The sequence below is a fragment of the Eucalyptus grandis genome, chromosome 9 (genome assembly GCF_016545825.1).
Source record: "Eucalyptus grandis isolate ANBG69807.140 chromosome 9, ASM1654582v1, whole genome shotgun sequence".
NCBI lineage: Eukaryota > Viridiplantae > Streptophyta > Magnoliopsida > Myrtales > Myrtaceae > Eucalyptus > Eucalyptus grandis.
The window spans coordinates 22,573,951-22,646,039 of record NC_052620.1 but is presented as its reverse complement, the minus strand read 5'-3'; the positions used below and the strand labels follow the sequence as shown (position 1 = coordinate 22,646,039).

General features: G+C 42.0%; 2 protein-coding genes across 2 annotated transcripts in view; both read left to right on the top strand.

Annotated features, from left to right (window-relative positions):
• Positions 1-28,821: 28,821 nt before the first annotated feature.
• Positions 28,822-37,160, top strand: LOC108955307 (phosphoglycerate mutase-like protein 4). Its single transcript, XM_039302444.1, has 8 exons — positions 28,822-28,868; positions 29,012-29,132; positions 30,656-30,706; positions 30,806-30,916; positions 31,538-31,611; positions 35,487-35,544; positions 36,035-36,110; positions 36,967-37,160. Exons 1-8 carry the CDS (start codon positions 28,822-28,824, stop codon positions 37,158-37,160), a joined length of 732 nt encoding a protein of 243 aa, XP_039158378.1.
• Positions 37,161-68,919: 31,759 nt separating this feature from the next.
• The window catches only part of LOC120288460 (phosphoglycerate mutase-like protein 4), a 4,974-nt gene continuing 1,804 nt past the window's right edge, over positions 68,920-72,089 (top strand). The window contains exons 1-5 of the mRNA XM_039302443.1: positions 68,920-68,966; positions 69,150-69,270; positions 71,132-71,182; positions 71,282-71,392; positions 72,029-72,089. The exon at positions 72,029-72,089 is cut by the window's right edge and continues 71 nt beyond it. Coding sequence (XP_039158377.1) covers positions 68,920-68,966; positions 69,150-69,270; positions 71,132-71,182; positions 71,282-71,392; positions 72,029-72,089 — 391 coding nt within the window. The remainder of the gene's footprint in view (positions 68,967-69,149; positions 69,271-71,131; positions 71,183-71,281; positions 71,393-72,028) is intronic.

Sequence of the window (72,089 nt, the reverse complement as noted above, 5' to 3'; positions counted from 1 at the left end):
TTGCTATCATATTTATTTATTTTAACAATTCGGGTTTGAGTCTATTAATGTGTCATCTCTCACCTTACACTTTTCAGTTGTGAACTTATCTATACACATGTTTCCGTTTATCATGGTACTCTACAATTATAATTAAGTTGAACTTGGCAAATACTTGTTTGAGCTTGATCTTCCATAGATAACGGTAATCAAAATCTTTGATCTTGCTGGTCACACATGGATCCACAAGATTCGCGATGGATCTTGGTCGAGAGCTCTCTTTGGGGTGAGCTTTTATCTTGTACTCCTAGCCTACGGGACCGTGAGCTCACTCTACATGACCCGTTAGATCATGTGAGTCTCACATGATTAAATGACCGACATGATCAAATGGTTTACACAGTGTGGGCTAATGTAGGTCTGGAGTATTTGATAATTTTTCCGTTTGAGCAGGGCATGTGGATGTGGAATTAAATGAGGTGGGGAGGCTGCAAGCACATGTGGTAATTGGACATATCCCATGCCCTATATCACTTTGGAGGTGGAATGATCTAATGGGTCTCAATTGGTTCTCACTTTTCATAGTATTGTTTATTGGTTGCTCTTCTTTATGTGTAGGATTAATTTAAGATGTTGCTATATTCAAGTATAAAGCGATTTCAGTCGACATAATTAATTACACCCATCCAATCGCGTAGCAACAATCTTCATTCCCCTGTTTATAGACTCAACGGCACATCATCAATGGGTCAAGAGCACACGGGCGTAACACACAAGCCCGATTGTCAAGTTTGCTTATTCTTATGTACCAAGAAAAGATTATCAGAGAATACATAAAAGGGAATAATCCAGTCGCTCGAATTGAAAAGCCTTTTGGCTCACATGACAACAATCGACGTGATTTCGGGCAGAAGATAAAATGATGGCTCGGGGGCATCTTTGGCGCCAGAGGCAGAACATGATGGAAAGAGAGAGCTCATAATCGCATTGCTAGTGTCACCATCATTGCAATCCAAAGTCAAACAAGCCGGTTTTGCGCGTGGCAAAAAGTTCCATGATGACGTCAACGTAAGTTCATGTATTTGCATTTGAGATCCAGATAATTTGGGGCATGAGTGCTCGAACCCATGTTATCAGTCAAAAAGACCTCGTTTTGGTAAGTCAAAAGTTGAGGGAAACATGGAAATGGTCATTCAATAAAGCTGACCGAGATGCAATGGGAAAATGGGGTTTCCACGAGAAAGAAAAAATGAGAGAAATTTCCTTTACCAAAAAAAAAAAAAAAAAAATGAAAGAAATTTCATATGGGAGGACACGCATAGTTTTGTGTGAAGTTTGATTGTCCGCATTTTCCGTGTTCAATTAATAACATATGCATTTGATTGATTTCGTTCCCAAACCATCATTTGAAGTGAACATGATGATTCTCAGATCATTTTCCGTAAACGACTCTATATTTATATATATATATATTTCAAAGATACTCTTTCTATTTCACTTGTATAAATTCTATTCAATCGTACTCTCAATCAAGAGTGATGCTTTGTTTGAGCCATCTAGCTCCGACAATTACACCTCGCCTTCATCAAACGAGGTAAGTAGATCTAACTCTGAAACCGGTACTCTAAAGCTGAGATCAAATTTGGCATAATATGCTTCAAACTGCAAAATCTTATGGAGTGGACTAGCAACAAGACAGAGATAAAATACAAGACCATTGATCAAGTAAATCTTGAAACCTGATCATTCACTTAGATTCATGTTAACTTTCTTCTTATTTTGGATCTGGCTAAGTTGAACTAGGAGAAGCAAAGTAGATAAATCATGAAGGAGATGCAGATAGTCTTTAGGAGCAATTACGGCCGGAGGGATTGGACGGGTGGCAATATGATGATAGTGGCCTTGTAAGGTAAGTTTACTCCTGCTTGCACCTGATTCATCAAAACTCAATGCATGTCATGAGCTGTCGCGATTAATCCCTTCCGAGTGTCATCAAATTTATTAATGACTCAATTGCACTGAATTCTTATAGTCGGGTGTATGTAATAATAATGACATGGTCTCGCCGACATCATGAAATTTATGAAAACGCAAATCATAGATCATGATTTTAATGAAATGTATCAAGGGATTAATCGAAAAATTCCTATTCGATTTATTGTTCGACATGTCTTTGGAGAACTTGGCAAACATCAAACCTGAGGAGAAGACTCTCGAGATTACCATGGAAGCCAAAATAAATAAATAAATAAATAAGGAGGAAAAATATAAATCATCTCGATGGATTCACGCATAAGACAGACTCTTGTGTGGAGAATTAATTGCATCAATCCCCCAAGGCCAAAGGCAAAACGCAAGTGCATCACGCGTGAAATCATTGAGTGACCCCAAAATGAAAATACTAGCAAACAAAACATTATGAAAAGAAGTGGAAAAGTTAACATAATTGTTGCTTCCTTTCTCATTATTTCACATGCATACGCCTAGTGCAGGATTGGAGATCCTTGACTATATTCGATCATTGTGATTTATTACCAGCAAACCTAGACAATCAAAACTGGGTTTAATTTACTAACTAGTGTTCAAAGTCAAGCCCTCCTCAAGAGGGGCTGCATTGCTAAAAAAAATAAAAGAAAGATTGTTTCTTTTTATTTTATTGCAATTTATAATGATAAAGTTCGCTGGCCAAAAAGAAATCATAATAAATTCCCAAATTTTCTTTTATATTTTGTACAGTTAAAGCGGTATTAAGATATGGCAAATACCCAAAAAAAAAAAAAAAAAGAACTCGACCTAAACGAGTCTATTTGAATAGGAAAAACATTGATAAAATCATGAAAAGCTATGGTGATATGAATTTGGGCAAACATGTGTATGTTCATCCATATCCTATTTTATTTTCAATGACATCAACGCACGAACATCGACTGACTTGAATAATCTGCATAGGCCTTTAAATATACCACTTCATCTTCATGAACTAAATAAAACTCTGTCCATGGGATAACCGACACGGCTCAAGTAGTCATTCCAAGTATAGTAAATTCCATGATCTATATCAAGTATTTAATCCATGCTTCATTTATATCAAGTATTTAACCCATACTGAGCATGACATGCCAACCAAGGTTGAGGTGGAGCTTGGAGAAGATGTAAATGCATACATGGCCAAGGACCATCGCGACATTAATGAACACCTGAACTACCAAGATGACAAATAAAAAATCAGTCACGTTTCTAACTTTAATTTTTCACGTAAGAAGACGAATGCAGTCAAACATAAAAAAATACAAAAATTGATTGATGACAAAAAAAAAAAAAAAAAAATGAAAAGATGCTACAAAATTAGGAAAAAAAATGATTAGGGTACCTCAGACAAGGAGGTGGGGGAAGAAGGTTGGGGAGACCTCAGCGAGCCCATGAGGGGCCTAACGAAGAAAATGGCCACCACCAACAAGAACGTGTAGCGGCAATCAACCCCGTTGGAGTTTCACCTCGCCATCGTCAACTCGAGGAGTGAAAACACGTTGAGGATACCCATCAAATCCTCTTGTCCTTCTTTACATATGTCATAGCCTCGTTCATCACTTCTATGTCTATCCAAATTAACAAAATAAAGTTGTCATCACCGATCCACATAAATCATTATCATAAGTCATATCCATCAATTTAATAACTAGCTAAGCGTGTGGGATCTAAGTCAGACACTTATTTTCCATGGTTTAATGCTGTGCCAACCACAAGTTTCGGCTCTCAAACAACTAGAAAACATGTATCTCCTCAGTCAGCCGCCAAATTTTGATTCAAGAATGCACATATAGAAGTCGGACCGAAGCATCACGCAAATCAAGAAAAATTCCAATTCCAAAAAGACAGATTCCCAATTGAAACACCATCTTTCTATAGTCATTGGAACAAATGATCCACTTTTTGAGACCAATTCGAAACACAAGACTATGAAAATAGGCACCTTTTCAGAACAAAACCAACCATCCACGCTGCCACATCAAGAAAATCAACATGTGAAAGTAGAAAAAGTAAAAACTTCATCAAGAGCACAAAAACCAGTTCCATTCGTGCAAAGTCGATAAGTCTTATCATAGTCAATAGATGGGGCAAATCTATTTGACATTAAAGGAAATCAAACCAAAGCTTGAACAAATTCAGTTATATACCAAATAACGACTATCAGTTCGATAATGTCAATATGCTCTTAAGTCAATGAACAACAAGAACAATTCCATACTGACCTAGTTCAGACATATCACCAAATAGGGTAATGTGCAGTCGGTCGATGAATGAGATGAGACCCTACTGGACTTAGATTCCAGGCTAGGTTCATAATAAATTAGTACAGGACATTCAAAATCAATGAAAAAGATTCGAACGCAAACGATCTTGGTCTTAGCAGAGAAGATGACATCTCTGTCTCTTCCTTTATCAGCACTGAGGGCGAAGCCTTACTTACCTTGTCAACGAAGCACATCCAAGTCGCTGCAAGCAACCCATGGTGGGTGCTGATTGCCGGAAAATTATGGATTCCGGTGTCGGTCAAGTGGAAAGAAGCTCTCGGTAGTGTGTTTCTCAGGTAAGAGATTGGCGTCCCTCTTCTCCTCCACTCCATCAACGAACGGATTATCCCTTAAATCCGCCGGCCTCCATGCGTGACTGCTAACAGATTTTGTTAAACCTACTTAAATTGAGGAGAATGAGAAGCAAATCGCAAGAGATCCGAGCAACTTGCTTGCCAGTTTCTCTTTTTCATTTACTAGGTAGTATCTTTTATATTAATTACAGCTGAACAAAAATGTTTCACGTTCCACTTTGACTTTTGTTCCTATTGTTGCAAGTAAAATGATATATAATGTGATTTTCAAGTAACGGAATATGAATGTAATTACTCAATTCGGTACAAAATAAGTAATCCACACATGAACAATCACCAGAAAAATCACTTCAATATCGTCTAATTATAATAACTCTATATAAGGCCAAATCAAAACAAAAAATGAAGAACTTTATCAAGAGAAAAAAAAAACAAGTAGAGTTTCTATTCATGCCTCAAATTCGTTAGTTGTAATATCTTGGGGAGAATTACCAAAAAAGTCCTAAACCTATTGTAATTGTACCAATTCAGTCATAAACTTTTTTTTTTGGGTCCAATTTAGTCCTAAACCTTTTATAATTGTGCTAATTCAGTCCATCCGGCCAAAATTGGCCGGCCGGTGCTGACGTGGACGCCGGCAGGGGACAGCCGGCCGGCGAGGTAATTTTTTCATATTTTTTCATATTTTTTTTTTCGAATTTTTAAATTTTTTTTTTTTTTTTTGGCCTTCTTGAATCTTCTCCTTCCTCTGGCCGACGAGGTCAGCCTCGCCGGCCACCGGCGGGCGAGCCTCGCCCGGCGACGGCGAGGCGGCCGTCGCTAGATCTGGCGAGGCTCGACCTCGCCATGGGCTGGGCGAGACCGAGCCTCACCGATCTGGCGACGGTGGCCTCGCCGTCGCTGGGCGAGGCCGAGCCTCGCCAGATCCGGCGAGCTCGGCCCTCGCCGGCCACTGGCGAGGGCGAGGCCCCGCTGCGCTGCGTGGTGTAGTCGAGGAACCCGCGGAGGAGCTCGATCTCGTCCTCGTCGGTCCGATGCGCTGGAACGGGGTTTTGGCGACGATCACGGCCGGGAGGGCCGCTTGATCGAGGGGGAGATTGTGCCGACGATCCGGGGACGGGGGAGGCGGCGATGGTGACGGCAGCCTCGCGCCGGCCACCGGGCGAGGTTGACCCTCGCCCTCGCCGGTGGCCGGCGAGGTGGCCGTCGCCCGTCTGGCGAGGCTCGGCCTCGCCCGCCATGGTGAGGTCGAGCCTCACCGGCCCTCACCTCTCGGCCGGCGTCCGGCTAGAGGAAGGAGAAGAAGCCAAAAAAATAAAAGAATTAAAAAATATTTAAAAATTCGAAAAAATAAAAAAAATATTAAAAAATTACCTCGCCGGCCGGTTGTCCCCCACCGGCGTCCACGTCAGCGCCGGCCGGCCAATTTTGGCTGGATGGACTGAATTGACATAGTTATAAAAGGTTTATGACTAAATTGGACAAAAAAAAAAGTTTAGGACTGAATTGGCACAATTGCAATAGGTTTAGGACTTTTTTGGTAATTCTCCCTAATATCTTGCTCGACTTAAAACTAATAGAAGTCCAAATCTTTAAATATGACCAAATTATTTACTTTAAACTTTTCTGCTATCATTTTTCATTTTACTTAATGCTGTTTCTTATAATATTCTTACACAACTTAAATGATCGATGAGTTCAGCTCGAGCTATAGCTGTATAAGTTAACTTGAAAATCAAAATTTGTGATCATTTTGTGACTATCCACAAATGAAACAATATTTTTAAAAATTTGAGTACATTGAATTTGATTAACAAATGCCTTACATTGGATTTTAAATTAGATAAACATACATGTGCGGTTGCTAATTTGATTTCCATTATATCTATAATAGGTCAAATATTTTTCTTGGGTGCACTGCAAAATAATTGAGTTTTGCTCAAGTAGTCATTCAAAGTGAAAATATAAAAAATAAAAATTCACATGTAGCAATTAGATTACCTTCTTATTGATTTCATTTCCTTTTTCAAAAAAAAGAAATAGTGTTCAATAGCTAAGGAGTTTCTTTCTGAGATTTTTTTTCCAAATTTGCTTCATGTCTCTTTTTTGTGTAGGTTCTGATTGCGAATTACATTGCTGTTTGCGGTTAAAAGAAAAAAAGAAAGGCACTGTTATTCTCGTGAATTACGGTGTTGTTAGATTGGCTGTGCTTTTGAATTAAAATGTTGTCAAATGACCAGTCTTAGTACAATGGCTAGGCTAAGAAGTTTTCAAATTCCCTGCCACGTAGATTATGATAGAAGATGGATTTAAATTCATCTGGTCCAGGAGGTTCGAAAGCTTTAAGACCGCAAACAACATTTTTAGTTTTAGAAGCAAGGGTGGGCTAAGCTAGGAGCCCTGCTGATTCGGGAGAGATTAATCTATCCGACTGGGTATCTGGAAAAGGGAGGAGATCGTTGAAGGTTGTTTTCGCAGTAATAAATAAGAGAAATTATCATTTATGTGAGTTTCGATGTCCTGGCGAGAGTAGAGCTAGTCATTATTTTGATCATTGATGTAAGTGATTTGTTTCTCTTTCCGCCTAACCATAATTAAGGTTGTGATAGTAGGAGGTGTTGCGCAACCCAGCAGAGATCCAGTCTGTTCTGGATTTCACCGGCCAAAGAACTTCTTCGTTTGCAAGGATCTGTTGAAACTCCTTGCAGAGTTCTTTCCCAAGATTGCAGAGGAATTGACTTGGCGGCAGAATGACCAATTCTGCCGAAGTGTACAAGGGTCGAATGCTCCGTCAGCCGAAGTGTACGAGGGTCCCACTTGTAGGACATTGCTTTACATGAGCAAGCGTGTTTAGTTACGGACGCAAATTTTCAGATAATTACAGGACATTACCATTCATTAGGTTCGAGAAAATGTGCTTTTCACATTAGGGATAATGATTCATGAGGTCCTCGAGCTGCTTTTTACTGTTCAATGTTTGTTTCTTAACTTTATATCTTAATTTAGACCTTGGTCTTTTTAGAAATGAGTACAATGTAACATTTCTATTCACTGGAACTCTATATTATTTGACTTGGATAAGTAGGGTGTGTTTGTTTATTTGTGCTTCTGTTTCTCGAAACGCAAATTTTTTGTTCTTTTGTTTTGGGGAACAAAAAAAGAATAGAAACGCGTTTGTTTATATTTTTGTTTCCGAGAACAAAAAATCTATGTTTTTATTCCCGGGAACAGATTTGGAATAGAAACAACAGTAGAAAAAACTTGTTTCTTGTTCTCGAGAATACTTTTGAGAAACACTTTTTTTTTCTTCTCATTTTTTTCCTCTTTTTCCTTCTTTTTTTTTCTTTGTTCTTTCTTTTGACCAGTCGCCGGCTTCGGCCATGACCGACGATCAGCCATCAAGGACCGGCAACCTCACCGGAGCGTCGCTAGCCCCCGGCGAGACCGAGCCTCACGCCGTCTAGGTGAGGCCGAGCCTCACCGGTGGCCTCGGTGGCCAAGCAAGGTCACTGGCGACACAACGTCGACCTTGCCTTGGCTAGGCGAGCTCGAGCTTGCCCGGATCTAGCAAGGTTGAGCTCGCCCGGCCACCGGCAAGGCTTGGTCTCGCTAGGCCACCGCTGGGCAACACCGACCTGGTGATGGCTCGGTGAGGTTGCTGACCAAAAGAAAGAAAGAAGGAAAAAAAGAGAAAAATATAATAAAAATATTGAAAAATTAAAAGAAACAAAAAAATTATACAAGTTGTTGACACCTCAATTTTAATTAGGTTAATCTTATTTTATTAAGTTTTTATTTTATTTCGGATAAATAAGATAATTAATAAACAAACAAACAAAAAAAATAAAAGCCCAGCCCTTTTTTTCTTTTCCCTTTCTCTTCCCCCTCCGCGTGGCCCATATGGCCCATTTTCCTTCACCCTTGGCCCGGCCCCTTTTCTCTCTTCTTCTTCCTCCTATCTTCTTCTTCCTCAGTCGCTTGCATCTCACGCGCGGTGGACGGCGACGCGCGCGAAGGACGGCCTACGGCCGAGGAGTGTAGGGCGACGTCGGCCGGAGGGGATAAGATCGCAGGCGCCATTAATGCTGAGTGAGCTTCGCTGGAAAGCTCGATGGGACACCGGTTCAGCCGAGCGGAACCGGTGGGCAAGCCAGAGGCTGGCGACCGAGCCCCTCCGTCGACCGGAGTTCCTTCGCCTATAAATAGGTGGCTGCAAGCATCGTCGGAGGGTGTGGCGAGCTCGGAGATCCTTCACTGAGAGACATCGGGAAGGGTTGAAGGGCGAGCGCGAGAGAGCTCGAGTCGCGAGCTCGGCCCACCTTCCACCGAGACTTCGGGAAGGCGGGCGGCGAGTGACTTCGAGAAGGTCGATCCGGCCGGTGGAGGCTCGGATCCGGCCCGAGTGAGGAGGAATTAAGGCTGAGGAGGGTTCGGCCGAGATCTACGCAGTAGATCTGGTTTTTTTGCTGCTGTTGTTGTTGCCGGACGCCGTGCCGCAGCCGTTCGCCTCAGTCCCGACGCCGTTGCTTCGACGGCTTGTTGTCGTGCCCCACCCGCGAAGCCGTTGCCGTGATTGGTCCGCCGACGCGCGCGCGGATCGGGAAACCGAGTTGCCCGCCACCACCATCCGGATGTCATCGCCACGAACGGGTAGTGCTACCGCCACCGCCGCCGTTGCCGTTGCCATAGTTTCCCCCTCCGCAGTCCAACCCTCGTCACTACTGTCGTTGTCGCCGCCGTCGCCGTTGCCGCCGCCGTCGCCGTCGCCGTCGTCCCCGCTGTTGTGCCTCAGCGCCGCGATTCAGGAACCCTAGGGTTCCCGATTTTCCGGGTCGCGACCCGGGTTGTCGGGTCGGACCGGATCGGGAACCGGGTAGGGATTCCGCAAATGCGGGCGCGGCGGAAGACTAGGTCGCGATCGGGTCGGATCCGGGTAGGGTTTTGCCGGGAAGTGGGTCGTGGACCCGGGTCGTCGGGCCGGGCCCGGCGTCCCCAAACGCCCGGCCACGGCGTCGTTTTAACAAAATAAAAAAATAAAATAAAAAAGATGAAAAATCTGAGTCGGGCGCACAACGCGGGCCCGTCAGTGTTTGGGTCGCCGACCCAGGTCGGACCCAACCGGCGGATCCGACCGGGTCGGTTTTATTTTATTATTTTAATATAAAATAATAAATATTTTATTTTAAAAAAAAAATCAAAAAGTGTTTTATTTTCAAAAAATATTAAAAAATGTTTTAATTTCAGAAAATCGAAAAATATTAAAAAATGTCGAAAAATGTTTTATTTTCTAAAAATCGAGAAAAATCAAAAAATAATTTATTTTCCAAAAATATTTTGAAAAATATTAAAAAATATTTTATTTTCCAAAAATAAAAAAAAAAAAAAAATATTCCATATTTTCCAAAAAATGCCAAAAATCCAAAAAAATCCAAAATTTCATGAAAAATCCAAAAAATTCAGAAAAATCCAAAAAGACTTGTATTTTCCCAAAAATACCAAAAAAATCCCAAAAAATCCCTTTTGTGTCCAAAAATTAGAAAAAGACCTAGAAAATGTTTTCCCTCCCAAAAATGCATGGAAAATCCCTCGAACATCAAAAAAATCTTAGGGTTTAAACAAGATTAGGTACCGAAAGGGCATTAGTGATTAACTAGTGTAATCAAGTCCCGATCCTAATTTCTCTTGTTACGCAGAGTGAGTATTTCTCCCGGTGAAGTTTCTAATCAACCCACCCAAAATCGATTAGTGGCGACTCCATTTTAAAATTAATTTATAGGTTAAAAATTTAGATTAGTAAAGTCGTGAATTGGTGGACTTGGGAGAGTCCGGGCATAATTAATTTCAGCCGAGCCATTAGCCTCCTTAGGCGCCCGTACCCGATTGTGGGCGCCGAAAAAAAAAAAAAAAAAAAAAAAAAGAGGTCGCGACGGCTTGGCGACTTCGCCGGGGACTTTGAGGACTTAGGCCTTTATGTCTTGTTTAATATCTTTACTTGACTTAGGTTTTTTTTATGCGGGGTAATAGCTTAGATTTTTAATCTTGCTTAAAACAAATTATCTTGTGATTATAAACTGTTGTGCATGCTTTCTTGTTTTAAACACTACACATGGCACACACAACCCGGCCGCCGGACTGGGCCGCCATAGGATTTCTAGGATGGTGTTAAGAAAGATACGACCTCAAACGCGAGACTGCGATGTAGAGGTTGCCTTTCTTTTCCCGAATTTCTTAGCCGAGATTAGGAGGGCATGCGCTAACGCGAGACTGCGACGGGCGGATATCCTTTTAATCTCACCAATCCTTCGAGTTAGAAATCGAGCCGCACATCCCATCTATATGTCTTTGTGCTTGCCATTTTATTTAAAAGCGAAGTGATTTCTTTACTTTTACTTAGTCTTTTCGGCTCATGGAAAAATAGGGTCGGGTTGTGTATTTCCCTTCCTTATATGCGATGGGAAGATTTGATATCCAGTTCATTCCTACCCCAAAGAGAGAGCTTCTCGGATGGTGGAAGCAGTTAGATCAACTCGGCCAAGAGTGCGTCAAATCAAGAATCGGTCATCTCCTCCCATTGCTCCAAATCAATATCCACTCGGGGTCATGCAAGCACTACCACATTTCGGGTGCCACTGAAACATCCACCTTCATGTTCGGCAAATTTGAACCCGACTCCGAATTTAGAAGAGTACGGTCTCGCCATAGGAATGCCCCCAGGAAGCGAGCTTGTCAAGCCAATCGGCATTGACCCCGTGGTTAGTCTATCACGGTTTCTAAAAAATCATTCGGTAAGAGAAATTGTTCAAGCCAACAATAATGCTTTTCCGCTATCATCTTTAACTGAATGCTTTGAAAAACAGTCAATGACCCAAAAGCCAAGATCTTCCTCTTAGCATTCTTTGGTTTTATTATCTTTCCCCATCGAAAGAATGCTATAGATCCTTCAATCACATGGGTGATAAATCAAGTCATTTTTGGAGCAGGATATGTGAATATGGTTTTAGCCGAAATGTTTTTATCCCTTAATCGTTTCAAGGACCAAAAGAAAAATCATGAGGGCCGCTCTAGAAATTTTACAAATGTGGTTCTTTTCCCATATCAAAGGATTTGGGCACCTCATGCAAATATTTGAAATCAACGAGTTTAAACACCCATTGCAAAAGTTTCAAATCTTGGAAAAATATTCTCCCAATGAAGAGTATTCTCGATGGATTAACTTGCTAAAAAACCCGGTCCACGAGACATTCCTATGGCGAGCTAAATGGTTCATTGCAGGAGAGGCGCGCTTTGCGCTTAATTATTACAACCCCATCCCGTTGCTGGGCCTCTCCGGAGCTACCTCATATTATCCATATAGGGTGGCTCGTCAGTATAGGGTCCTTCAAGAAGTCCCGCCACCACTCAAATCAGGATTGTTCCGAATCTTTTTCACCCGTACGGACTACAACTACTTGGAGGAGATCCGCATAATTCAGAACGCATGGAGTAGATGTCACACTGAAAAGATCGTCGTGCCCAGAAGGTTAAAGGAACAAGAAAAAGTTCATCATGCATCAACATTCTACATCCTCAACCATATAATTCCCAAGGAGTTGCAACCAGTAATCCCTGATGTAGTTGATAAACTTACCCCAAGGGCGAATCGAATCTCTTGAAAAGAGCTTGGAGACCAGCAAGAGACACGTATCGAAGTTAGTACGAAGAAGCAAGAGGCTTCACAAGACTGGAGCTTCCCATCGCATATAAAATGGGCAGCGAGACTTTTGATGTGAATATTCCTAATGTTAATAACTAGGGTCGTTTTGACTTGTGTAAAAAGCCCTTTTGGCATTGTATAAATCTCCTGCTAATAAATAAAAATGACGTGACCCTTGCCATGGGCTAGTGTTCCATACGTTTCTGGCTTACGTTCTCTCCATTTTCTTTATGCGGAAATCACATCATAGTCGTATTCGCCAAATCCAAAAGATAGAATGGCCGAAGAAAATGTACCAAGCCGTGTCGAGATTATGGAAAGTGAAATGAAGCAAGTCTTCAATGTGCTTCAGCAACTCTCAAAGTAGATAGATTCCATCCAAGGCAAATTGGCTCCCGCCCGGCCTCAATCGAAGTATTGTTACCGCAATCGTCTACCCGAGGTGATCAAGGAAGAGATACCGATGATAACATGCCCGAATTGGAGGAGGATACGCACCAAATCGTAGTCGAGAAAGCAAAGCCCAATAGTTTGTCTAAGACTGAACATGACAAACGCCTTGAGAAGCTTGAAGAAAGGCTAAAGCAATTGCAAGGCCTTCAAGATCCTACTCCAACAGACCTCTCCATCTACTCTAAGGTCAAAATGCCGGAAAAATTCAAAATGCCTGAGTTCGAGAAGTACGATGGCACGACCTGCCCAAGAGCTCACTTGCAGATGTACTTGGTTCGAATGACCCAGTACGTTAATAATGAACCTTTAATGATCCAGTTGTTCTAGTCAAGCCTGATAGGTCCCGCCCTAAGATGGTACATAAAAAAGAACATAAACCTCATCGAGACATGGAGTGAAGCAAGTGAAGCATTCCTCAAACAGTACAAATTCATAATGGACATTACCCCTTCTCGCGAGGATCTTGATCGCAAGGAAAAGAAAAAGCAAGAATCCTTCAAAGAATATGCCATTAGATGGAGGAATCTCGCCGCCCAGATCAGTCCTGAGCCAACTGACTTTGAATTGAGAAAAATGTTCATCAAAACCCTCCTTTTCGAATACCGCAATTGGATGGTGACTACGATCGCTGAATCATTCAATCAACTCATTCCAGTGGGAGAGTAGATTGAGACAGGTTTAAGGGATGGCTGGTTCACTGAGCCTGCTCTTGTCAGCAGAAGGCTCAACATGAAAAAAGATAAAGAATCATTGATCGATGTCAATGCCACCTACACTGCAAACACCGGTCACCCCCCAACTGTTCAAACAAGCACAGGCCAACAACAGACTAATAGCCGTCCACCCCAGCGCTACAACAACCGAAGACAATTCACTCCGCTTCCTGGATCTCCCTCCCAGGTTTTGGCAATCCTTCAAAACAAGAGCCTCCTTTCAACTGAACCAAGACGACCTAGCGTTGAAAGCTTCTCCAGCTATGACCCATCCAAAACATGTGATTATCACATGGGAGAAGTAGGCCATTCAACTGATGAGTGTTTCGTCCTTAAGCATCGAATCCAGAACCTGCTGGATACTAAGGCCTTCTCATTCCAAACCGCGAAGCCGAATGTCCAAAGCAATCCGCTCCCTGATCATGCTGACAAAGTAAACATGATATTCAGTTCTGAAGCCGGTCAAATCAGAAATGTCAATGCACATATGGTCGACATCTATCGAGGGCTAGTAGAAACCGGGTATTATCCGGGCAATGAAATACCGCCTTTCGCAATAATGGAGGAAAGGGTATTAAGAATGATAGAGGCCGGAATAATTGTGCACGCCGGCCACGCCAACATAGTTTCTACCATATCCCAAGTCCTCATCAATTGGGAGGAAGAATTTGCGGCGCTAAATGCGGAAAAGGAGAAGAATGATTCCACCTTACCCGAGAGCGTCTTTGAAAGGAAAGGAGCCATTGTTCAAGCATCAACAGCGAAACAGCTATAGTCATTGAGATTCCCCAACCTTACAAATACAAATACAACAATGCGGTACCATGGTCTTATGACCTTGATGTTGGTTTGGTCACAAGATCTGGGTGAACCTATGCTCAAGCAAATACTCAGTCTGCTAAGCCCGTCACTGACGAAGAAGCCAAGGAGTTTTTGGCCGTAGTTAAGGCCAGCAAATATAATGTGGTGGAACGATTCACGAAAATCACCGGCGCGAGATCTCTCTACTGGAATTGCTTCGGACATCCGTCAAGCACTAGAAATCCCTCATGAAAGTATTAAGTGAAGTACATGTCTCTGAAACTATTGAGCATGACAAACTCGAGGAATTTGTCAGTACCATCCTTCTAAAGGATCAAATGGCATTTTCTGATGAAGAGATTCCCGAGGAGGGTAGAGGACACACCAAGGGCCTTTACATATCAGTCAAGTGCAACGCATTTCACGTCGCTCGAGTGCTGATTGACAACGGATCTGCTCTTAACATATATCCATTAGCGACACTCTGTCACCTTAAAATAGAGAGATCATGGATCCAGGTACCCAAGACTTCTGTTCGAGCATTTGATGGAACAAAGAAGGAAACAGTGGGAGAGATCGAGCTCGACATTCAAATTGGCCCAACCGTATTCAAAATTTTGTTCCAGGTGATGGATATCCCCACTGCATTCAATTTCCTCTTAGGGCGCCCATGGATACACGTCGCAGGAGCAGTACCTTCAAGCCTCCACCAAAGTGTGAAGTTCGTGGTTGGAGGAAAACTTATCACGGTCCGAGGAGAAGAAGATCACCGCATCTACCACGAGACGGCCATTCCTTATGTTGAACCTAGTGACAAGAGCGAAGCTAGCTATCAATCGTTCAAGCTCGTGTCTACTATACACGAAACTCGAGGGACTTTGCCCCTCGTCCCCGAGATATCAAGTGCTGCAATCATGGTAGGAAAAATCATGGTAGGACACGGTTTCCTTCCGGACAAGGGCTTGGTAGGAGAGGCCGGGGCATTCGTCGGCCTATTGAAGCTCGGAGAAGACCCTATACTTGTTGGTTTGGGATATTCCCCGAGATAGAAAAGCAAAGAAAAAGTCGGCCTTGTATATCCCCGTCTCGAGGAAACTTTCCCGGGCCCGGCCAAGATGATGCATGAGGAAGAGGAAGTGGATACTCCAAAATGGTTCAACCCCGAAAGTGTGAAATTACCCATAACCCAGGAAGACACAACTTGGCCCTCACTTATAAAAAAGGAGGGGCCAGATGACATGACCACCATGCTCGAGGATATTTTCTTAGGTGCCATTGAGGAAGAGCAATTAGAAGAGACATGCGATAACTTCTCGTTCATCCAGCTTCGACACCAAGTCGAAGAATTACGCGAGACTGTACACCATTTGATAGAAAACTTCGCTTAAGCTACCCGTGCATTCCGTTCTCGTCACAATGAGGAGCTGGTGATAAATGAAGAGGACCCTACTGACACGACCTGGCGAGGGGCACGGCTACCCTTATCCCCAAGAAGCACACGACCATATTCGCCTCTTCCTAAATCAATGGCCATTATTTTCCCCATCCTCCTAGAGCAAAGGATAATCGGCAGAATTGAACCATCCTACCCCGAGTACTTCATTGATTATGATCCATCCAAGCAATGCGATTACCATTCGGGGAATTAGGACACTCGCTAGATGATTGCACCATCCCGAGAGACAAGGTCCAAGATCTTTTGGATCTTTGGGGTATTCACCTTCCGCTCTCCATGGCTGTGTTTTGGCAATGATCACCTCCTCGTGGTACCCAAAGCACCCGTACCATGTTCCCGAGCATGCTAATGAGGCACATAAAGGAGAAGCAATCATAGACACTTTGGGCCAACCAAGTGGTAAATTTGACTACTATGTCAATTATTCAATTCCCCAAAGTTTCTATGATCATCACCACAACATCGTCCCTGATGGATGGGGAGACGTGGATGATCTGAAATCCACAAAGCCGGGAGCACAAGGAGACGTGACTTGGCAACCGGTATGAAGACTTCTTCGTGGGCGCTATCAACGAGGGACCGTCGGGGAAATGGGTGCGGCCCGCTCGAGTAGAATCCTTTTTAACTCCTTCGCATACTCCCCTACGTGGGAGCTTGTGTACATATTTCTTAAAGTCTGGCTTGCTTTGTTTTCAACAACGGTTCCACTCAAGGAACTATTTTTGAAACCACCACGTAAATCCGTCTACTAATAAATAAAGTTGAAAACATTTTGAGGGCATGAGGAGACACACCAAACCGGCCCGTTGATGATAGCCACCGTCAAATGAAAGAAGAAATCTAAGGCCCTAGGGTCTCCTCATGTTTCCTTGTCTTTAATCTTTAAAAGCAATTTATCACCTTTTCAAAAGAAAGAAGCATGCATACTACTAACCTTATTTGTTCCTTTAGCCTATCTACTCTATGACACAGGAATAATATAGCGGCAGGCGAGGGTATGGGAACGGTCCAAACCAGCACCGTAAGTAGCCATGATAGCAATTCTGATGACTCAGATGATGATTTTGATGATTCCGACGAAATTCAATGGAATTGGAAGCGCCACGAAGAAGCAAGGCCCCCTACTACGAAGACACCATCATTGTCAATTTAGGCAGCACTGAGAAGATCCAAGGGAGATAAAGATTGGCGCGAACCTTCTGAAAGAAGAAGCTGCAAGCTTAATTGCCCTCCTAAAGAGATATCAAGATGTATTCGCATGGTCTTATGCCGATATGCCAGGCCTTGATCCAATGATCGTGGAGCATAGCTTGCCAACCAACCCGATGTGGCCCCTAAGAAGCGCGGCTAAGAAGAGCTAAGCCTGAATTGTCAAAAAAGATTGAAGAAGAAGTAATGAAGCTCTGGCGGTAGGCTTCCTCGAAGTCTCGCAATATCCTAGTTGGGTGGCAAACATTGTACCAGTGAAGAAGAAAGATGGTCGAATCTGGATTTGTGTCGACTACCGTGATTTGAACAAAGCAAGCCCAAAGGATGATTTCCCACTACCTCACATAGACGTTCTTGTGGATAGTACTGCTAGATTCAAACTTTTCTCTTTCATGGATGGGTTCTCAGGATACAACCAAATAAAAATGAAGGAGGAAGACAAGGAAAAGACGGCATTCATTACTCCATGGGGAACTTTTCACTATAAGGTCATGCCTTTTGGCCTGAAAAATGCTGGAGCAACTTACCAACGTGCCATGGTCACCCTTTTCCATGACATGATGCATAAAGAAATTGAAGTATATGTCGATGACATGATCGCCAAAACTAGACATGGAGAAGACCATGTGAAGACCCTAGAAAAATTATTCAATCGACTTCGCTAGTTCAAGTTGCGCTTGAACCCAGCAAAATGTGTGTTCGGGGCAACCTCTGGCAAATTACTTGGATTCATTGTGAGCTGTAAAGGGATAGAAGTGGACCCGTCAAAAACTAAAGCGATATTTGAGATGCCTCCTCCTCGACCGTGAAAGAAGTCCGGAGCCTCTGGGAAGATTAAATTACATTGCGCGATTCATTTCCCAGCTTTCTGAAACTGCAAAACCTTTCTTTAAACTTCTCAAGAAAGATGCACAAATCGAATGGGATGATGACTGCCCGGGGCGTTTGAAAATTTAAAGCGGTACCGATGAAACCCCGGTTTTAGTACCCCGACTCTAGGACACCCTTTGACCCTCTACCTTACCATCAACAATGAATCCTTAGGTGCAATGTTGGCACAGAAAGGACCCCATGATGGGAAGGAACGAGCCATTTACTATTTGAGTAAAAAATTCACCACATCAAAACAAAACTACTCCAAATCAGAAAAGACCTGTGCTACATTGGTATGGGTGTTGCACAGACTCCGGCAGTATACCTTGCATTACCAGACATTCCTTGTAACTGAGAGTGACCCAATCAAGTATTTGCTTGGTTGCCCGGCCTTGGTGGGAAAATTGGCCAAATGGCAAATCCTAATCTCGGAATTCGACATCCGGTGATGTCGCAAAAATCGTTAAAGGTCGGGTGATTGCTGATATGTTAGCAGATTGCCCTAAAGAAGTAGGCGATGATCATTCCCCGGATGACCGAATCTCGGCGGTAGAAGAGGACACGTGGACTATGTTTTTTGATGGAGCTGTAAATTTGTCGGGTTCGAGCCTTTGGGCGGTCTTGATATCCCCAAATGGACAACATTATCCCGTGGCTGCAAACCGATGTTTCCATGCACCAACAATATAGCCGAATATGAAGCATGCATCCTCGGCCTACAAGCGGCTATTGGAATGGAAGTGTCAAAACTAAAAGTGTTCGGTGACTCCGCCTTAATTATCCTCCAAACGTGGGCGAGTGGGAGACAAGAGACGCCAAACTAGTGCCTTATCACGACTACTTGGAAGAATTGGTAGAAGAATTCCAGGACATCTCATTTGAATACCTACCTAGAATCCGTAACCAGTTTGCTGATGCACTAACAACACTATCATCCATGTTACAAGTAGCGAAGGGGTTAGAAGTAGAGCCTTTGAAAATTGAAGTCTTGACAAGACAGGCCCACTGCATGACTATAATCGAAGAACCCGATGGGAAACCCTAGTATTACGACATCATGAAATACATCCAAAAGCAGGAATTCCCTAAAGAAAGCACTCCCTCTGATCGAAAATACCTTATGAAAATGGCTTCGAGGTTCTTCGTCAGCGGTGAAAATTTGTACAAAAGATCATATAACTCAGTCCTTCTAAGGTGTGTGGATGCAAACGAAGCCACACAAATAATGCAAGAAATACATGGGGGAGTATGTGGTCCTCACATGAATGGACGTATGTTGGCCAAGAAAATAATGAGATTGGGTTATTACTGGTTCCCCTTAGAGAGCGATTGTGCTCACCATGTGCGAAGCTGTCATCGTTGTCAGATCCACGGGGACAAGATAAATGTCCCTCCAACTGAATTGCATCAGTTTTCTGAGCCGTGGCCATTTTCAATGTGGGACATTGATGTGATTGGTCCAATCAATCCAAAGGCATCAAATGGGCACCGGTTCATTTTGGTCGCAATCGACTACTTCTCAAAATGGATCGAGGCCGCATCCTATGCAAGCGTAACTGCACGAAACGTTATGAAATTCATCAGACGTGACATAATCGCCCGTTATGGCATACCGGAAGCTATCATCACCGACAATGGGTCGAACTTGAACAACAAGTTGATTGATCAATTGTTTTCTGAGTTCAAAATCCAACATCTGAACTCGTCCCCTTATCGTCCACAAATGAATGGAGCGGTGGAAGCCGCCAACAAGAACATCAAGAAAATCCTATCCAAGACAGCTGAAAACTACCGCGACTGGCATGAGAGGTTACCCTTCGCACTAACAGCATACCGAACTTCAATTCGAAACTCCACTGGGGCAACGCCTTTTTCCCTGGTTTACGGCATGGAGGCAGTTTTGCCTGTGGAAGTAGAAATCCCGTCCCTGCGAATTTTATCCCGGGCGGGATTGTCCAAGGAAGAATGGACGCAACAAAGGCTCGAACAACTGAATATGGTCGACGAAAACGACCGAAAGCCCTCTGTCATGGTCAGTGTTACTAGCAAAGGGTAGCTCGATCATTCAATCAAAAGGTACGACCCAAGCACTTCGAGGTAAATGAGCTAGTCTTGAGAAAGACGCTGCCAATCTTTCCAGAGCTCGGAGGCAAGTTCGCCCCAAATTACGGGGTCCTTATGTAATAAAGAAGATACTCCTGGAGGAGCCTTGATTCGACCGAAATGGATGGGCGGGAATTCTCCAAACCAGTTAATTCCGATGCTTTAAAAAAGTACTACCCTTGAAAGATGTTTATTGTCTGGCATTGCCAAGCACCTCTCTATCAGAATGAAAATGCTTATGCACCTTTATATATGAGTGATGTATTTACACCATCATGAAAAATGTGTGTTTGACTCAATGGAGAAAAATGAATGGTGATGACCAGTCTTTAAGGAAGTGTCATAAATCAAGAAGCAAACTCGATGGCATAACTTGAACAAATCAACATTACCCGAGCAAACGCATAAGAGTAACCCCCACAATTTTTCCCAGCTCGGTGTAAAGGATGCGTCATTCAGGAACTAGTATGGTTAAAAGAAACCTTCTGTCCCAGTCAACAATCTTAGAATCTGGAAGCCTCACTTCTTGTTCCAGACACATGCTCTTGCAAGAAGTAATTGCCATTAGAGAATTAGAGGTTTTGATTGTCCATCTCAAATTCCATAGAAGCTTGAGGTACATGACTTTGCCTGATCAAAGGCAGAAGCAAAAATTCCACAGAAGGAATGCGTTGAAGATGAATCAACAACCAGCAATCATGCATACATGGTCACAAGTGAGGAAGGCCAATCGAAAGAAATGTCAAACTATGCCAAGACGAAAAGGCTGTCATCGACATTCAAACATCATCAGGAGTCAACAAATACAAACTTTGGAGAAGAGTAATTTGGTATGGTTTCCAATACTCCCCCTTCTTTGAATTCACTTTTGACATGTTCCCCCTATTGACAGGGAGCATCACAACTCAAGAACCAAACTCAATGGTTAGGCAAATCAATATTGGCCAAGCTAGTATGTGGAAATGATCCACATCAAATTCACCCGGCTTCGTGTAAAAGACATGTCATCCAGGGGAGCTAATTCGAGAGAATAATTGACCTAATGAAGCAAGGGACATAGGACTTCATGTCCCCCTCTCACTTCAGGTTCACCTAATCATCTGAAACCAGTGAAGGGTAAAGTTGTATCGATTCCAGTTATTTGACTCTTGAAAGAGTTCATGACTAACACATTCCCTCTTGTTTGTTGCAGGATCACCTGACTGTCAAAAGCAAGGATAATGAATCAATGAGAAGCATGTCTTGTTTGTTGCAGGATTAACGACGTAAAAAAAAAGATAACAAATCAATGAGAGGCATGACAAACTCTCCCAAGCAAAATGGCGTCTCAAGTATTGCCAAAGCAAATGACAGAAAATCTTCAGCCTCAACTCACATTTAATTTTGGCCAAACTAATTGATCTACTTGTACATCTTCTCTTCGCAGGGGCAAAAGCGAGATGCCCGATCAGATTCCCAACCCCGACGATCATTCATGTGTCATATTCCTAATCAATAGGGACAACCATCGACGTCCATTTGCGAATAACCCTTTTGATGTTCAAAATCTAACATATTTGAAAACACCATTATGTTAGCCCCTAAAGTTGTCAATAGGGTCTTTTGCGAGTCAAAACCATTCACTTGTTTTGAAAAGTTCAAACTCCATCATATTCAAAATGTTGCATGTCATTTCCAGATGAATTATGCATGATGATTTCGTCTGTCTAAGTCACTGATTCCACTGAGGATTATCAGAATAGACAGCTAAGTGAAGAATACAAGATTAATTGAGCATGCTGGATGAGGCGTGTTAGAATGATGACAGGCAAGCCATATCCTACACACAGTCCCCCATCTATACACTTGTGAGATGAGTGCAGAAGATTCCATGGCTGCAGGGTAAAGAGTTCTCTCGCGAATGGTACGATAACCAAAATAGTGAGAGGCATTCCATTGCTCACCCCATTGAGCCCCATACATTGGTGAAGCTTCTCTCATACCCCTGTCAAGATCAACCCCTACACTGGGGCAGATTAGAAGCAAAGCAGCATCACAAGGTGAGAAGAGAGATAGAAATTTTCTTGCTCGCACTTGCATCAATCTTTGGGTGTCTTTATTGCATATGAACACTCACATTAATTTAAGTGCCCTAGAGTCATGAAGAGCAATTCTTTCTTTACGCACTTGTATTCATTGTACAACCCAATTGAGTCTGTAAATTCATCCTCACATGGAGGCAAAGCAGAAGCTACTGCCGTTTGAGCAGCATAATCAAAAGCGCCGACAAAAGATGAAGACTCAATAGTCCAACAAAGGCGTTTGCTTGAACTTGTCAAGATCAGCTCTCAAGCAACAAGAATGAAAAAACATGAGCATAAAAAAGCAGTGTACCTGGTAAAAGCAAGGTCAATGCCCATAAATGAAGAACTGGAATAAAAATAGGGGCATGAAAGAGCAGTGTGCCTGGTAAAAGCAAGGCCAATGCCCCCCAGTCAAAAATGCAGCCAAGAAAATGTTGTTGTGGTCCATAGAACCTCCATTTGACAGTAAAAAAAAAAAAAAAAAGACTTGTGACAAATGCCAAGGCAATCACCAGCTCTACCTTTTTTACACATGAATCAAGCCTACGTTACATCCCACTGTAAAAGTCTCTTCAGACTAGGGGCACTTCAATTAATGTAGGATTTCATATGTCTATAAGCATCGCTTGAAGAAGTACGAGCAAGATTACTCTATCTATTTTCGCAGGATTCTTGACTTGTAAACCCGGAGATGATCGTGCAACATTTTCGTCCATCAGCTTCAACCTTGATGGTCCCCTTCGATGAGTCACTGACCAAGACTTCATCACAGTTTCAACAAAGACCTCTCACATTGGTAAAGTCGTACCGTTTGCGAGAATACTCGGACCCCTGCTGACATGATGATAGTGAGATAGTGTGGTCCTTATAAATCCTGCATCAATGGTCAGGATAGCCTTTTCCATGAGAGTGAGCGGAAAGTCCTTTCAGACTGAAAGTCCCTCATCTGGCATGCTCAAGACATCTACATTCTAAATGAAGGTTGTCTTTCAAAATCTTCCTCAGTGGAAATCAAAAGATGCATAACTAACAAAATTATCATGCATGAATCTCATTTGAACTCATGAATTTACAGCATATATAATCATGTGTGCATACTGTGCAAATAATAGACACACTCTTAGAGATCGAGATATTGCCGAGGTAAGCATATCTCTATCCCCATTTGTCTTAAGGTACCTATCACTTTGTCCGTACTCTCTTCTTGACACTCGACCTATTCGAGTCGTCCCTTGAGTTTGGGTGCTTGCAATTGTCTCAGTATCCCATTGTCTTTGAGTATCGGCTACCGTCCGGATACTCATTTTTCCTGACACTCGACCTATTCGAGTTGTCCTCAGAGTATTGATACTTGTGACTGACCAAGTATCCCTTTATCGTTGAATACCTACTGCTGTCTAGGTATCCCTATTGTCTTTGAGTACCGGTCACCGTTCGGATACTCCCTTTTTCTGACACTCGACCTGTCCGAGTTGTCCCTAGAGTATTGATACTTGTGACTGACCAAGTATCTCTTGGAATATCTACTGCTATCTAGGTATCCCCATATCATCAAGTATCCACCCTTGTCTAGGTACTTCCTTTTCATAACACTCAGCTTGCCCGAGTTGTCCCCAAATAATTAGCAGCTATTCAAGCATTCCATTGCTTTGTGTGCTTGCGCCTACCCGAGTATGCTTTCTTACCCTTGGACCAACTGAGTGGTCCCAGGTTGTATCATTAAATACTTGTGTTCATCCAAGTATCCCAGTACTTTGTACACCTGTGGCTATCCAGGTGTTCCACCCTTTTTAAGTGCCTGTGGCAATCCAGGTAAGCCTCGTGCTACATTCAATTCCCCTTTACCAGGAGATGAGAGACCTTCATGAATATGCGAGGCACGCCCTTGATATTCCCAATTACCAGGAGGTGAGAGACCTTCATGAATATGCGAGGCATGCCCTCGATATTCCCAATTACCAGGAGGTGAGAGACCTTCACGAATATCCCAAGTACGCCCTCGATATTCCCATTTACTAGGAGGTGAGAGACCTTCATGAATATGCGAGGCACGCCCTCGATATTCCCAATTACCAGGAGGTGAGAGACCTTCACGAATATTCGGGGCACGTCCTCGATATTCCCATTTACCAGGAGGTGAGAGACCTTCATGAATATCCAAGGTACATCCTCGATATTCCCAAATACCAGCAGGTGAGAGACCTTCACATATATGCAAGACCCATCCTCGATATTTCCACACGAATATCTCAGGTACGTCCTCGATATTCCATACACCAAGAGTTTGTACCTGTGATCGTCCAAGTACCCCTCCGATGCTTGTGATCGTCCAGGTATCTTCCAAATTGATGCCTTGAGAAAGGTCGGCGCATCCTCCCGAGAAAGGTCGGGTTCCAACCAAAGTCTTTGACAGTAGTCAGACACCCTAACAAAACAGATGCTCGAGAAAGGTCGGCGCATCTCCCGAGAAAGGTCGGGTTCGGCTGGTGTCTTCGACGAAGTCGACACCCCACAAATCGATGCCCTGAGAAAGGTCGGCGCATCCTCCCGAGAAAGGTCGGGTTCCAACTGGTGTCTTCGACAGAAGTCAAACACCCCACAAATCGATGCCCTGAGAAAGGTCGGTGCATCCTCCCGAGAAAGGTCGGGTTCCAACCAGTGTCTTTGACGAAGTCGACACCCCAACAAAATAGATGCTCTAGAAAGGTCGGCGCATCTCCCGAGAAAGGTCGGGTACCAACTGGTGTCCTTGATACAAATCAGGCACCCACAAATGAGATGCCCTGAGAAAGGTCGGTGCATCTCCCGTCAAGGCGACCGAAGAAAGGTTCGTGTCCTAGACAAACAACTTATTGTTCCAATGGGCGACCGAAGAAAGGTTCGGGTCCTGGAGGAGCAATTTCCCGTCATGGCGATCGAAGAATGGTTCGGGTCCTGGAGGAGCAATTTCCCGTCATGGCGATCGAAGAATGGTTCGGGTCCTGGAGGAGCAATTTCCCGTCATGGCGATCGAAGAATGGTTCGGGTCCTGGAAGAGCAGTCTCCCGTCAAGGCAACCGAAGAAAGGTTCGGGTCCTAGACAAATCATTGATTGTTTTAACAGGTGACCGAAGAATGGTTCGAGCCACGGAAAAGCAACCTCCTCATATCACCGGGTAAGATGACGCTTGATACTTGCCAAAACTCGGGGTTCACACCCTATCTCACTCACTCCCGGTAAGTAACTACAGGTATCTTCTTATCTGTCTTAGTATATGTAAAGTTATATTGCTCTTTTCCTACATAGAATAATAGATCCCAAATAAAATATAATCTGCTACGCATGTATGGATAAAATTGAGGCATCAGTATGTCTTTGAATGCAACCTCTGCGAGCTCACCTTCAAAGAGGGGCAGCTGTTGACACCTCAATTTTAATTAGGTTAATCTTATTTTATTAAGTTTTTATTTTATTTCGGATAAATAAGATAATTAATAAACAAACAAAAAAAAAAAAAAAGCCCAAAAGCCCTTTTTTTTTTCCCTTTTCTTCCCCCTCCGTGGCCCATATGGCCCATTTTCCTTCACCCTTGGCCCGGCCCCTTTGCTCTCTTCTTCTTCCTCCTATCTTCTTCTTCCTCAGTCGCTTGCATCTCACACTCGGTGGCCGGCGATGCGCGCGAAGGACGGCCTACGGCCGAGGAGTGTAGGGCGACGTCGGCCGGAGCGGATAAGATCGCAGGCGCCATTAATGCTGAGCGAGCTTCGCTAGAAAGCTCGATGGGACACCGGTTCAGCCGAGCGGAACCGGTGGGCAAGCCGGAGGCCGGCGACCGAGCCCCTCCATCGACCGGAGTTCCTTTGCCTATAAATAGGTGGCCGCAAGCATCGTCGGAGGGTGTGGCGAGCTCGGAGATCCTTCACCGAGAGACATCGGGAAGGGTTGAAGGGCGGCGCGGGAGAGCTCGAGTCGCGAGCTCGGCCCACCTTCCACCGAGAGACTTCGGGAAGGCGGGCGGCGAGTGACTTCGAGAAGGTCGATCCGGCCGGTGGAAGCTCGGATCTGGCCTAAGTGAGGAGGAATTAAGGCCGAGGAGGGTCCGGCCGAGATCTACGCAGTAGATCTGGTTTTTTTGCTGCTATTGTTGTCGCCGGACGCCGTGCCGCAGCCGTTCGCCTCAGTCCCGACGCCGTTGCTTCGACGGCTTGTTGTCGTGCCCCACCTGCGAAGCCGTTGCCGTGATCGGTCCGCCGACGCCGCGCCAGATCAAGAAACCGAGTTGCCCAGCCACCACCATCCGGACGTCATCGCCACGAACAGGTAGTGCTACCGCCACCGCCACCGTTGCCGTCGCCATAGTTTCCCCCTCCGCAGTCCAACCCTCGTCACTACCGTTGTTGTTGCCGCCGTCGCCGTTGCCGCCGCCGTCGCCGTCACCGTCGTCCCCCGTCCCATTGTGCCTCGGCGCCGCGATTCGGGAACCCTAGGGTTCCCGATTTTCCGGTCGCGACCCGGGTTGTCGGGTCGGACCGGATCGGGAACCGGGTAGGGATTCTGCAAATTGCGGGCGCGGCGGAAGACGAGGTCGCGATTCGGGTCGGATCCGGGTAGGGTTTCGCCGGGGAAGTGGGTCGTGGACCCGGGTCGTCGGGCCGGGTCCGGGCGTCCCCAAACGCCCGCCACGGCGTCGTTTTAACAAAATAAAAAAATAAAATAAAAAAGATGAAAAATCCAGTCGGGCCCGCATCGCGGCCCGTCCGTGTTTGGGTCGCCGACCCGGAGTTGGACCCAACCCGCGGATCCGACCCGGTCGGTTTTATTTTATTATTTTAATATAAAATAATAAACTTTTATTTAAAAAAATCAAAAAGTGTTTTATTTTCAAAAATATTAAAAAAATTTAATTTCCAGAAAATCGAAAAATATTAAAAATGTCGAAAAATGTTTTATTTTCTAAAAATCGAGAAAAATCAAAAAATAATTTATTTTCCAAAAATATTTTGAAAAATATTAAAAAATATTTTATTTTCCAAAAAATAAAAAAAATAAAAGATATTCCATATTTTCCAAAAATGCCAAAAATCCAAAAAAATCCAAAATTTCATGAAAAATCCAAAAATTCAGAAAAATAAAAAAAGACTTGTATTTTTCCAAAAATACCAAAAAAAATCCGAAAAAATCCCTTTTGTGTCCAAAAAATTAGAAAAAGACCTAGAAAATGTTTTCCCTCCCAAAAATGCATGGAAAATCCCTCGAACATCCAAAAAACCTTAGGGTTTAAACAAGATTAGGTACCGAAAGGGCATTAGTGATTAACTAGTGTAATCAAGTCCCCGATCCTAATTTCTCTGGTTACGCAGGAGTGAGTATTTCTCCCGGTGAAGTTTCTAATCAACCCACCCAAAATCGATTAGTGGCGACTCCGTTTTAAAATTAATTTATAGGTTAAAAATTTAGATTATTAAAGTCGTGAATTGGTGGACTTGGGAGAGTCCGGGCATAATTAATTTCAGCCGAGCCATTAGCCTCCTTAGGCGCCCGTACCCGATTGCGGGCGCCAAAAAAAAAAAAAAAGAGGTCGTGACACAAGTTTACTAAACGCATTTCTGTTCCTAGAGTAGAAATTTTTTGCAATTACCAAGGGCGCACAGGATAAAATTTATAATTCTCTATTTCTCTGTTTTTCTATTTCTCGAAATAGGTTTGGAATAGAAATCTCGTTTGATAACATAATTTGATTTTTCTATTTTTAGAACAGATTTATATTCCATAAATAAGTTTAAAGAATAAATCAGAAGCTAAAATTTTTAACTTTTCAATTTCTGAAATAGAAATTGAGAAATCAATAAATGGCTAGAAATCAATTTATATTCTAGAAATTTTGTCATGTGTACGATAAGCGTATTCTTATACTCAGAAATTATTCCTTAAAACAGAAAAAAAAAATCATGTTAAAAAATTATTCCCCGGAACAGAAATGTTATCAAACGCGTGCCCGTAGTCACCAGGACGGAAAAGCACATGGGGCAGCACCTCATGTCCATCTGTCTAAGACAGATAAAATTTTCTTGTTATTTTTTTTTTCTTTTTTAGCCCCTTTTTTTCTTTTTCTTCATTATTCCTCATCTATCGTCGATCCATGACCTCGTTGTCGTGCATTACTGAGATCATTGACAGGAGACACGACCGAACGATTAAAAAAAGTTCAAAGTCCTTTTACTTTAACATAACAATAATCCGAAATGTTTTGCCAGAATCATTTGGAGTGATTGGCTTGGCACCGGGGAAGACGAGGAGGAACCTTCAAATCATGAAGAAAAATATGACTTGTGCTTTCTCCATTATCGTTCATCTATAGACTTTCTTTTGAAAGATCGGTCGGACATTTTTTACCGTTCACTCGAGGAAGACCAACACGAAGACCAACGCCTCCGAAACAAAGCCCAGAAAAGAGGTCAACTTAGAAACCTTCTAGGAAAGTGCTTTTTCTCCCTCCTAAATTTAAGTTTAATGGCGATGGAGGACGTGATGCGCACAGTCAAATCACAGCGGACCCAGCCACTCACTGTCATATTGAGTTCATAACACCACCCAGCTCTCTCTCTCTCTCTCTCTCTCTCTCTCTCTCGGTTGCTAACTCTGCTGTCTCCATTATCGGTCATTTTATGAACTTTTGTACGAAAACCACCCCGCTTTGTTTTGCAACTTCTCGTAGTCATATTTGCCGTCTACACTGGGAAGTCTGGGAAGACCAAGAGCCCGGACGTCATTATTTTTCGACTTCACCTACACGTTATTTAACCTGCAGCAACACCCGAAACGAAGTCCAACTAGAAACCTTCCTGAAAGCAAGTTCGTTATTTTTCTTTCTCGAATCTGAAGTTCAATAGCAATGGGGGACGCAGTACACATAGCGAAATCGGTCGAGCTAGGGTCTAGGTACTCTCTCTCTCTCTCTCTCTCTCTCTCTCTCTCTCTCTCTCTCTCTCTCTCTCTCACACATATCTTAAATTGTGATTTTGCTAGGGATACTGTTGAATTGAATGATGATACTCTCATATTTGAAATTGTGATTTTGTTAGAGATGCTGTTGAATTGAATGATGACAGAGATGCTCAATCAGTTCACCCTAGTGTAGACCATGCTGAAATCAGCCTTGTACGTCATGGACAAACAGACTGGAACATTGATCGTAGAATTCAGGTATGGACCATTGACAGCCTCAATGTTCAAGCTTTTGAGGGCGTATTTGATAATTATTCTGTACATAGAAACAATTTCTGATTAGATATGATTCTTTTTTATTATGTTCCCGAGAACAATTTTTAAGCATTTTAAGTCGTTTGATAACTATCGAAAATTTTTATTCCTGAAATAAAATTACGTTTGGTACTATTCTCAAAATTTCTCATCTAAATCATTTTCTTTCAATTTTAAAATAACTTTATTACTTTTTTCCTTTCTTTCTTCTTCTTCTTCTTCTTCTTCTTCTTCTTCTTCTTCTTCTTCAAGGTTGCCGATCGCTGACCTTGGGATGATCGGCAACTGATCAGACGAGGGCCAGCAACCTCATGGAAGCATCACCAGCCCTTGGCGAGGTTATGCCTCATTGGCCAAGCCTTGTCGGTAGTTGGGCATGGCTCAACCGAGCCTCGCCAGGGCTAGGCGAGCCTTGCCCGGTCAAGCAAGTCTCACTAGTGGTTGGGCGAGCTTGCTAGACCATTCGCCGGCGATTGGCAACTATGGCCAGTGGTGGCGGATGGCGGCAATGGAGGGCGGCCACAATGGCAGCGATTGAAGAAAAAGAGAGAGGAAAGAAGAACAAGAAGAAATAAGAGAATATATATATATATAGGTTGACTTGATTTTGAAATTGTTCTGGAGAACAAAGAATTATTATTATTATTATTTTACTTTTGTATTATGCTTTAAATCTATTCTTGGGAACAAATTTATTCCCGAGAACAAAAAATTTACCAAACGGATTTCTGTTCCAAATTTACTTTTAGGAACAAAAGAATAAAAATTTTCATTATCTGGCAAGTTGCCAAACATACCCTAATATGTATAAGGGGAAAAAAGAAAAAAAATGCAGTCTAATAATTATATGGGCCTAGGAGGAGGCTCACATGCTATTCCTTTGGGCCAGCCCGGTCATGCCATGGATACACACAGAATTCTTTGGTCTACAAGATGGCCCATCTATAAGTTCAACCTATCATAATAATTTGGGTGTTGACTAATCCTAGAAGTCCATTGGATTATTATTTCAGCTTGATATCATATCTAACTCACTTTCAGAGTTTAAAGTTGAGTCCGCTTTCTCCTACCTTGCCTTGTTCTGATTTGAACTTGTTTATGCCCACCTTTCTGCTGACCAAGGTATGGTACAACTATGATTACATCGAGTGTGGCAATTACTTGTTTGGACTCAATACTTACTAGTAGAGATAATCACAACCCTTTATCTCGTGGGTTACACATGGATCCACAAGATTTAACAGCCATAATTGTACTTAATCCATGGACCTCGATCCAAGCAATTAGGCTCTCTTTTAGCAAGCTTCTATTGGGTATTCTCGACTTACTTGGCTTAATTACCCAGTCCACATGAGCAGTTAGATCAGTTAGGTCTCACGTGATATAAAAATCCACGTGATCTAACAGCTCATTTGGAGTAGGCTAACATACAACAAGAGTACTTAATCATTTCCCTTTTGAGCCAGGGTCAATTGGATGTGAAATTAAATGAAGTTGGAAGGCAGCAAACACATGCGGTAAGTGGACTTATCTCATGCTCTCTATCCCTCTAGAATTGGAATGATCTAATAGGTCTCACTTGCTTCTTACTATATTTCTATCTTGAAACCAAAAAGGTAGCTGATAGACTATCCAAAGAACGTGAAATCTCTGCTATTTACTCGTCTGATCTAAAACGAGCTATCGAGACAGCTGAAGTGATTGCAGCCACTTGTGGTGTGAGAGAGGTATGAACTATCACCATATCATCATCTAGCATTATGTTGGATGACAATTACTCATCGCTTAGACAGATATCCATGAATGCTATTCAACAATTTGAACTCATTAAACCATATCGGGTCAAAATTTATGCAGCTTCAAAAATCTTTCCTTACTTGTTACTCGTTCTCTTGATAAGAAATATTCTTTCTTCATTTGAGCTGGATGAAACTTTGTACACTTGTTTAAAAACTTTCCTAGTGCAAAGTCTTCTTTCCAATGAATTCGTACAGCCAGGCTTTCCATAATGAGTGAATAACTGTGTCTAGTGTCCCTATCCTTCGGTGTTGTGCTGTAAATATCTTACGGTTCCATAACCCGCACCTGGAGCACTTAAGGCATACATATATTTCCTCGCATTCACTCAAATAAACATGTGAGTAACCAAGCATGCAGTTTTGTCATCATCTAAATCATCGAGAAAGAGAATCGACTACTCCAAGTCCTAGGAATAGGCGACACGCTACTTAATAAAGTCATACGCTTTAGAATGCTTTGGAAAGAGCTGCCATTTAATCCTTGGAAAACATAGAAGTGGCTGAACACCTGTACAAAATTTACTGAATCTTTTCTTGAATCATGATCAGGTTATCAAAGATCCAGATCTACGGGAACAAAATCCAGGAAAGCTTCAAGGCCTTAGTTCAAAAGAGGCAGCTAGCCTTTATGTGACATCCCAAATTTTCAACCCTGTCTTCTACTGAATTAATCGGGCATTTCATTGACGCGTCTATAGGGTTATTCTCAGAGCCGATCACTCTCGAGATAACTAGACTAGCTGGGGAAATTATTAAGGAATTTTAAGGCAATAGACTTGAGAACTCGATCAGGAATCAGCTTCTTGACCGTGTCTATCTTTAGAGGTCATTGAGGCGCAAAGATAAAAATCGATTAGAGATCGAGATATGTCGGTTCGACGAGATGTGTGGCTAATCGTGGGTGACACCACTAAATTAGAAAATTCTCGTTGACCGGCACTAGACCGATTTCTTATTGTTTTGGTACCCGTGTCCGTAATTGAATCCTCGAGATTTTCACGACAATCAAGAGTCACCATTGAGTCGAGTGGGTTTATAGTGGCTCGAAGAAAATCGACCACGGGTCATTTGCCTTAAAAGTTCTGAAAACTACCCGATAGTCTAGGTCACGCTAAAAACGCGCCGAATGAAAATTAACCGCCACCCGAGTCCGATTTCAGAAATTGAAGTTTTGGCCATGTCACAATAAATTTTAGGAGTATCGACTCAGTCTCAGAAGATTTTTCGGAGATTCAGGAATTTTTACGGAAAACCGTTTCGGACGTTGCGGAAATTTGGCGGAAATTCAGATTAGCTAAATTGATGGAAAATTAGACTTTCGGGTTGAGCCTTTATGTGTCGGGGATTTATAGAAAATCACTTGGGATTTTTCTACATTGAGATTGGACCTCAATTTGGGAAATTGAGCAAGAAAATTTAGTTTATTTGAGTGAAATTCGAAATTGAAAAAGGGGCAGAAATTGAGGCTTCATTTGGATAATTAAGTGGATATTAGTCTTCAGAAAGTAAAAGGGAACACTAGGATATTTTTGAGAGCTATTGGGGGGACAAGCATTTAAGAGAAGAGATGTTGTGTTGATCTTTTCTTTGGCTTGTGGAACACGCACAAACGGCTGGTCTGCATCTTCTCACGCTCGGCAACCCTCCCATCCGCTCATTATTCCTGCTTTAGTTTTAATCTCTCTGCCGTGCGAAGCAATCCCCATCACTCACCTCTCTCCATCTCCGTTACTTCTCTTCCTCAACCGAAGCCCACACACTCCACTCACGCCAGCGAAGATCCCTGCAGCAGCTCCACCGAGTCCAACGTCTTCAACCCGTGCATATCGTGGAGTCCACGAAGACAGCGCCCATGAGCAGCTCCTCGCCAACGTTTTCATCACTTCGACGCCACGAAAACTCCTGTTCCGTGTCTCCACTTCACGGAGCTTCAGTCCACCGCATATGCTTGAAGACGCCGAGGCAGCACCGAAGCAGCTCCGTGCCACGTTTTCAGTCAACCTTGCTGCCTCTCGGACGACCGGTTGACCTACGCTCAGCCAACATGCGACAGCTGCTTCCTTCAGGTGTTGTCCAGCACTGAAGACCGAAGTCCTCTCAGCCTCCACGCATCCGACTTGCTCTGTGGGTCAAACTCCAGCAACAAGCTTCGGTTTGTTGACCGAAGACCCCACGACGCCAACGAGGAAGCCCAGCAACCTTCTTCTTCAGCCACGCGTCCAAGCTGCAGCTTCCACGGTCAACTCCAGCAAGAACCGTCCCACCTTGTTGACCTCGTGAAGCTGCCACGTTGGTGCCCATGCACTCCATGAAGACCCCAAGCTGCTTCCTCGTCCATTGATGTCCATGAAGACCGAAGCTGCTTTGGTGAACAGAAGCCAGCTACTGAAGCTGGGTTGATTTTCGTCTTCTTCGTCCAGCAGCAAACGAAGCACTTGCAGCACGCCTCATCCGAGTTTCTCTCCCAGCTCGTCAGTCCACGCACCTTCAATTTCGGTAGCCCAGTGACCGAAGCTGCTTCCGTCCTCTTTGTGGCCCATCTCTTCACTTTCGGGCCCAACCAAATTCAGTCCATCGTGCAGTCCAGTTCAGCCTTTGTAGGTCATTTGGGCCGCAAATCAGGCCCAGCAGATTCAGCTCCGAAGCCCAGCAAAGCCAGCAGTTTCAGCCCAAGAGATCAGCCCATTTTCAGCTTAGTTTCAAGCCCAGTCGAATTATCTCAGCTGCAGCCCAGTCCAGTCCATGTGAGTTAATTGGCCAAGCCCAATTTCCAGCAAAGCCCAAGGATCCATCAAGTTCAGCCCTGATCAACTCAGCCCAAGAATTTTAGTGAAGCCCAGCCTCGCTGAAGTTTGTAGGGCCAAGTCTTAAGGCCCGGTCCCAAGCCGCCGGTGTCGTCGAAAGTCCGATTTCGGCCGCCGTCGCGTCGCCGTTGCGGTGATTCGATCCCCGCTTTTGATCAAGTGAGTTTTACTCACTAATGCTTTATTAGTTTGCTAATTATGCCTTAGGGTTGGTTAGATTTAATTACATGCACTTAGGTGGTTAGATTAGGTTAGAACAATTAAATTAGTGACTTGAGGATGCATGTTAGGTGGTTAGACCTAGCTATTAGCAAGTAGAAATGTTTGGTTATTTATTGAATGTATCTCGGGATTTTCCCGACCCGTTTCGGGCTCCAATAAGGCAATATGGGCCTAAATTGGATTTTTGATGTTTATTTATTTATTTTCGAAATTTATTTATTTAATTAATTATTTTCCGGAAATTCAACCGGGATGGCCGGTGACCGGAATTTCGTGCCGATTGTCGTGGTGCAGACCGTTTATTTATTTGAGCTCTACGTTGTGTGGAATTGAATTTATTGTGGAATTTTAGGAATTGTCCTAAATTGTTTGTTATTGAATATTTGATTGGTAATGGCCAAGCATGGGTATATAGCACCAAGACGTTGATGGGCTATATAGTAGGGAGAATGGTGAGACCAATCAGTGCGATATTATTGGACATACGTGGTTCGGTGATTGGAAGTATCACTTTGGCGAAAACGGCGCCTTAAAAAAACGCACGTAAATGACTTATAGACAAACGTGGTTCGGGGGTTATGGGAATATCACTGGTGAAAACGGCACCTTAAAGAACGCACGATGTTGTCTATAGCCGATGTCACCTTGGCGAAAACGGCGCCCTTGAAAGGACACGTGGTTCGGTGATCAAGGTTATCACCGGTGAAAACGGCGCCTTAAAGAATGCACGGTGTCGGTGATCGGTATGTCATTGGCGAAAACGACGCCCGAGAAACACATGTGATTTGGTGAATGAGTACACCACTGGGAAATCGTGGTATGAGTGGGAATGACCTAGAGAGGGTCTGGCTGACATGTAATCGACTTAGTCGATTGATCAATGCTTGATCGGATGTCGTGAATTGTTTGAATATCTATGTTTAACCTTGAATTGCAGGTTGGGCCGAGGCTAAGGTAAGTCCTCGACTCGTGTTGTGCTTAGGCAACCGTATGGTGTATTAGTTTACTAATCGAGTCGTAGGGGTAGGACTCGGCGAGACGTGGTCTCATTGGTTATTGAATAACCATTTCAGGACCCTGAGGAGAAGCTAAGGAAGAGGAACCTGAAGGGGAGAAAGACTTTTGAAGAAGAAGAAGATCTAGAGAGGGATCTTAAATACAACCCAGATGTGGATTGAGATCCCATCCCTTTTGTGCATCCTGTCTTAGTGTAGATAGGTGTGAGACTTTTATGTTGTAAATAGTATTGTAAATATACTATGAGTTGTGCTGTTAATGAAAGTGTGGTTATGAATTTCAATATAAAAAATATGGCCTACTTTCCTATCCCATTGTTTTATTGTCTGGGATTTATAACTGCTTCCGCATGTGCTTAATAAAAGAAAGGGTCGGCGATACATAGTCCTGGGATATCGCATTATAAAATCGACCAAGTAGAAGGATGTGCGCGCGTCCGAGGATCGGGGCGTGACACTTTATCCCCAGATTTATGAGGCCTACCGGTCCATAAGTTGTGATCAAGAAATCCCTGTATGAGCTCGACCAAAAATCAAACGGTTAATTCCTCATCGATTCTTATTTAGGCTTCTCTAAACTTTAATACGTAACTAACTTCCCATGTGAGTCTTTTACAAGTTCAAGAAGTTCCAGAATATGCTGTCACGCTAGTGCAGAAGCGAGTTGAACTGGTTATTTTTCAGTGCCTAGTTAACCTTAGCAAGTGACACGCAAGGATAACATTTTCGTATCAATTTGTGACTTTCATCCGGTTCGGAAGATGGTAGCTAGGTTTCATCCGTTTTTGTTCCTTTCACTATGCCGGTCAAAATGCACGAGAATTTTAGTCGATCCCTATTGAGCTCATTAAGTCAAGTCAAACTCACATGTTTCCCCCGTTTCTAAAGAACATATTCGTGTGTTAGAAAAGGATATTAGATTCTTGGAGAGCGTGGACTTCAACTTGGTTCTTCAAAGGAGAATTGTTTGATCAGGGCTTCGCATTGATTGGTTTTATACGCAGGATGGTGGTGAAAGCAAGGATCAAGTTTACCAGCGATGCACTAGTTGCTTGCAAAACATTGGCTTAAAGCACAAAGGTAAACCAGCATTATAATGAAATATTGCCATTAATCCATGTCTAGCCATTTCCGAATTTCGCTTTGCACAATAAGGCTAGAGCCAGTATCTTTGTAGAGTGGAAGACCACAAAACTCATTCACAAACTATTTTGAGCTTACCCGCAATTGAAATTTAACAACAGAATTGCACGACATAAACGACTTTGTACAAACTTTATAAAGACATGTTTTACCTAGGATAGACTTGTGGTAGCTTTACTAATTGTTAGACTATTTATCCGTTACACCACGCATCAATCAAACAACTTAAAATTTTTGAAAGAGTTGTAGTAGTCCCATAGATTTTACGCTAATGACAGCTCTCATGACCTCCGATTTCTAGATCTACCCCTACAGGCTATGACCTGACAATATTTTGTGAAGTCATGGATGCATAAGATCAATGTGTCTACCTTGCTTATTTGCCAAAACTACACACTTAGCCACCAAATTTAAGCACACAAAGGGTAAATATCTGCGCGTCTATAATTGTCTGGAGATGCCTATGTTAGTGTCCGTCTATAGTTACTCAATATAATATGAATGTGCGTGTACATTCAACTTTCAAGGTTATACCCGGATGCATGCACGCATGCGTGTGTTTGTGTGTGTGTGTGTGTGTGTGTGTGTGTGTGTGTGTGAGAGAGAGAGAGAGAGAGAATCTTGGATGGCTTGGAGCAAAAATTGTTGCTTCAATGGTTTTAAAATTTGTAGACTAGACAAGGGACTATCGACAGACACTTCATTCTAATCCCTTGACATTTATTCCTAGAAAGAGTCTTAATTAGCTTGGAAACATCGGCAATCGAAAATGAATGTACCCTTCACCATGCAGGGGAGCGAGTAGTAGTCGTCACTCATGGAACCGTGCACACGTCTATCTACCGGCAGGCTCGCCCGAATGAAGGTCCTGCACCGAAGGTGCAAAATGGTTCGATCAGCATTTTGCACTTGTTTAGCAGGGACGACTGGGTCATAAAGTCCTGGGGTGATCATAGCCATCTCAACCAAACAGAAGAGAAGCTCTAGTAGCATTTTGAGATATATGGTGAGAGGCAAATTGGGTATTTTACTTGACACTAGCTATGTATCCATTTCGATCCCGTTGAAGAGTCATGTCGTCACTTAGCCAATGTATGCAAGAGACCCACTCATTAGACAATGCTTGACAATTGACAGAGTCAAGTGTGTCCAGTTACTTGAGCAATAAAATTTTCCATATTCTTATATGATATGATACCATACCTTATGTAAAATACATTTTCAGTGATGATATCTATATTATATCCAATAAGTATCTTCAGTAATTTTCAATGTCCACCTTTGCCATTGGTTGTGTTTAGCACTGGCTTTTTTAATGAACGAGACCAACATCACTTGACATACATTAAGTGCTTCGGCTGAAAGTTACTGCTCGAACCCCCCCATTGGCCGACCACCTTAGAGCACAACAATAAAGCAAAGTTCAAAGGAGTACAAGATCCTCATGGTGAAAAGAAGATCCTCACCCACGTCATGACATTTATGAAAACAACGCTTCAAACATATTCAAGAGAGTACTCTTTCTAGGGTATCCACTTCGTTTCTTACTAGTTTGGTTTCTCCCAATTCTTTGTCTCGTGAATGGTACTCTTTTAGTATCGATGCAAATTGATTCAATTCTATGAAAATAGATTGGCAACATCTAGGTAAATTCAAGAGATAAGTCGTGATATTGATTAAATGAATCAAGTAATTAATTTGGAAAATTTTTATTCAATACATCACTTGAAATGTCCTAGTAAGAGTAGAGCCAGTTGTAATTTTGATCTTAGATAACGATTATTGAAGCAATTCTTATGTTACTATAGGATATGACTCATGCATCAGGAGCCTCCACAGCCTGCCCTTTTATTTGGGATGGTAGGTTTCATGGATGCATTCCTTATTTTGTGTCAATGCCTACACATCTTGTGTCCTTGTGCCCCCAATCAGTACAATATGTTTTTTCTTGCCCCTGTACCCGGCAATACACTATTGTTGTTTTACATCCAAGTGATCTTGAGATTCGAATGAGGATTCGGATGTAGTCTTTTAAAGACTTGCTTAGGTCCGTGATAGCAATTATTGAAGCAATTTTCATGTTATCACAAGACATGACTCATTCATTAGGTGTGAGAAAATGCTCTTTCAACACCAGGGGTACTGAGGTTCTCGAACTATTTTTTGTTGTTCGATACCGTTTGTTAATTTTACTTTTTAAATTTAGTTCTCTTAACTTTTTTCTAATGGGGGTTCAATGTGTCTCTTCCATCACCTCTAACCCCATATTACTTGACTTATTTCGATGTGGATTGCTAAGTAAGTGATGATTGAATAGAAAAATCACATGATCAGCACGTCATGTCCTTTCTCCTTCTTTCTTCTTTGGTCCTTTCTACTTCTCCATCATTCTTCCTTAGCCCTTGTCCCTATCCATTATTCTTCCTTAGCCCTTCTCCATCATCATTGGTTATCTATGAACTTTTCTACGAAATATCAGTTCGTCGTATTTTAGCGTTTACTCTGTTCTTCAGCTTCTCCTCCACATTGTTGAACTTGCACTAACCCCAGAAAAGAAGTCCAAAGAGAAACCTTCATATCGAGAATTTTTTTCTCTCTCTCTCTACCCAATCTGAAGTTCAACAGCAATGGAAGATGCAATGCACATAGTCAAATCGGCTGAGCACAGTCAATTAACTCCCGTTAGCGTAGACAGTACTGAGATCGTCGTTATGCGCCACACACAAACAGAGTGGAACATTGAGAAAATTATTCGAGTACTGATCGAAGACAGAGTCAATCTTCATAATCACCTTTTTCCTTTCAATTCCGAGTTCATGGACAGGACTGGAGTGCTGCGTATTATCTTTTTCCTTTTTGGTGCCTTCAATTCGTCGAAAGGGAAAGAACCATATGCTACAGCTGCGCACGGAAATTCTACTGTGCCCAAGATGGTCCATTTCGAAGTTCAACCCATCAGAGTCCAATAGTCCCTTTTTTTACCACGTTACCTACTAACGAACGGTAAGGGGCCAAAGTACCCAACGAGGGCATTGACTAATCTAAGACTGAGTTGGGTTCAAATTAGTTCAGTTTGCTATCCTGTTTATTTCACTTTGACAATTCGAGTTTGAGTCCGTTAGTGTGCCATCTTGGACTTTACACTTTTGGATGAGCTTATTTATGCACATATTTCTGCTTACCATGGTACTCTACAATTATAATTAAGTTGAACAGGGCAAATACTTGTTTGGACTCGATCTTTCATAGATGGAGGTAAAATCCTTGACCTTGATCTTGCTGGTTACGCATGGATCCATAAGATTCACGATGGATCTTGGTCAAGAGCTCTCTTAGGAGCAAGCTTTTATCAGGTTTTCCCAGCCTACTTAGTCATGAGTTCACTCTAGTCGAACGGTTTACATTACGTTGATTAATGTAAGTCGAGAGTATTTAATAATTTCCCATTTGAGCAGGGCATTCGGATGTGGAAATAAATGATGTGGGGTGGCTGCAAGCGCATGTTGTAAGTGGACTTATTTCATGCCCTGCCTCACTTTGGAGTTGGAATAATCTAATGGATCTCGCTTCTTATTTTCATCTCTCTTCAAATTAAAAGGTAACTAATAAACCATACAAAAAATGTGAAATCTCTGCAATTTAGTTGTCTGACCTAAAACGAGCTACCAAGACAGCAAAATTCATTCCAATTGCTTGTGGTTGGGTGGAGTTATGAATGTGTTAGAATATTTGTAATTGTTAAAATATGCATCAAGTTTAAGCTCGTTAAACAAACATATTCCAAGTTAAACCAAGCAGCTCTACGAATGTCCAAGCTCTTTTTTTTTTTTTACTTTATTTGTTTGTCCATTTATTTTTTTCTAAACGCACGGTGCTCAAGAATGAAGAACATAGCTAGAGGGAAGCATGCAGCCACAAAGCAGGAAATCCCAAAGCATTTCTTCCAAAAGATCACTTCACATGAAACACAAAGAGTTGTTTACCTACTAAACTTGTCATGAAAGTGCTAATTCAATCCTAAAACTTTTAAAAAGTGTAATCAAGTCATAAAATTTATCGGTAAAATACAATTAAGTCATAAATTTTTTTCAATCAAGTGATTCCGTTAATTGCATTTTTGTGTTAAGTTTTAGAACTTAATTACATTTTTTGAAAGTTTTAGGATTTAATTAGCGCTTTCATAATAAGTTTTAGGACTTCCAATCCCTTTTGTCTGAACATTTTGATATCGGCTTGTGTTCAATAGTGTTGTTTCATCATGATTTTTAGAACAAAAAGGAGATGGTTAGAACGCAATCAAAAAATCAGACTTCAATAAAGTTTAGTAATCAATAAAATCCTTCGGTCGTGCAACCCATGACCATACACACTTAGAACGGTCGAAAACTGGAAGCACATAAATATGAATTTGATTTGGGATTTCATCGAACAGGTGGCAGGCAACTGATCAAAAAGAGAACCTCAACTGTTTCGAACCTAAATTACATCCTAAGTTCAGGTTAATCTCAAGCCAGATATATATATATATATATATATATATATATATATTTTTGGTGCTGGAGGAACCGGCTTACAGCCGACAGCCGCACCGTAAACCCCCAGGTCTTAAGCAGAAGGACCCACCACCCCTGAGTCACACTTAATACACCTAGCGCCTCTCCTGATTTTAAACCCTTCACCTCTGGGAGGGCCTTATCCAACGGAGCCACCGCGGCCGATGGTATCTCAAGCCAGATATTCGTAGTCAGTGAATTAAACCCCAATAATCGAGTTTCTATATCCACAGAGAATTGGTATTCTCAGTTATTCCTCTCTCAGAACAGGGTATTTTCAACTTATATCATTACCTTACTATTGAAATCGAATGGAGCAATGTCTCGGAGATTCAAAGAGAGGAAGTGGCTTTTCATGTGCTTTGCTCATCGGAATCAGAGCTCGTAGCAGAGTTCTAATTGAAGTTGCCGTTCTTTCAGCTCCTTGGCCATGAAACAGGGGAGAGCAGAACCGCGAGTACATGGCCCTGGAATGATGAGGATAGCCAGTGACTAACAGCGCCGAAGGGAGCATTGGAGAAATTCTTTGAAGCAATGGCATGGGTTCCAATCGCCAGAAGAGGGAACGGAGGTTGTTACTCCAACTCCTCCCAGGTGGAAATCCAAGAATTGCAATACAACTTGCAGAGATGGAGATGAAATCCAATGATGACAATAGCTGAGCAAAAATGAAGGAGAGGAAGAAAGGCCTGAAAAAGGAAAAAGAGAACGAGAGAATTTTTGCTGACTTTAGATTAAAGAAAAAGACGTGAGGTGCCAAGATATGTCATTTTCTAACCAGTCATAGTTTATTTAGTGATCCATGTTGAAAAGAGCCATGTGATATGGAGTAACAATTAAAGGAAAGGGCAAATGGAATCCATTATAAAAAGTTCAAAGACTAAACTTAAAAAACCAAGTTAAGCTACTATATTGAGCATAGAGAAATCAATTTGAGGACATCATAAATTATTACTCCTTGTGTAAAAAGCATATTTTTTTGCACCTAATGAACGGTGTTATATCCCTTAGAAATCGAGATAAATAATCACCGGTGGAAAGCACCATCAATATTGCTGTCTATCGAAGTCGTCCCCAAGAGTCTGTCGACAATTTTTAATGTAGTCCAAAATGACGTGTTCTATAAAACCAAAACAATGGGGAGTGTCCTTCTCGGCCGATTTAAGTATATGCATCACGTCCGCCTTTGCTGTTGAACTTCAATTTGGGATACCGAAAGATCACTTCTTTCTGGGAAAGTTTCTAATTTGACTTCTTTTCCAGGTCCGTGCGAGTTAAATAGTGACAGAAAAATAACTTCTTACCCCAAGAGATCGTGACTGTCCCAACCTTCATTCCAAGATTGCGATGGCCTCAAATCTGGCCGCAGAGAGAGAGAGAGAGAGAGAGAGAGAGTGTGATGTAGACCTTCAGACCATGAAGAAAAAGATGACTTGTCCTTTTGTCCATTATCGGTCAATCATGAACTTTTCTACGAAATATCAGTTCCGTCGGAGACGAACACCAACGCATCATGAACAAGCCCACGTGGCTTTGTTCTTCAACTGCTCCACATTGTTGAACTTGCACTGACCCAGAAAAGAAGCCCGACAAGAAACTTTCCTGTCAAGAAGTTTTTCTTTCTCTCCCTGCCGAATCTGAAGTTCAACAGCAATGGAGGACGTGATGCACATAGTCAAATCGGCCGAGACAGCCACGTCTTGTTCAGACTTTAGGTACGATCAACCCTCTCTCATTCTCTCTGTCTGAAGTAGTCGTTACTAGCACTCCATGCAAACGAACGATCTGACGTATGTACAAGTCTGCGTGTCTATCCAAACTAAGGTCCTTTCGTACTACAATGAAATGAGCCGACTTTATTAGTCTGTGGACTACCATCCAAATGGAATCATTACCCCTTTGACTCATTGGTAATCCTATCACAAAATCCCTCATGATATGCTCCCATTTTCACTCGGGAATCTCGAGAGGTTGCAGAAGGTCTCCCGGCTTACAGTGTTGTGCCTTCACTTACTGACACGTTAGACATTCGGCGACATACTTGGTGATGTTTGCCTTCATATCAGACCACCAATAATGTTGACATGGATTCTGATACATCTTCATATTGCCCAGATGAATGTTGTAACTACTACAATGAGCCTCTAATAAAATATCTTCTCTAAGCTCTACATTGTCAGATACACACAATCGTACTTGGAACCTCAATGTTCTATCCTCAGAAATCTAAAAGTTAGCATTCTTCTTTTCTGTATTCTTTTGCAGAATCTTCTTAATCTCTGGATCTGTCCATTGAAGCATCTTGATTCTAATATGAACTTCTGACTCAATTCTGAGAGTGGCCATAAGGTTCGAAAGGTGGCCTACCTCAAATTTAAAACCCGAATCTCAAGCGTTCTCAAGTAAGCTCCATTCCTTGAGTACCATCTGAGCGACTGAAGACTTCTGACTCAGAGCATCAGTGACCTTATTTGCTTTTCCAGGGTGATACAAAATATCATAGTCATAATCCTTCAGGAGTTCCATCCAGCGACGCTGTCTCATATTAAGCTCATTCTGAGAGAATAAATACTTGAGACTCTGATGGTCAGTAAAGATTTGAAATCTTTCTCCGCACAAATAATGTCTCCAAATCTTTAAAGCGAAGATAATAGCTCATGATTTGTGGCATCCTAAAATCTCGTGACAACCTCTGGAGTACCATGAACAGTGATTAGGTAATGAAAGTGCCGTTTGATTTTATATTAGCCATTGAGTTAATGAATTTCAATTAATTTAAGGCCGAGCATTGTAAATGATGATTGTTTAGGTGGAGATGTGTCTACAAGTGATCCAAGAATTTTATTAAGGTGCAAATTGATATATAAATCTTATTCTTGGTGGTGCACTTTATAAGTAGAATTTTATTGATTTAAATTACAACGTTTTGTGGGTTTATAAGTTGAAATTAGGTGTTTATTTAAATAAGGGTTAAATGTAATAGGAATAGGAGAGGGTGGGCTGATTTTTAGGCCCAAAGACCGTTCAACCAGCCCACGCCAACCCCTTGGTCGAACGGCCCATGAAGGCCCAAGACCGACCCAACATTGAAGCCCATCAACTTTGCATGTGAGTTGCCAAGTGGCATGGAGGAGAAGCCAAGTGTGGCTGCCCTCATTGGCTTCATTGGGCGGCTTCATGCAATCAAATGATTGCAAATGATTGTGGGGGAAGAAAAGAAAAGAAAAGAGAGGGAGGCGGATGATGAAGGGGAATCGACTGAGAGAGAGAGAGAGAGAGAGAGAGAGAGAGAGAGAGAGTGTGTGTGTGTGTGTGTGTGTGTGTGTGTGTGTGTCGTCTGAGAGAGAGGAAGAGGGAAAGAGAGGAAGCGGGCGTGCGAGAGGAAGGAGGAGGATCAACCGCCCAGCTCGCCGCCATCCGTTCGCCGCTTGGCCACCGTTCTTGTTGCTGTTTGTGCTTAAGTTTAAGGCAAGTAGAGTCCTAAAACCTACCCTTTACATTGCTGTGATGTGTGTGTAAAAGATGGTGAATGTTGGTTGCGGTATATGTCATGAAAAGTTGAAGTTATGGGGAGAAATTCGTTGGTCTAGCATGCTGTTTCTGGAAAGACCAGTCCGACCATCCATGAGTTTGTGTGCTGCATGCAACTTTTTAGTCTGAATTTTGTTTTGATCTCTTCATGAAAGTTGTAGAGAACACCTTGAGGAACAACATAATGAAATTTGAGACAAAAAGAACAAGTATTGGTTAGTGAAATGATTTTTCTTTGAAGAAATTAGATCTGGAATTTGTTGTGCTTACCTTTAGAGATTTTGTGGTCTGTAAAGTAACTTTCTTGTGAAAATATCACTTTGATCTCTTAATGAAAGTTGTAGTGTATTTATTGAGGTAGAACATATCAAAACTTTAGAGGAAATGAACAAAAATAGGTCGGTGAAATCATTGTTCTTTGAAGACACTGGATCTGGGAAAAACGCTACCTTGACCTAGTATGATTTCGTGATTTTTATAAAATCATACAGTTAAAATTTGATCGTGTGTCTTTGATGAAATTTGTAGGTAATATTTTGAGGAATAACATACTAAACATTTAGAAGAAATGAACATATGTAGGTTGGTGAAAGGAGTTTCTTTTGAAAGATGATAATCTGGGAAAAGATGACACCGAGAACAGGGGGAAATAATCGTCTAGAACGATTTGGTGTGACACCCCGAACCCTTCACAGGTCGTCACCAGCGCCGATGTTACACTTTAATACCTTTCTCTTTTCTTTCGAACAAGCGTCCTAATTTGCAGACACGTTTTTTTTTTTTTTTTTAAAACAAAACGGTCCCAACGCGACTCATAGCGGAAGCAAATTAAACATCACCATCTATCCCCCTACCAATCCATGATACAAATACACACCAGCTAAACATCAGGATTTTATAAACAACTTCGACACTTTGCTTACATACATATATAGCAAGATGGGATTCCCTTCGGGTCGGTACAACAAAAGGAAAGGCTAGGACTCAGCCACGTCCAGCCTAAAACCTCAAAAAGAAACCTCGACCCTCAACATCATGCGAGCACAAAAACCCCCCATCGAAAGTGTCGACTATCTACATCAAAAAGAGATCCAGCTCCTATTCATCATGCGCAGGTCTCACACCCAACCCGGTGCATCAGGTGGTGGCGGCGGCAGCATCCCTCGCATAGCTCCATCCCGTCGAACGTGCACAGAAATGAACTCTTGTATGACAGGGCCCCCAGCCAGGCTGATATCATACATCACTAGACATCGCACTCGGATAAAAGTCAGTCCGGGAACAGAGGGACAATCTGTTAGGGAAATCCCTTATGATGTTTTGAAGATGACAAAATAAATCAAAGGCTACTAACATGTTTGATGGTTGAGTAATAGGCCATGCGAGATAATAGAACATGTAAAGGATATTGGCAAAGTCGAAGACGACCGAAGATCGTGTCAAAGTCTCGAAGACTGTCGACTCAAGACTCGATTGTAAAGTCTCAAGACCCAGTTGTAAAGTCTCAAGACTCATATCGTAAAGTCTCAAGACTCGGACTTTACATCCAGATTCGATGAATCGTAACTCAAGCCCAATCATACAACGGCTAGTGATCTGTTTGGATTCCACATCAAGATTGATTTGATTGAAGACAAGATCTTTCTATACGAAGAAGCTTTACTTATGGAAACCAAGATTTCGTTTGTATGGGCGATCGGAATCAATTTGGGATTTTACCTTTGTCACTCAACGGCTACCAAATCTTCTAAGATACGAGCTGTCCAATGGGTATATTGGAAGACGATTCTCCGGGATGCTGTCCAACGGTAGTTTGGAAGTGGAGGAGTATTTAAGGAGATCATGGACCGATGAGCAAGTAAGAGACGGAGCGTAGAATTTATAATTCCAAAGTCTAAGCGACTTTAGATCATATACTTGTCTCTTGAGAGCTTAAACGTTTGTAATCGTGAGAGAAATACCAAGAGAGTGACTTAGTGAGATAGTGTGATCTACTACTAAGTGTTTGCACTCGGAGTTGTAATCTCTTGTTGATTGCATAGTGGAATCCAGCCAAGAAGGCTGTTATCGTAGGAGAGTGGACGTAGGCTTGGATTAAGCCGAACCACTATAAATCTCGTGTTCTTATTCTCTTCCTTAACTCATTTATTTTGTTCATACTAGCACTCTCACAATCTATCTCCGCACACTCAACCTCTACATCAGATGGTAGACCATAGAATACCCCCCGCGAGACGACAGGAAGCGGCATACTGGCTAATCTGAAATGTTATCCCCAAAAGGGGTGAGTACAACCACTCAGCAGATAGGGAATCCAATAACAACTCAATGCATCATGCAATTTACACATGCATAGTAGGCACTACTTACCTTGAAGCCAGGCACACACTATCATGCATCATCATATCACATCACATATCATCATCATCATCATCATCATCATCATCATCATGCATATCATACCATGTCATATCATATCATGGGTGATCATCATATCTCATCACATATCATCATCATCATCATGCATATCATATCATGGGTGATCATCATATCTCATCACATATCATCATCATCATCATGCATATCATCATGCATATCATATCATGGGTGATCATCATATCTCATCACATATCATCATGCATATCATCATGCATATCATCATGCATATCATATCATGGGTGATCATCATATCTCACCACATATCATCGTCATCATCATCATGCATATCATCATGCATATCATATCATGGGCGATCATCATATCTCATCACATATCATCATCATCATCATGCATATCATCATGCATATCATATCATGTCATGGTTTAATTTTCATCTTTATCTTTCAATTTTGATCACCACATCACCCATTCATCAATCTCATCATCAACCCTTCGGGCAGAAACCTCCGACAGGGCTTTCGGCCTTTACCCTTCTAGCCAGGCATCCCGCACCCAAATCCTGGCATCGCGAGGAACCTCCGGGCATGTATCCAAGATACAACCGGACATCCGTCCCCCCACATTCCAGGCATCTTGAATCTCCCAGGGAATCACTGGAATTACGCCACTAGGCCACCAGACATCATCATCCACCACAACCACTTCCTCATTTACCATCATCCACATATACCATTTCTTTATCTCAATTTAACATGGCAATTGGCATGGTATCAAACAAATCACACTTGACATGGAATTCACACTTGCATCTCAATTCATATGTCATACACATGCCAAAACTTTATCCCATACACATCTCAATTCAATACATGTACAAGGACCATGTCATACGCATACCAAGACTTTATCACATATATATCTCAATCCAGTACATGTGCAAAGACCTCATCACACATATGCCACACAAATAGAATTGAATCCATGGCCAAATAAAAATCCATTTTATTTTATTATTATTTTATTATTTTATTATATTTATTTATTTTCATAAATAAATATTAAATTTAATATCTATGATTTTCCCAAAATCATAGTATTCAAAAAATCACTAAACAAATCAATAGGATCACAATTTCATACAAAATTCATGGCCAAATTGAATTTCTCATAATTTCACAATTTCCACAAATTAGCACATGATATTCGGATAATGTCCAGAATTGCACAGTTTCCAAATAAATTCGATTAAAATACTCATATGGCCTTCAAAAATTACGAAAGTTTACAGAGTGATAGCCAACACATTTTCGTGCACTTTTCATGCAGAACTCTAATCCAAATTATTTTTAGATTAATTTATACAACCCCACGAAACTTCTGGAACCACTACCGCGTCGTCCAAAATACACTTCTCCGAAAGTTTTAGATTTCACCCATCTATTCTCTTTCGTTTCCTCTGAAATTTGAGTATGTTATGTACCAAGGTGTCCTTTACAATTTTCATGAAGAGATCTAGGTCAAATAACCAAAGTATGGTCACCATTTAAGTCCATCAAGTCTCGGGTGTCTCGGAACACACCACCAGAATCAATCATCTCCAAGATCTAGCCGATTCACTAGGCTATACTCGTTCATTTCTCTTCAAAATTTAGTATGTTTTAGTTCAAGATGTTACATACAACTTTCATGAAGACAACGAAGTGAGATCTCCAACAGAAATCAACATGCAGTCAAGAAATCAACAAGAGGTCAGTGAAGATTTCGCAGATCTAGGGTTTCCGTATGATAGAACTTTTTACCCCTCAAATCTCCATCGTTTTCTACGAAATTTCAGTATGTCATACTACAAGATGTTAGCTTCAACTTTCATGAAGACACCGAAGCCAAAATCTGACTCCAAACACACATGCAAGCTCGAACAAGCTACTGACTTCCACAAACCGAACAAGAACAGTCACACGGCTTGAAAACAACCGACCCTTACCTCGGTTTTTCGCACAAATCACACCTAAAATCGAACATGCAATCACCAAAACAAACATGCAAGAGAAGTTACGGACTCCACTTGCCTCTAAGATGAGCAAACGACGACAAACAGTGGCAGGACACGGCGATCGGACAGCGAACGAACGGCTCCCTCCTTCCTCTTCCTCTCGGTTTCTCCCTTTCTCTCTCGAAATCTCTCTCTCTCTCGCACACTCTCTCGGCCAAATGAAAAAAGAACCGGCCACTCTCTCTCTCCTCATCCCTCTTATACTCCCCCTAATCCCATCATTTGTAATGATTACAAGCCTTTCAAATGGACCAATGCATGCTCTTGCCATTTGCCACTTGTCTTATTGGTTTTTCTTCTTTTATTTGGTTTGGGCTTGGGCTTAGGCCCATCCGGCCACTCCCCTTGGGCTGGTCGAATTCTCTTCTTGGGCTCTAATGGGCCGACTAGCTTGGCCCACCAAGCTTTAGGCTAATGGGCCCAAGGCCCATTCCAAGAATTAACCCCTTTTTCTTTTTTCTTTTTTTTTTTTCGAAATTCTCCAATAAATATTTTTGAATTCCAAATTTTCATCTTGGCCAAAGTCTTGGGATATTTTAATTATTGAAATTTAAATCATATGGCCAAGCATAGATTATTAATCTATTAAATTTAAACAATCATAAGCACAAATCATCAAATTAAAAGGCTAATGGCTAAAACATAAGCCATGAAAATTCTACCACCTAATTAAAGACTTTAACACACCTTAAGGCTTGGCTTTGAATTTCTGGGATGCCACATTTGGGTTTTAATTTCTTCATGAGATATTTACCTTTAGGACTTTCCTATAACATGTCAAAATTTCAGAATTTTTGGAGTTCATTTGGGTATTTAATTTAAATTTCTTCTGAAACGATGCAAGCTGAAATATTGAAGTTTTGAAAACTGTGATGCATGGACCGTGCTGTTTTGTGTGAGGTTCTTTTGGTATGATGTTATTCATGAGATATCTGCCTTTAGGTCTCATCTATAATGTGTCAAGTTTTTATAATTTATTAATGTCATTTACTAATTTTTCTGGAGTTTTAATTAGAGGAATGCATTCTGATTTATTCGAAAAATTGATGTGTTTTGAAAAATAAATGAAATTATCCATGTGATGAAATACTTTGATTGGTTGATTTTGCTGCATATATGATGGCATATGGTGTGTTATATGGCATGAAAAGTTGGTTGAGACCCTTGATATTGTTGCATCAAATGCCATGTTGAAATTGAGATACATGTATAAATGTAAATTGAGATGGTAACAAGACCGTCGGAGGTGTGAGCCGACAATGCCTCAAGAGTTTCGAGATGCCCGAAATGTGGGGGTGTTAGATGCCCAAAGTGTGTGTGCCGGATGCCTCGGGAGTTTCGAGATGCCCGGAATGTGGGGTGCCAGAAGCCTCGGAGGTGTGTGCCGAGGGAATACCTCATGATGCTAGTTGGGATACGAGATGCCCGGAGTGTATGTGCCGGATGCCCGGAGGTGTGTGCCGGAGGTTCCTCGTGATGCCAAGTTGGATACGAGCGATAAATTGTGGGATGCAAACATTGGTCTCTGGGAAGAAATTGATGTGATCTAATTGAAATATAAAGATCAAGAATTGAATCATGCACATGGATGTGTACATATGGCATGTTGGTATATGCATGAATGCTTGATGATAAGTGCATGGTGGTATATGCACATATGGCATGGTGGTATATGCATGAATGATTGATGATAAGTGCATGGTGGTATATGCACATATGGCATGGTGATTTATGCTTGGCTACAAGGTAAGTTATGCTTGGATGCATGAATGATATGTGCTTTGTTTATGATGCCTTAATTGTTCTGTTTGACGCATTGAGTAGTTTGGTGGATCTTTACTGCTCAGTGGTTGTACTCACCCATTTTGGGGATTAACATTTCAGATTAGAAAGATGCATTTGCTGCTGGTTGCACGCGGTACCTACTATGGCTTACCTATTGATGTGGATGTGGAGTGTACTGAGCATGTCTGTGTCGGTGCTCCTAGTTTAGTTTTTGTTCCAGTCCGTGTCTTGGTGACGTATGATGTGGGTTGAGCTGATGGCCCGGTTATCCATGTCCATGTTCGACATGATGGAGCGATGTTAGGGATGTTAACGCCACCGCCACCCGATGCATCGGATTGGGTATGATGGCGTGTATAGCTACTGGGAGTTGACACTTTTTGGAGATAGCCGACGCTCGTTGATGGAGGGTGGTACATGTTCGATGTAGAATCAAGTCCTTTTTGGGTGGTAGCCAAGTATAGTTAAAATCTTGGCCTTTTTGTTGTATCGACCTTGATGTCCATCATGAAAAGATAAATAAGAGTGAATCGGCATTATCTTTTCTTAAGGTGCGTAGTTAGTGTGCATTGCATTATGGTTATTGGAGGGAGAGATGGTGAGACTTATTTATGCTTCCACTAATAAGCTGCGCTGGGACCGTTTTCAAAAAAAAAAAAAAATCTCTAGTCATAGTTATATGAGATCGAGTAATTATAGAGAGAGTACCTGTGGCGACCTCAGGCGAGTCGGGGTGCCACATGATTCCTCAGAGTCTATAGCACTATCCTCAACTATCTTTCGTGATCTTCTAGACTTCTCGAATACATCAGGATGTCGTCGATGAACACGATCACAAACTAATTCAAATACTCCTTGAACACTCGATTTATCAAATCCATAAAAGCAGCTAGAGCATTCATCAAACCAAATGACATTATAGTGAACTAATAATGGCTATATCGAGTACGAAACACTGACTTCGGTATGTCCTCCTTCTTAATCCTCAACTGATGATACCATGTTCTCAAGTCAATTTAAGAAAATATCGACACTCCTTGCAATTGATCAAACAAATCGCCGATCCTTGACAGTGGATATTTGTTCTTGATCGTCACTTGATTGAGTTGACGGTAGTCAATGGACAAGCGTAATGAACCATCCTTCTTCTTTACAAATATAATTGGTGCTTCTCAAGGTGATACACTACGGCGTATGAATCTTTTATCCAGCAACTCTTGCATCTGTACCTTCAGTTCCTTCAATTCAGACAACGCCATTCGGGAAGGAGCCTTAGAGATTGGCTCTGTCCTAGGTGCTAACTCAATCACAAACTCGATTTCTCTCTCTAGCAGTAGACTTGGCAACTTTTTAGGAAACATATCTGGGAACTCTTGAACCACTGTTATATCTTCTAACTACAGCTCCTCAACTGTCGTATCCACGACAGTTGCCAAGTAACCTTGACAACCCCCGTCTAACAAGCGACGAGATCAAGGTAATAGAGGGTCCTCCTTGACTCCCAGAAAACTCGAAACTCTCACCCCCTAATGGGTTAAACTGAATCGATTTACGATAAAATTCCATCTTAGCTCGTTGCTTGGTGAGCCAGTTCATGCCAATAATCACATTGAAATCATACATGGTTAGGACTATCAAATCTATTTCCCCATCTTGCTCACTAATCACTAACTTGCAACCAAAACAAACCAATGCAACTAACACCTTATCCTTTAATGGTGTAGATATGCTAACCACTGACTCCAACAATTCAGGACTTAATCCTATCAGCTTAACAAACTACTCAGCTATAAAGGAATGAGTGGCACCACGGTCAAACAAAGCATAGACAGTATGGTTGTTCAACGAAACCGTACCTATGATCACATTAGGCGCATCTTCAGCCTATCCTCTCGTGATGGCATACGTCATTCCTTGAGCTGGAGGTCTAATCGGCAAACCCCCTATTCTAACCCAAAGGTAGCGGCGGTGGCGGCAGTAACTGTCGTGGTCCTCTTGGCCTCCTAGGACAATCTCTGGCTAGGTGTCCTCGTTGGCCACACTCGTAGCAAGCGCCCATCCTAAGATGACATGGGGTTGAACCATGTCGCCTTCCGCAGAAACGACACACGCCATTCTGATTTGGTGCTGACTTCCCAATTCCGCCCTTCCTATTGGGCGGAACATGATACTTTCCTCCGGTCATGGGCTTCTTTTCAAACTGGATTCCATCTCGATTTGTGTTAAACCTCGATCCAGATGAGGCGACTTGCTCCTTCAAACCTCTCTCTATCATCTAAGCTCGACGATAGACTTCCCAATATTCAGTCAAATCCAACGGTAGCAGAGGTTGCTTTAGTTCAAGACAAAGGCCATTCCTGAACCTTCGAGCTTTTTCTTTCAAATTTGTAATCAACCTCAGAGCATACTAAGAAAGCTCCGTAAATTTGACCCCGTACTAGTCAACACACATCGATCCTTGATGGAGGCACTGAAATTCCTCCATCTTCTACTCTCGAGCACTACCCGAAAAGTATTGATCATTGAAGGCTCTTAAGAAGGCGTCCCACACCGAATCACACCTTCAGGAAAAACTGTCTCTTTGGTGGCTCTCCACCAGATATTGGCATTACCTTGCAGTTGGTACACAGCCAAAACCATTTTCTCCTCTTCATTACACATTAGAAGTGCCAAAGCTTTATCAAGACCTTGGACCCAGAGCGACACAGCCTCCGGATCTCCTTCACCAAAGAACTTCGGCAGGTTAAGCTTTAGGAAATGCTCTACTACTTATGAATTGGTTTCCCAATGACCACGTTCCCAGGCAGAACTTCAGCAAGTACAATGACAGGCGTGACAACGGGTGCAGCAATAAGTGCGGCGGCGAGTGCGATAGTAGGTGCAGCCTCAGCAGTGGTGGCAATAGCAGCAATAGCAGGGACTGCAGCAACAACGACTTGATTTTGGGCTTTCTACCTTATCAGATCCCTCATAGCATCTAGTGCCTGCATAATCCCTTCGATCTTGGGATCACCAGGGGCTGCTACCCCAGCACCAACGGGAGGTGGTGCTTCTCCACTAGTGCTAGCCATAGTTGGCGCTTTACCACGGCCTCCTCGGGTATCGACCCTTGTCGGTGTTCTCCCCTGGGCCACAAGCCTGATAGACCTCTTACTAGGAGTCTGCTATTGATCACTCATAATGCAAGTTCTCTATAGATACCTACCTTCCAAATCCATAATGACTTAGAATTTGAGTGATCTACCAAACAATTTACCAATCAACTAACAATCACATGTACTAGCATGAAATCAAAGTCATTCCTACTAATTATCCCATAAATCATCGCACATTATCACTCCATTCATAGACCCGCTCCGATACCACTTAAACGGGGATGTCATGCCCCAGACCTCGATCACAAGCACATCCCGCTGTGGCCGATAGAAAAACGACTTCCCAAGATACGTCGTCGATCCATTTATTTTAATGCACATGCGGAAGCAAATAAATAATCCCCAGACAAAACTCAATTGGGATAGAAAAGCAGGATCACACTTTTAAAACCAAACCACACACTTTATACATAACATACCAAATCATTTACAGGTCTAGGCTATTAACAAAAGATCAGTCCTCAAAAACTAAGATGTCCTATAACCAGCTAGACAGATCCATTCGCCAACTCTTCAGTCTCCATAGGCACCGAGGGTGTCGGGTCATCCACCAACCTATCTGGAGGATCAACAGCACTCTCACCTAGAGCAGCATCTAAAATACCAGGGGGAATATCAAGACACCTTAGAGGACCATCTAGGAATCCATCGGATTTGAAGCGATACCACACTCTGAATCGATAAGGGACCCTATAAGGAAGGTTCTCATTGACCCAAACGGTGGTCACCACTAGTTCATAGACCCAATGACTTCTGAGATCGGCAAAGTCAAAAATCCTCTCAGCGACCTTTATTGGTCTACCAAAAAGCTCCGAAGGATCCGCCATCTAGGGACCTGCAAAGATTAGCCCACGATGGGGTGAAACAATGTCGCAGCGAGTTCTACCCCCTAAAACTCGATTAAGAAGAAAATACGTCTCAAGGCACTCTAGCCGTACAAATAGAACGGATGATTTGCCTTGCCTCAGTCCCTTTTTGCACGTCAGTATAGTTCATAATTCAACCAATCAAATCAGTACCCACTATTCAATTCAATTATACTATCTATCCTTCCATGCCAATCCATACTATATATCATTCAATACCCTTTATCAATTTATCTGTTAACAAGACATATGCTCTCCAAAGCTGTAATGTATAAATAGACGATAGCTCACCAAAGCTGTATAGATAGATAATAGCTCGCCAAAGCTGTATAGATAGATAATAGCTCGCCAAAGCTGTATAGATAGTTAATAGCTCCCCAAAGCTATATATATAGATAATAGCTCGCCAAAGTTGTATAGATAGATAATAACTCACCAAAGCTGTATCATATATATAATAACTCACCAAAGCTGATACATAAATAAATAATTGCTCCCCAAGGCTGTGGATTCAAGAATAAACTAGGGAACTAGATAATCAAATCATTCAAACCCAACGAATCAAACCGGTCTTACAAACCAATTATGGTGCCGAAAGCCGACACCGAGTATTTTTAAGTTAAATACCAAAACCTTCACCAATATCACTCAATTTCTCAATTTAACAAACAATTAGCACAAACTGACAGCACTGCTACGATCAATGCGAAATTCTAACAATTGGCCTTCCCAGCCAAATTTTCAGAAATATTAAATAATTAATTTTAATCCGAAAATTAAATCATTAAATAATATATTATAATAATATAATTTAATAAAATAATATTTATAAAATTAGAAAATAATTAATTAATTAAAAATAATTAATTAGGGCTTAAACAAGATTATACTAATTTAAACATACAATTAGCCCTAATTAATCAACCACTAAACTAATCATACAACTAATCTAATTAACAATTAAGTATTCTAATCTAACCACCTAAACCTACTCAGACTAATCTAAACACCCCTTAAGCATAATTAACTTACTAAGCGAGGTTTAGAGGATAAACTCACCGGTTTTGCGTGCCGGTGAGTCCACGGCGACCACAACGCCAAGGCGGTCAATAAACCTCAAAGCGGCCACACCAACGGAGGCCGGGAAGACACCAAAAATGGGCCTCGAAGCCTCCAAGCCCCTGCTGTCTTCAGCTTCGACGGTGGCCTAAGGTGGGCTCGGTCCACGACTGAGAAGGCTGCTCGGTGGGCTCGAAGCGGCAAGGGAAGGAACCGATGAATAGTCAAGGCTACTACGGCTTGGACGGGCAGCTCCGATGACCGGACGGTGGTGGTGAAGCTTCGATGGTGGCCTAAGGTGGCTCGGGGACGGCGACACAGCAAGGAACAATGAGCAAGAGGCAGTCGACTGGTACGGGTTCACGACTGGGCGCACGACGGCCAAACGGTGACCAATAGCTACTCGGGGAGCTATACAACGATAGCGACGGTTTAGGCGACCACCATAGCAACCAAGGCTGCTGGCGAAGCTAAACAATAGCAGAAGAGGTGCAGACAAGCGCAAGAGGGCGAGTGAACAATCGACGGGCTTTGATGGCTTCAGCTGTTCAGACGAAGCATGGTGACAGCCGATGGGCAGAAGGGAGCTCAGACGAGCTGTTGGCTTCTTCCCTCTGGTTTCTCAAGCTCAATCAAGGCCACAACAATGGAGAAAGCCTAACTTCAAGGAGGAAGAAGAGCTGCTGAGCAAGGGGGACCCCAAAGCCTCTTTAGGCCTTCAACACTTGTCCAATTTCCTTCTCTCTTGCCCCCACCTTGGCCAGCCCACCCCTCAGCCATTTGCCCCTCCTTAACTTCCTCAACAAGCTTACCAAAGTGCCCAAAATGTTGTGTGTCATGGGAGTTACGAATTTTGGATTTTCATACATTAAATCCAACCAATTCTCACTCAATTCCATCCAATTGAAGCTCAAATAAATCGGTCCATGTGTCCTCAACTTTCTTATGACTTTTTCCCATCAAATGATCCAACTTGCATCCTAAAGATTCGATTAAAAACGGCCCTCTAACTATCCCAAAAAAAAAAAACAGCTTTACTTTACTTTTCCGCCAAAAATCCCAGTTTGCAAAAAAATCTTATGAGGATGAGTCAACGTTCCTAAAATGAATTGTGACATGCTAGAACTTTCAATTCTTAATTCTGGTTTAAATTCACGGTTAATTTCAATCTGGCGTGATTTAAGCGTGTCTTAATCTATTGAGTAGCTTTTAAAAAATTTTAGTGCAATTGACTTGTGGTTGATTATTTTCAAGCCACGACATAATCTTCGACACATTAGCGACTCTCGATTGTCGTAAAAATCTCGACGTTTCAAATACAGACACAGGGTACCCAAAATGATAGAAGAATTAGTCTAGTACCTGTCGATAAGAATTTTGCAATCAGGTGGAATCACCCACACTCTAATCACATATCTCAGTTGAATTGACCTATCACTGATCTTTGTTCGATTCTGACAGTGTCGTAATGATCATTACTGATTTATACGGTTGAACAATCGATTCATGGCCAGATTCTTAAGCCTATTACATTTAAATTTCTTAACGGCTTCACCTGATATTCACCTGATAGACTAGTTATCTCATGAGTGATCAGCTCGGAGAATTGAAATATAAGCGCGTCGATGAAAAGACCCACTTGTTTAATTGAAAACAGAATCAGAATTTAAGGATGTCACAATCATGGCTCACACAAGTTGAAATGGATGCAATGCTCTCATAAACTGATATAGATGGTAGATCGCACAAGCCGATATATATATATTTAGATGGTAGCTCACACAAGTTGATAAATGTATAATAGCTCACACAAGCTGATAGTGATACTTAAAAATCACATACGGTGTCAAAACCCGACACTCAGTATTTTTGAGTTAAATACCAAAACTTGACCAACATCATCCAATTTCACAATTTAATAAACAATTTGCACTGACTGACCGCACTACTGCGATCAATGCGAAATTCTAATGACTAGCTATTCCGGCATAATTTTCGAAAATATGAAATAATTAATTTTGATTCCGAAAATTTAAATAATTAAATATTATTTCAAAATAATTAACTAATTAAAAATAATTAATTAAGGCTTAAACAAGATTACACTAATCTAAACATACAATTAGCCTTAATTAATCAACCACTAAACTAACCAAGCATCTAATCTAATTAACAATAAAATAATCTAATCTAACCACCTAAACCTACTTAGACTAATCTAAATACTCCTTAAGCATAATTAACTTCCTAAACAAGGTTTAGAGGATAAACTTACCGGTTTTGCGAGCCGTTGAGTCCACAGTGACCATGACACCAAGGTGGTCAATAAACCTCGAAGTGGTGACACCAACAGAGGCTGAGAAGACACCTAAAACGGGCCTCAGAGCTCCAAGGCTTTGCTGGTTCACGGTTCAGTCCTTGCTGGTCGAAGGTGCACCGATTGCTGGAAACGGCAAAGGAGAAGCAACGGCTGCAGCAACTGGTCCAGGGGGTGCAAGCGAAGCTATGATAGCTTGGGGTGGTTGAACCGCGATCTGAGGTGGTCGATGGTGGCCTAATGTGGACCGGGAATGGCAAGGCAGTGAGGAACGATGAGCAAGACGCAGTTCGCTGGCTCAATTCACGACTGGGCATGCAATAGGCGAACGATGACCAGCGGACTTGGCGGGCTACTTCGGGAGCTGGACAACGGTGGCGACAGCTCAGGCAACTTTGATAACACCCAGGGGAGCAGCTGGACTATCGAGCAAGTGTGAACAATGAGCTGGGGAGGCAGAGCAACGGCAGGAGGTTTGCGGGTGGCTGGCTAGCTGGCGACGGCGCGACAAGGGGCTCTGATGGTCGTGCGAGCGTGCGAAGGAGGAGGAGGGAAGGTTGGCTGGTTCCCTCTGGTTTTGCTAAGCTTTTCCTCTTCAACAACAATGGAGAAAGTCACATTTTAGGGGAGAAGAAGGCAATTGAAGAAAGGGTCCCTTTTGGTGGCCTTCTAGCCTTCAACACTTGGCTTTTCTCTCTCTCCTTGCCCCAACCATGCCCACCCACCCCTCAGCCTCTCTCTCCTCAAGCTTCCTCAACAAGCTTGGCAATGGGTCCAAAATGTCATGCACCCCATGGCATATGAATTTGATACATTTCCCTCTTCAATCTTACTCAAATTCATTCAATCCTCAACCAAACCAATCGAATTGAAGCTCAAATAAATCCACCAAGGTGTCCTTGTCCTTCTTGTGATTTTTCCCCGTCATATGATCCAACTTGCAACCCAAAAATGTGATCAAAACCGGCCCTCTGACTTTCCCGAACGAAAACGGTCTTACTTTGCTTTTTCGCAAAAAATCTCGATTTGTAGAAAAATCTTCTGAGAATGAGTCAATGTTCCTAAAATGATTTATGACTTGACAGAACTTCCATTTTCTGTAATCAAGTTCAATTTCACAATTAATTTCAATCTGGCGTGATTTGAGCGCGTCCTAACCTACTGGGTAGCTTTTAGAAATTTTCTGTGCAATTGACTGCGGTTGATTATTTTCCAGTCACAAAGTGCGTCTTCGACACATTGGTAACTCTCGATTGTCGTGAAAATCTCGAGATTTCAAATACGGACACAAGGTACCAAAACGACAGAGAATTCGGTTTAGTGCCAATCGACAAGAATTTTGCAATTAGGTGGAATCACCCACACTTAATCACATGATTCTGTTGAATCGACCTATCTTCGATCTCTAATCAATCTATGCCATAATGACACTTGTAGATTAGCACGGCCGAGCAGTCGATTCCTAGTCGAATTATCAAGAGTATTACGTTTAAATTCCTTAACGGCTTCACTTGATAGGCTAGTTATCTCGTGAGTAGCCAACTCAAAGAAGAGAGCTGTAGACGCAAAGATGAAATGCCTGACTTATTCAATTGAAAACAAAATTGAAAAATCAGGATGTCACAACTCTTCCTCTCTTATAAAAATTTCGTTCTCGAAATTTAAACCATTAAAATCCTTCTTCAAAATGGTGGGGTATTGTCGTCTTATCAATTCTTCACTTTCCCAAATCCTTCGTTCCGCCTCTTGATGCTATGCAATATTTTCGGTGCTGCTAAAACATTCCCAAATTGTCCGGACCAAAACTTGATTCCAAAAGGTTAAGCATTTGACAAATTTTACAAAAATGAAAATTGCAAAATTTTGGTTCGTTTTCTTTTCTTTTTCTTTTTCTTTCTGCTAAGCGGCTAACTGCTGCTTCGGAGATTCGAACCCCCGATTTCGGACCTACGACTTCTTCCTCGAATACCACTCGGCTAAAGGTGCTAGCAGTGCTCCAAACTGGTTTCTTTTTCTATTTAAGGCCAAAATTTTTATTTGAACTCAAATTTGAAATATTTCACCGTTTAAACAGTTCCAATTCTCTTTTCTTAACGATTCGAGATGTCCCTTTCCTAGGCGACATCCAAGGAAGAACGTGATTCCCTACCTGAAATTTTAAAGTTTTCGATGCTTAACCGTGTAAATTTTCTGGCGGCTCTAAGCAATCCTTAATCTGTCACTGATATTTGCAACTGCGTCCACTGACTGCTGAACTGATTCTGGGCTGTGACCTTTCATTTTCTGATCTCAACTCAACAACTGAAGTTCTGTACACTCTACTATGTACTGCCTCAAAAGGAACCATCTGATTGATCTACTGAAACTGGGAACCTCTGGTCTAAATTTGATATAACTCAGTCACTGTTACTCTAAGCAAATGAATTATTTGACGCATATACATTTATGCATGCCTAATCAAATCAAGATCCTTCCGCACAGCCACAAGGTGGGCTGATTTCATCCGTCTATCAAGTACTACCCAAAATGAAATTATTAACACACTGACTTCTTGGTAGACTTGTCACAAAAATCCGTTGTGACGAGTTCCCACTTCCACATGGGGATTTCAAGATATTACAAAGGTTCTCTTAACTTGCAATATCTTGCTTTCACTTGATAGCACATCTGACACTTGCGACTTGTCAATGATATCTGTCTTCATACCAGTCTACCAATCCTATTGATGAAGAATTTGATCCATCTTTGTACTGTCTAGATAGCGCAGAAGCTGCTACAACGAGCTTGCAATAAGATATCTTCTTTACTCTCTGTATCTTCATGTACACACAATCGTACTCAGAAATCTGAAATCAGTTCTCTTCTTCTCAATATCCTCTTGCAGGATCTTTTGAATCTTTGAATCTGTCCACTGAAGCGTCTTAATCCTTATATGCACATCCAGCTCAATTCTGAGGGTAACCATAAGATTCGAAAGGTGGTCTACCTCAAATTTGAAAGCCGAATCTCGAGCTCTCTCGAGTAAGCTCCACTCCTTAATCATCATCTGCGCCACTAAGGACTTTCGACTCAGGCATCATCGACCTTATTTGCTTTTCCAGGGTGATACAGAATATCATAGTCCTTTAGGAGTTCTATCCCGCGACATTGTCTCATATTCAACTCCTTCTAAGCGAATAAGTACTTGAGACATTAATGATCAATGAAGATCTAGAAATCTTTTTCCACACCAATAATGCCTCGAATTCTTCAGAGCGAACATAATTACTACAAGTTCTAAGTCATGCATTGGGTAATTCAGTTCATGAGGTCTTAACTTGACAGGACGCATATGCAACAATCCTACTATGTTGCATCAGCACGCAACCTAGTCCTCTAAATGACGCATCACTAGAGATCTTGTATCCTCCAAGACCAGATGGAATGGTCAACACAAATGCAATAGTCAACTTCTGCTTAAGTTCTTAGAAACTATGCTCGCACTTGTCTGTCCACACAAACTTCTCTTCCTTCTTCAGTAATCTTATCAATGGTGATACTAAAGCTGAAAATCCTCCCACACACCGTCTAATACCTTGCTAAACCCAGAAAACTTCTTATCTTTGCCACTGTAGTCGATCTTGGCCAATTAATCACTACTTCAATCTTGGACGAGTCCACTGATATTCCTTCGCCTGAAATCACGTGACCTAGGAACACAACATGAGTTAACCAAAACTCGTACCTTCTGAACTTGGCATACAGCTCATGATTCCTCAGAGTTTGTAGCACTAACCTCAACTGTCTTTCGTGATCCTCTGGACTTCTCAAATACACCAGGATATCATTTATGAACACGATCACAAATTGATTCGAGTACCCAATAAACACTATGTTCATCATATCCATACAAATAGCTGGAGGGTTCACCAAACCGAACGATAATACAATGAACTCATAATTGCCGTATCAAGTGTGAAATGATAACTTCGGTATGTCTTTCTTCCTGATCCTCAACTAATGATACCTTGTCTTCAAGTCGCTCTTTGAAAATATTGACGCTTTTTGCAATTGATCAAACAAATCAACAATCCTCGGCAGTGAAAACTTGTTCTTAATCGTCACCTGATTGAGTTGACAATAGTCAATGCACAGACGTAACGAACCATCCTTCTTCTTCACAAACAGAACTAATGCTCCCCATGGCGATGCACTGGAACGTACAAATCCCTTACCCAACAACCCTCGCATTTGCACCTGTAGTTCCTGCAACTCAAATAACGCCATCTAGTAAGGAGCCTTATGGACTGGCTCTAATATGAGTGCTAACTCAATTACAAACTCAATCTCTCTATCTACAGCAGATCTAGCAAATCCTTTAGAAATACGTCTAGAAACTCTTGCACTACTACAATGTCCTCGATCCTCTGTTCCTCCACTGTCATATCCATGACAGCCGCCAAGTAACCTTGGCAATCCCCTGATTAACAAACGGGTTGCCTTCAAGTGATGAGATTAAGGAAATCGAGGGTCCTTCTCGGCTCCCAATAAACTCGACACTCCCACGTGCTAATGAATTAATCTGAATTACTCCACGTCAATGATTCATTACTACAAGATGTTCTTTGAGTCAAAACCTTTTTACACATGACGTCAAAGTTACACATTAGCCAACCAATCAAGTACAACTTTAATAAGTGATTCCCTTTCTACAGCTTTAATACAACAACAGAAATTCTACAACCTTCACTCAAAATTCTGCTGCGCTACTTTGATAAAAACATATCAAAAACATTATTTCCTTGATCGATACATAGTCTATCCATTCGTATTCCTCTCGCCATCCTAGTGGCGTCCTGTCGGTGGTAGCGATGCTCGAGTTCTCTTGGACTTACGCAGACAGTTCCTAGCCCGATGGTTGTGCTAGCCACATTCAAAGCATACTCCCGTTGTACTCGGTCACTGGGCTGACTCATGCTTCCTTTCACAAACTTGGCACACAATCAATGAGTCCTCTGCCTCCTGTCGGGTGACAATAGGCACTCCTTACACCGAAGGCTTGTTCCAAATATCCCATGGTACGTTTTATGGCGCACTCCTTTCAATCTGTCCCATCGGCTTTCTAAGACTATTTCTAGTCAAGTAACCTTGTTGGTCACACACAAAACAAGCACCCGTCTTACCAGGACACGGGGCTAATCCATGTCGACTTCTATCAGCACGACACTCTCCATTCTGATTCATTGCTGACCTGACCATCCCACATTTCCAATTGGATAGAAATGGGATACTTTTCTCCGATCATTGGCTCCTTCCCAAACTGGTTTCCATCTCTACTGAATCTGAACCTCAACTCGAATGCCATGGCTTGCTCCCATATCACATTTCTAGGTTGGGCCTTAGCAGGCGCGACAACAACAACGGTTATGGCATTGACGACAATAGTTACAGCAGCAACAGCAACAGCAATGGCTCGGTCTTAAACTTACTGGCTCAACGAGTTCTTAAGGAACACTAGCGCCTGAACAATCCCGTTGAACCTAGGATCGCTCAATGCTACTACATTCTAGTACCGACCTACGGTGGTACTCTTACACTCGCGCTGGCCAAAGCCGGCGCTCCACCACGACCACCTCGAGTACCAACCCTGGTCAGCGTACTACCTCGAGTAACTGGTCTAAAGGTTCTCCCTCAATGAGTCCTTTACTCCTAATCACTCATCTACAGGATCTTTATAGAAACCGATTTCCCAATTCTAATCCTAGATTAGAATTTGAGTGATCCACACCAAACAATTTACCAATCGGCTATCAAACACATGCACCAGCATGAAATAAAGGTTGTTCCTACTAACTATCCCATGACTAATCGCACCTTATCACTCCAAACACCATCCACTATGATACCACTTAAACGGGGATGTCACACCCCAAACCTCGAGCACGCGCACATCCCTCTATGGTCGATAAAACTTTACGACTTCCTAAGACACGTCGCAGACCCATTCATTTTATTACGCATGCAGAAGCGAAACAAAACCCCTGACAACAGAACTCTGGGATAGAATAGCAGGCAATCAATCACAACCAAAACAAGCCTTTTATAAATCAATGGAATTTACAAACAGGGGTCTACAGCCAAACATCTATAGAAAACCAGCTCTAAAAAAGGAATTGTCCTACAACCTACTAGTCGGACTCGTTCAGCAATCCTCTGAACTTCACCTCTACAACTCCTCAAGGAGAACCAAAACAAACTAGCCGCTCCATCCTCAAGGGACCTAAAAATTTAAGCCCACGACAGGGTGAGACAATATCTTAGCGATTTTTACCCCCTAAGACTCAATTAGGAAGAAAATACACACAAGAGTGGTCTAGCCACGCAATTCAAAGGACTTACCTTGCCTCAGTTCCTTCCTACACATTAGTACAATTCATATTCAAACAATGCTCGCACAAGCAAAAACTACCAACACACCCATCGGTCTATCAATTCAATCAATCCAATTGATATCATACGATCCACACATCTATCAATTCATACCATCTATTAAACTATACCATCTATTCATCTATCAATATAATCACGACTCACATAAGCTGAAATGGATGCAATGCTCTCACAAGCTGATATAAATGGTAGCTCGCACAAGCTGATATATATACATACATATAGTAGCTCACACAAGCTAATAAATGCATAATAGCTCGCACAAGCTGATAAATATATAATAACTCGCATAAGCTGATAAACAATCATGGCTCTCACAAGCTGACATACAAATGCTCACACAAGCTGATAATGATACTTAAAAACCACATACGGTGTCAAAACTCGACACCTAGTATTTTCGAGTTAAATACCAAAACTTGACCAACATCACTGAATTTCACAATTTAACAAACAATTTGCATAAACTGACCGCACTGCTGCGATCAGTGCGAAATTCTAACGACCGGCCATCCCGGCATAATTTCTGAAAATATTAAATAATTAATTTTAATTCCAGAAATTTAAATAATTAAATATTATATTATATTAATATAATATTTGTAATTTCGAATAATTAATTAATTAAAAATAATTAATTAAGGCTTAAGTAAGATTACACTAATCTAAACATACAATTACCCTTAATTAATCAAACACTAAACTAATCAAGCATCTAATCTAATTAACATTAAAATAATCTAATCTAATCACATAAACCTACTTAGACTAATCTAAACACCCCTTAAACATAATTAACTTACTAAGTATGATTTAGAGGATAAACTCACCAGTTTTGCGAGTTGGTGAGTCCACGGCAACCACGACACCAAGGCGGTCGATAAACCTCGAAGCGGCGACACCAACGGAGGCCGGAAAGACACCTAAAACGGGCCTCCAAGCTCCAAGGCTTTGCTGGTTCACGGTTCTTTCCTTGCTGGTTGAAGGTGCGCCGGTTGCTAGAAACAGCGAAGGAGAAGCAACAGCTGTAGCAACTGGTCCAAGCGGTGCAGGCGGAGCTACAACAGCTTGGGGCGGTTGAACCGCGGTTTGAGGTGGTCGACGGTGGCCTGAGGTGGACCAAGAACGGCAAGGCAGTGAGGCACAACGAGCAAGACGCGGTTCGCTGGCTTGGCTCGCGGCTGGGCATGCAATGGGTGAACGGCGACCAGTGAGCTTGGCGGGCTGCTCCGGGCGCACGGACGACGGTGGCAACGGCCCAGGTGACTTTGATAACACCTAGGGGAGCTGCTAGACCATCGAGCAGGGGTGAACAACGAGCTGGGGAGGCGGAACAGCGGCAGGAGGCTTGCAGGTGGCTGGTTAGCTAGCGACAACACGGCAAGGGGCTCCAGTGGCTATGCAAGTGTGCGAAGGAGGAGGAGGGAAGGTTGGCCGGTTCCCTCTAGTTTTGCTAAGTTTTTCCTCTTAACAACAATGGAGAAAGCCACATTTTAGGGGAGAAGAAGGCAGTTGAAGAGGGGGTCCCCTTTGGTGGCCTTCTAGCCTTCAACACTTGGCTTTTCTATCTCTTCTTGCCCCCACCATGGCCGGCCCACCCTTCAGCTTCTCTCTCTCCTCAAGCTTCCTCAACAAGCTTGGCAATGGATCTAAAATGTCATGCACCCCATGGCATATGAATTTGATACATTCCCTTCTTCAATCTTACTCAAATTCATTCAATCCTCAACCAAACCGATCCAATTGAAGCTCAAATAAATCCACCAAGGTGTCCTTGTCCTTCTTGTGATTTTTCCACGTCATATGATCCAACTTGCAACCCAAAAATGCGATCAAAACCGGCCCTCTGACTTTCCCGAACGAAAACGGCCTTACTTTGCTTTTCCACCAAAAATCTCGGTTTGTAGAAAAATCTTCTAAGGATGAGTCAACGTTCCTAAAATGATTTGTGACTTGACAGAACTTCCAATTTCTATAATTGGGTTCAATTTCACGATTAATTTCAATCTAGCATGATTTGAGCGCATCCTAACCTACCGGGTAGCTTTTAGGAATTTTCTGTGCAATTGACCTGCAGTTGATTATTTTCAAGCCACAAAGTGTGTCTTCAACACATTGGTAACTCTCGGTTGTCGTGGAAATCTTGAGATTTCAAATACGAACATAGGGTACCAAAACGACAGAGAAATCGATCTAGTGCTGATCGACAAGAATTTTGCAATTAGGTGGAATCACCCACACTTAATCACATGGTTCTATTGAATCGACCTATCTCTGGTCTCTAATCGATCTGTGCCGTAATGACCCTTGCAGATTAGCACGGCCGAGCAGTCGATTCCTAGTTAAATTCTCAAGTCTATTGTGTTTAAATTCATCAACGACTTCACCTGATAAGCTAGTTATCTCGTGAGCGGCCAACTCAGAGAAGAGAGCTATAGGCGCGAAGATGAAATGCCCAACTTATTCAATTGAAAACATAATTGGAAAATCATATTGTCACAACATTGTTGTATGTGGTTAAAAGAAAAAAAAAATAAAAAAATAAAGGCACTGTTATTCTCGTGAATGACGGTGTTGTTAGATTGGATGTGCTTTTGAATTAAAGTGTTGTTTGTGACCAGTCTTAGTACATTGGCTCGGCTAAAAAGTTTTCAAATTCCCTTCTACGTAGACTATGATAGAAGATGGATTTAAATTCATCTGGTCCAGGATGTTCGAAAGCTTTAAGACCACAAACAACATTTTTAGTTTTAGAAGCAAGGGTGGTCTAAGCTAGGAGCCTTGGTGATTCGGGAGAAATTAATCTATCCGACTGGGTATCTGGAAAAGGGAGGAGATCGTTGAAGGTTGTTTTCGCAGCGATAAATAAGAGAAATGATCATTTATGTGAGTTTCGATGTCCTGGCGGGAGTAGAGCTAGTCATTATTTTGATCATTGATGGAAGTGATTTGTTTCTCTTTCCGCCTAACCATAATTAAGGGTGTGATAGTAGGAGGTGTTGCGCTCCCCAGCAGAGATCCAGTCTGTTCTGGATTTCACCGGCCAAAGAACTTCCTCGTTTGCAAGGATCTGTTAAAACTCCTTGCAAAGTTCTTTCCCAAGATTGCAGAGGAATTGGCTTGGCGGCAGAATGACCGATTCTGCCGAAGTGTACGAGGGTCGAATGCTCCGTCAGCCGAAGTGTATGAGGGTCCCACTAGTAGGACATTGGTTTAGTTACTGACGCAAATTTTCATATAATTACAGGACATTACCATTCATTAGGTTCGAGAAAATGTGCTTTTCACATTAGGGATAATGATTCAAGAGGTCCTCGAGCTGCTTTTTACTGTTCAATGCCCGTTCCTTAACTTTATATCTTAATTTAGACCTTGGACTTTTTAGAAATGAGTACGATGTAACATTTCTATTCACTAGAACTCTATATTATTCCACTTGGATAGGTAGTCACCAGAACGGAAAATCACATGGTGCAGCACCTCATGTCCATCTGTCCAAGACAGATAAAATTTTCTTGTTATTTTTTTTTTCTTTTTTAGCCCTTTCTTCTTCTTCTTCATTATTTCTCATCCATCGTCGCCATCCATGACCTCGTTGTCGTGCATTACCGAGATCATTGACAGGAGACACGACCATTGCAGCATATGCAAGCCTCGCAATGAACCCCCTTCCACGGGTTGCACTCTCTCTCTCTCTCCTTGTAACATGATCGCAAAACTGAGGCCATCACAATCTCTAAGATATCTTGACTGTCTCAACATTCAATCCGAGGGAGGGCGAGGAGTCGTTGCCATGTCAGAAATTCCAGGGTCTAGTTTAGTGGTGGTTGTGGTCTTCAGCCACAAGAAAAAGAGGGGCCATGGATAGTGACGGGGGAAGACGAAGACCATATGGAACAATTAAAAAAACAAAAACAACAACATATCGAACGATTAAAAAAAGTTCAAAGTCCTTTTACTTTAACATAATAATAATCCGAAATGTTTTGCCAGAATCACTTCGAGTGATTGGCTTGGAACTGGGGAAGACAAGGAACCTTCAAATCATGAAGAAAAATATGACTTGTGCTTTCTCCATTATCGTTCATCTATAGACTTTCTTTTGAAAGATCGGTCGGACATTTTTTACCGTTTACTCGAGGAAGACCGACACGAAGACCAACGCCTCCGAAACAAAGCCCAGAAAAAAGGTCAACTTAGAAACCTTCCTGGAAAGTGCTTCTTCACCCTCCTAAATTTAAGTTTAATGGCGATGGAGGACGTGATGCGCACAGTCAAATCAGCGGACCCAGCCACTCACTGTCATATTGAGTTCATAACACCACCCAGCTCTCTCTCTCTCTCGGTTGCGAACTGTGTTGTCTCCATTATCGGTCATTTTGTACGAAAACCACCCCGCTTTGTTTTGCAACTTCTCGTATTCATATTTGCCGTCTACACTGGGAAGTCTGGGAAGACCAAGAGCCCGAACGTCATTATTTTTCGACTTCACCTACACGTTATTTAACCTGCACGAACACCCGAAACGAAGTCCAATTAGAAACCTTCCTGAAAACAAGTTCGTTCTTTTTCTCTCTCGAATCTGAAGTTCAATAGCAATGGGGGACGCAGTACACACAGCGAAATCGGTCGAGCTAGGGTCTAGGTTCTCTCTCTCTCTCTCTCTCTCTCTCTGGGGGACGCAGTACACACAGCGAAATCGGTCGAGCTAGGGTCTAGGTTCTCTCTCTCTCTCTCTCTCTCTCTCGTATTTTAAATTGCGATTTTGCTAGGGATGCTGTTTAATTGAATGATGATACTCTTATATTTGAAATTATGATTTTGTTAGAGAAGCTGTTGAATTGAATGATGATAGAGATGCTCAATCAGTTCACCCTAGTGCAGACCATGCTGAAATCGTCCTCATACGTCATGGACAAACAGACTGGAACGTTGATCGTAGAATTCAGGTATGGACCATTGACAGCCTCAATGTTCAAGCCTTTGAGGGTGTGTTTGATAATTATTCTGTTCAAATGAACAATTTCTGATTAAACATGATTCTTTTTTATTATGTTCCCGAGAACAATTTCTAAGCATTTTAATTCGTTTGGTAACTATCGAAAATTTTTATTCCTGAAATAAAATTACGTTTCATACTGTTATCAAAATTTCTCATCTAAATCATTTTCTTTTAATTTTTAAATAATTTTATTACTTTTTTCCTTTTTTTTCTTTTTTCTTCTTTTCTTTTTTTCCTTTCTTTCTCTTCTTCTTCTTCTTCAAGGCTGCTGGTCGCCGACCTTGGGATGATCGGCAACTGACCAAATGAGAGCCAGCAACCCCATCGAAGCATCGCCGGCCCTCGGCGAGGTTGTGCCTCGTTGGCCGAGCCTTGTCGGTAGTTGGCATGGCTTGACCGAGCCTCGCTAGGGCTAGGCGAGCCTTGCCTAGTCAAGCGAGCCTCACCAGTGGCTAGGCGAGCTCGCCGGACCATTCGCCGGCTATTGGCAGATATGGCCGACGGTGGTGGGTGGCGGCAGTGGAGGGCGACCGCAATGGCGACGATTGAAGAAGTAGAGAGAGGGAAGAAGAGCAAGAAAGAAGGGAAATATATATATATATGTATATATATATATATGTATGTATGTATATATATATGTATATATATATATATATATATATATGTATGTATGTATATATATATATATATATAGCTTGACTTGATTTTGAAATTGTTCCGAAGAACAAAGAATTAATTTTTTTTTTTTTTTTTTTTTGTATTCTACTCTAAATCTATTCTTGGGAACAAATTTATTCCTAAGAACAAAAATTTACCAAACGGATATATGTTCCAAATTTACTCTCAAGAACAAAATAATAGAAATTTTCATTATCTGGCAAGTTGCCAAACATACCGTAATCTGTATAAGGGAAAAAAATGCAGTCTAATATATATAGGTTGACTTGATTTTGAAATTGTTCCAGAGAACAAAGAATTATTATTATTTTTTTTACTTTTGTATTCTACTCTAAATCTATTCTTGGAACAAATTTATTCCTGAGAACAAAAAATTTACCAAACGGATTTCTGTTCCAAATTTACTATCAGAAACAAAAGAATATAAATTTTCATTATCTGGCAAGTTGCCAAACATACCCTAATCTGTATAATGTGAAAAAAGAAAAAGAAAAATGCAGTTTAATAATTATGTGGGCCTAGGAGGAGGCTCACATGCTATTCCTTTGGGCCAGCCCGATCATGCGATGGATACACACCGAATTCTCTGGTGTCCAAGATGGCCCATCTATAAGTTCAACCTATCAGAACAATTTGGGTGTTGACAAATCCTAGAAGTCCATTGGATTATTTCAGTTTGATATCATATTTAACTCGCTTTGAGAGTTTAAAGTTGAGCCCGCTTTATCTCCTACATTGCCTTGTTCTGATTTGAACTTGTTTATGCCCACCTTTCTGCTGACCAAGGTATGGTACAACTATGATTACATCGAGTGTGGCAATTACTTGTTTGGACTCAATACTTACTAGTAGAGATAATCACAACCCTTTATCTCGTGGGTTACACATGGATCCACAAGATTTAACAGCCATAACTGTACTTAATCCATGGACCTCGATCCAAGCAATTAGGCTCTCTTTTAGCAAGCTTCTATTGGGTATTCTCGACTTACTTGGCTTAATTACCCAGTCCACATGAGCAGTTAGATCAGTTAGGTCTCACGTGATATAAAAATCCACGTGATCTAACAGCTCATTTGGAGTAGGCTAACATACAACAAGAGTACTTAATCATTTCCCTTTTGAGCCAGGGTCAATCGGATGTGAAATTAAATGAAGTTGGAAGGCAGCAAACACGCGCGGTAAGTGGACTTATCTCATGCTCTCTATCCCTCTAGAGTTGGAATGATCTAATAGGTCTCACTTGCTTCTTACTATATTTCTATCTTGAAACCAAAAAGGTAGCTGATAGACTGTTCAAAGAACGTGAAATCTCTGCTATTTACTCGTCTGATCTAAAACGAGCTATCGAGACAGCTGAAGTGATTGCAGCCGCCTGTGGTGTGAGAGAGGTATGAACTATCACCATATTATCTTCTAGCATTATGTTGGATGACAATTACCCATCGCTTAGACAGATATCCATGAATGCTATTCAACAATTTGAACACATAAAACCATACTGAGTCACAATTTATGCAGCTTCAAAAATCTTTCCTTACTTGTTATTCGTTCTCTTGATAAGAAATATTCTTTCTTCATTTGAGCTGGATGAAACTTTGTACACTTGTTTAAAAAAACTTTCCTAGTGCAAAGTCTTCTTTCCAATGAATTCGTACAGCCAGGCTTTCCATAATGAGTGAATAACTGTGTCTAGTGTCCGTATCCTTCGGTGTTGTGCTGTAATTATCTTACGGTTCCATAACCTGCACCTGGAGCACTTAAGGCATACATATATTTCCTCGCATTCACTCAAATAAACATGTGAGTAACCAAGCATGCAGTTTAAGCATGCAGTTTTTTCATCATCTAAATCATCGAGAAAGAGAATCGACTACTCCAAGTCCTAGGAATAGGCGACGCGCTACTTAATAAAGTCATACGCTTTAGAATGCTTTGGAAAGAGCTGCCATTTAATCCTTGGAAAACATAGAAGTGGCTGAACACCTGTACAAAATTTACTGAATCTTTTCTTGAATCAAGATCAGGTTATCAAAGATCCAGATCTACGAGTACAAAATCCAGGAAAGCTTCAAGGCCTTAGTTCAA

Excerpts from the sequence above, each read along its gene's own strand:
- LOC108955307 (XM_039302444.1), top strand. The coding sequence starts at position 28,822 with ATGGGGGACGCAGTACACATAGCGAAATCGGTCGAGCTAGGGTCTAG. Across the intron at positions 35,545-36,034 it reads GTTGTGATCAAGAAATCCCT|GATGGTGGTGAAAGCAAGGA; the intron begins GTATGAGCTCGA and ends TTTTATACGCAG. Across the intron at positions 36,111-36,966 it reads CATTGGCTTAAAGCACAAAG|GGGAGCGAGTAGTAGTCGTC; the intron begins GTAAACCAGCAT and ends TTCACCATGCAG.